Source organism: Gossypium hirsutum, chromosome A05 (genome assembly GCF_007990345.1).
Source record: "Gossypium hirsutum isolate 1008001.06 chromosome A05, Gossypium_hirsutum_v2.1, whole genome shotgun sequence".
NCBI lineage: Eukaryota > Viridiplantae > Streptophyta > Magnoliopsida > Malvales > Malvaceae > Gossypium > Gossypium hirsutum.
Genome location: NC_053428.1, coordinates 82602361 through 82674449, shown reverse-complemented (window position 1 = coordinate 82674449; position 72089 = coordinate 82602361). Strand labels below are relative to the sequence as shown.

At 33.4% G+C, this 72089-nt stretch overlaps 4 protein-coding genes across 10 annotated transcripts; all 4 read left to right on the top strand.

Moving 5' to 3' along the window:
- The first annotated feature begins 14175 nt into the window (after positions 1-14175).
- On the top strand, positions 14176-19812 carry LOC107948500 (uncharacterized protein At2g33490). Of its 2 annotated transcripts, XM_041112534.1 has the most exons (11): positions 14176-14634; positions 15281-15353; positions 15772-15846; positions 16478-16539; positions 16658-16726; positions 16873-16901; positions 16979-17186; positions 17305-17526; positions 17945-17998; positions 18149-19112; positions 19360-19812. In XM_041112534.1, exons 1-11 carry the CDS (start codon positions 14521-14523, stop codon positions 19368-19370), a joined length of 1881 nt encoding a protein of 626 aa, XP_040968468.1. In that variant the 5' UTR covers positions 14176-14520; the 3' UTR covers positions 19371-19812. The 2 variants fall into 2 exon arrangements, with proteins under 2 accessions (XP_040968468.1, XP_040968469.1); XM_041112535.1 differs by lacking the exon at positions 14176-14634 and having other exon boundaries at positions 15291-15393.
- Positions 19813-21998: 2186 nt separating this feature from the next.
- Positions 21999-24584, top strand: LOC107948502 (probable inactive shikimate kinase like 1, chloroplastic). 2 transcript variants are annotated; one of them, XM_016883072.2, is made up of 10 exons: positions 21999-22255; positions 22632-22672; positions 22946-23000; positions 23102-23174; positions 23267-23354; positions 23536-23618; positions 23721-23847; positions 23967-24045; positions 24131-24195; positions 24298-24584. In XM_016883072.2, exons 1-10 carry the CDS (start codon positions 22069-22071, stop codon positions 24364-24366), a joined length of 867 nt encoding a protein of 288 aa, XP_016738561.1. In that variant the 5' UTR covers positions 21999-22068; the 3' UTR covers positions 24367-24584. The 2 variants fall into 2 exon arrangements, with proteins under 2 accessions (XP_016738561.1, XP_016738562.1); XM_016883073.2 differs by having other exon boundaries at positions 22000-22255; positions 22635-22672.
- A 1759-nt stretch (positions 24585-26343) lies between these two features.
- LOC107948503 (uncharacterized) lies at positions 26344-33023 on the top strand. Of its 5 annotated transcripts, none has more exons than XM_016883075.2 (7): positions 26396-26522; positions 26611-26918; positions 27650-29368; positions 29485-29736; positions 30135-30215; positions 32174-32692; positions 32801-33023. In XM_016883075.2, exons 3-7 carry the CDS (start codon positions 28079-28081, stop codon positions 32855-32857), a joined length of 2199 nt encoding a protein of 732 aa, XP_016738564.1. In that variant the 5' UTR covers positions 26396-26522; positions 26611-26918; positions 27650-28078; the 3' UTR covers positions 32858-33023. The 5 variants fall into 5 exon arrangements, with proteins under 5 accessions (XP_040968466.1, XP_040968467.1, XP_016738564.1 ...); XM_041112531.1 differs by having other exon boundaries at positions 26611-27143; XM_041112532.1 differs by lacking the exon at positions 26611-26918 and having other exon boundaries at positions 26344-26522.
- Positions 33024-49211: 16188 nt separating this feature from the next.
- On the top strand, positions 49212-49694 carry LOC107947877 (zinc finger protein KNUCKLES). The gene has a single exon (XM_016882383.1). The coding sequence runs from the start codon at positions 49212-49214 to the stop codon at positions 49692-49694; it is 483 nt and encodes a 160-aa protein (XP_016737872.1).
- The last annotated feature ends 22395 nt before the right edge of the window (positions 49695-72089 follow it).

The window sequence follows — 72089 nt, the reverse complement described above, 5'->3', positions numbered from 1 at the left end:
AATTCTCAGATGACACACGGTCATGTCGCCAGGCCATGTGCCTCACACGGCTGAGTCATACACCCATGTCTCTAGCCTTGTGAACCCAAAATTTACCTAAAATTAAGCCATTTCAAAATCATTTCATGCATAGCTATTTAAACCATTTGTGCACACATTCAAGGGGTTCAAACACCATTCAAACTTGGATAAACAAAACACTTCAAGCATCCTAATTTACCTAACCAATATGCCATTCAAGGGCACTACAAATATGCTAAAACATAACATGCTAACATAAGTTAACATTACCTTATTATAAGCATAATAACTTGGTTCAATTACTTACCAAAACATACCACAGTTTAACCCTTATCAAGCCATTGCAAACATACCAAAGAAACCTTATATACATGTACTTAAAAGTGACCAAAATGACATAGTTAGGTATGGGACTATAGTTCACCAAATCAAGCATAACTTCAAAGCTTAAATTTACCAAAACTTACATTAACATATTCATTAAATACCACTACACAACAACCTACACATGTTAATATTGTCATTTCCATACACAATAACCTAGTTCAAATATGGAGTAAAACATGTCACAAGTAAACATTTTCAAATCATCATCAACATGCCAAGAGAACCATATAAACAAGCACTTTAAAATTACCAAAACAACCTAACTTGGTAAGGCATCAAAGTGTACGAAATCAATAGCTTTCCAAAGCTTATACAAGCCAAAACACCATTACCACATACACCATAATACCATTACAAATCACCCTATACATGCCATTACAAACCTTAGCCAAATTAGTCAAAAATTACTGAACTAAATGCTGGATAGTGTGATAGGTCTCCGATGAGCTTCTAACCAAATCGAGCTTTCGATAATCTATAAAACAATAAAAGGAAACTATGTAAGTGAATGCTTAGTAAGCTTGTATAAACTTAAAACGTAACTTACCATCTCAATAATGAAATTTATAGAATAAGTGTAAACATTTACCAATGTCGTAAGCTTAATAAAAGTCTATATAACGCCATCAAACTCACAAGTTAGTATACTTGTTCATGGTACATATGAAATCAACCATATATACACATAACATTTAATTCATCATCGTTACTATACAATCATGATTCATTCCATTTGCTTTCTTACCATTTCCAATACCATGAGTTTAATATAAGCATGTTCAAGCATCATCAAGCCCACATGTTAATAGATTCATTGAAAATCATATAAATTCATTTATAACATAAATAGATTTCATAAGATACATTACATACGCGTCCAACCTTTTTAAAGTCATGAACCTTTCCATTGAGGTAGTTATCATTCCATTCATTTTCTTACCTACTGAACCATCTAAAATTACATCAAATATTCGAGAAAACTCACATAAAGTGTGCCTTTACATATAACCGTAACATTTCATTTACATCATTGTTCACACGAGCTGTGAAATGGGCTTGCTCACAAGAGTTGTGGGTCAGAATGTAAGTTACACGATGCTGCTCACATGAGCTATAGAGAATCTGCAACAAATGTAGGACCTCAGCCATCGGTAGGACATTTAAGACTAGCACCCGAAACATGAAATCCCTAATGACATGTCATTTGTATCCTAAGAATTCCTAAGGTTCAACTGGGACTCGATATCCGTCAATTCATCATAACTTTGATACATTTATATTTTGATTCATTTACATCAAAACAACATAATAAAAATTCAATTTAAACAACATTTAAGTGATTACAGTTCATACGAAGTTACCAGACTAAATTGCAACAATGACTAAGTACTGGGGTTATTTAGTAATTTTCTCTTCTCCTCGATTTTCCACTCGTTCTTGATCTAAAATAAAATTTCATTAAATTCACTAATTCTAACATAAAAATCAATTCATTTTATGCAATTAAGTCTTTTTTGGCATTTTTACAAAATTGCCCCCAATATTTTACTTTTATACAATTTAGTCCCTAAGCCCAAAACATGCAAATTAACCATTTTTGTTCAATTTCATGTTTAGCCAAATTAATTGGAACCCTATTACAGCCCACATTTTCTATTATTTTACAACAAGTCCTTGTTCTTTTACTAATTTCACATTTTAGTCCTTAAACATTAAAATTACCAAAAATTACTTTACAAAATAACCCTATCTAGCAACCAAGCTTAAGATTCTACCATAAACTTTCAAGAACATTTCAAATTCATTAATGGAACATTCCCTAACATTTGAAAATTTAACAAATTGACCCATGGGTTTGCTAGATTAAGTTGCAATTATTTCAAAAACGTAAAAATTACTAAAAACTGACCTCAAAATCACAAGCATGCATGGAGAAGAGTTGGCCGAACCCTAGCTACCATCAATGGAGTTTTCCTCCCCCTTTCAATCAGTTGAAGACCAAAATAAAAGATGAAGACATGTTTTAATTTATTTTTGTTTTAATTTACTTACTAAATTACTATTTTAACCTTACTCACAATCAAAATTTCATTAATACCTTGTCCATACACATCCACTACTTCACTAAATGGTATATTTACCACGTAAGCCCTTTTAACTAAAGAATTCAAATTTTACACCATTTATGATTTAGTCCTTTTCACCTAATTAACCATTTAAACATAAAAATTTCTTAACGAAACTTTAATTCAACCTTAATGACACTCTATAAATATTTAATAAAATATTTACGGCTCAGTTTAAAAGAAACGAGGTCCTGATACCTCATTTTCTAAAACCATTTGACTTTTGGGACATATCACTTGAACCTAATTATTCATTCAAATAGCATAAATTGCTAATTCAAAATTTATTTTAATACCATATTTGACTTGTAAACATTAAATAATAATATTTACGAACTTACTCGTCGAATTTGTGGCATTGAAACCACTATTCCGACACGATTGAAATATAGACTGTTACAGTGGTGTTGCGACGAGGAACCCTTAAAGTTGTGATGTCAACTCCAAAATTTGAAGTTGTGATGTCAACACTAAAATTTGAAAACATTACAAATTCGTCCTAATTTGACCTTGGGTTAACAATAGAGCTTTTGTAAGCTCATATATGACCCAGAAACGAATGTATATCATATCTTATGCATGTATTGTTTGAAATTTAATCATTTACTAGTATAAATCGAATAAAGATTGATCGTAGTTGCTCTGTCAACAAATGTGACACCTTATAGCTCACACTCGACAACTGGGTTGGTATCGAGGTGTTACATAAAAAAATATCGTTAAACTTATTAAAAAAATTAAACACGTTTAAAAAAATAAATTACCTTACTTTATTTTGAGATCTTTGAGATGATGAAAATCGAATAAAGGCACGGAATTACTAATAATTGGTAACTGAAAAGAAAATATTTTTGAATTTATTTAGAGAGTGAGATAGAATTTGAGAGAAAAAAGATGCTGAGAATGAAAATTAGAATTAAGATGGATGAAATTGAATGAAAAAAATGATAAGGTTAAGGGTTTATATAGGGTTAGGGTTTGGATAGTCGTTAGGGTTTTTTTTTAATTCTTTTAAACCAATTAATATTTTTTAATCGTTAGTCCAATGGTTAGAAACTCAATGACTTTTTAACACAATCTCTTCATAGGTTCTGATCATATCTATTTTTTTACATAATATCTAGAATTACCCATAGCCCCTCCCCAACCCATAAATAGGACAACAATGCGCTTCAACACACTCGAACTCAAGTTGTAACACCCCAAAACCCAGCCTAGAAGTTTAGACCGAATCCCGAAGGTTACATTGGCCATCAAAAGTGGCAGAAACAAAAACTTTAATTCAATCTGAGAAAACATTTTGTTTGCCTCACCTTTTGGAAATTAACTAGTACTCAGCTAAGTTTTGAAACATTATTTGATTGACGTCAAAAGCATTCAAAAATAATTCAAATTAAACAATTTAATGTTTCTTGTACAATTTCAAATTTGCATGTTTAAAAACATCACTATTTCAAAAATTCATATCAGTTTCATTTTTGTAAAAACCACGTAAGAACTTTGTAAATTTAGGTTAAGTATAAAATTCATAGTTTCTAAAGTTCAGTCCAAATAACACTTTATTAGTGTCTAAAATAAAATTCATACCATATTTTCTATAAGTACCTACAGTCCAAAATAGTTTATTAATTCAAGAATTGGAGAAACACTTTATTTGTTTAATTCAAACTTATCCATCTGAGACCTCCGGTCACTGAGTCCAGCTTCGAAACACGGAATTTACTTAAAAGGGAAAAACTAAATGGGTGAGCTACGCGAGCTTAGTGTGAGTCTGAGACACAACAGACAGTAAAAGACGGAGTAACACAACAATGTTTCAGAACAATATATGTATGAAAATCACTTACGAAAACTCAAATCAGTAATTCAAAAAAAAATTATTCCCAAATCATATTAAACCATAAAAACGACGTCCCAACCATATGTTATAATCAGAACACATTATAACACTTTAACCATATTTCTAATAACCCAATGTTCACACAAACAGACTTATTTTCAGATGCAAAACGAATGCAACAAGTTAAAGATCCCACCCCACCAACCAAACATCGCCTTCATCCACCCTGCACACCACATAAAGGCTATAGAAGGCCCGTCCACCCTGTACACTATATAGAACCATAATAGGCTCATCGACCCTACACACCACAATATGGAACTAAGCCACTGAAATAACAATATGCAGTTGAGCTAGCACATATATATAATAATGCGGTAAATCGTTATACAAAAGTACTGCAATTAAAACTATCAAATAAGTCTTCCTTCTCTTCGCAACCAAAAACCCCAGTTTTATGCTAATGTATGAATGCACACCAAACACAAACAGTCTCACAAATACAAAATTTCATATTCAGCTGGTCAATTTCAGAATCAGTTTTACCTGTATCACAATTAATATGTAATGATAACAAAATACCTTAACATCATTTATCAAAACATTTAAGCACATGAACAAACAATTAACTTAAATCCTGTAATCTTAAGTACACACTCATATCTAAGCGAAAAACAGAGTCCCATCACATTTACAAAGGCCTAACCGAGGGTTGAAACATACAGAAAAACCAAACGAGTCAAATTACAGCATAGAACAAAAATCTACGAAACAGAGCCATACGACCATGTGTTCCAGCCGTATGGAGGTTTACACGCCGGTGTGGTGGTCTACAAACCCGTGTGCAAGCTGCACACGCCCGTGTAGAGGAGACACATGCCCATGTATCCACCAATGTGGTTACGAAACCAAACCCAATTAGACTGAAAACGAGAATTTCGATCAATAAATCAACCCACAAAATATAGTTCAGAAACACACCTGATTGATGTTCCTAGAAGCACCAACGATCGTCGAAATAACTCAAATCAACCAATCTGAAACACCCAATTTACAAAAGTACTAACCTTTAAGAAAATCAATCTAACCAAGAACCAAATAGTAAGAAATCAACAAACATACTTACCCAAATTAGCACTTGACAACATGAAGAACCCTTATGACCAACAACCAACGATGCGATGATAAAACCCAAAATTAATTTGAAAATAACAAACATAAAATGGCAAAAAATCAACCAAAAACCTGAAGTGGAAAAGAAGAAAGTAATATAAAGAAAAAGGAAAACAACGTGTGAGGGAGAAAGGGGAAAAAGAAAAACTAATGTAAGTAGAAAATAGGATGTGGAAATTTTTAAGGAAACGCCTCCTATTTTCAAATTAAAAGTAAATAAATAATTAACCTTTAAAACAAAACTAGACTTAAACCGAAACTAAAATAACACACATGAGGACTCAAACTTGAGACCCAATGATAGACTAACACTCATTCAACCACTGAACCAGTAGACTCATTCTAGCACTAAATTGAGAAAATAATTTCAACTGCTCGACTTACTCATTGACCCTAACTTAATAATTAATCTTTAAAACAAAACTAGATTTGAACCAAAACTAAAATAACACACATAAGGACTTGAACCCAAGACCTAATGATAAACTAACACTTATTCAACCACCAAACCAACAGGCTCATTCTAATACTAAATTGCGAAAATAAATTCAACAGCTCAACCTATTCATTGACCCTAACTACAAACCTCAAAACTTCTAACCCCAAATTATGGGTTGTTACATATGTCCTCCTACATTGACAACAATGCTCATTCCAATTGAGTTAAGATTCAATTGGCTAAATTTTCCAATAATAAGTTCATTAAATGTTAAAGAAAAACGTAAAACAAAGCTTATAATATTAAATGCAATTAAAGATAAACTATAAAAGAATCCACCATTTTTTTTTCTTTTTATCTACACATTTAAATGACAACAACAAACCAAAATCATTCATTTAAAATTTTTTTTATTCTTAAATTTTAATTTATGTTTCTTTCAAAATATTATTATTTAAAAATTTTCGTGTGGGCAGCACACATTTTAACTTAGGATTTAAGTATTAATTAAAAAATTAAAAAATTAAGTATTAAATTTAAATTATAAAATATATTTGATATATTTTATAAAATTAATATATTATCTTATTATTGCTTTCCAATTTTTTTCATTCAACAAAAATTCTATCATTTGTTTGTTATTATAAATTGTCAAATATTCTTAACAAAATAAATCACTAAAAATATTAATTTTTAGTTGATTTAATCTTTTTCAATAGTTTATCAAATAAAGGTTAAAGCTTTGGTTAAAATTTGTTAAATATGATATAATAGATAGAGCATCAAAATATAACATATATTACATTTTCGAGGGAAGACACATGTTTGAACATTAAAAATGACATTATTGGGAGGGGCAACACATACCTTGAAAATAGATCATATAATGGACATGAAAAATACCAAAAAAAGTTAAAAACGTACAAATTATATAAAAATTACCATAACATATACAACTACATTAATTTTATAATCTCAAAATCATACATGAATTTTTATTCAATGTGTAATTTAATATATAAATTTTGGTTTGATGTAATTATACCTATGTAACTTTGATTGTGGTTCAAACCTGTAAATGAAACTTAAATGTTGATTCAATTATATACATTTAAATAAATAAATACATTAATTTATTTTTATATTAGATAAACATAATTATATATGTATACGATATATAAAAAATATATTATATCAATAATTGTATTAATAATTTATGAAAATTTGATCAAATAAAAATTACACATTAAACTAAAATTAATGTATAATTTTGAAATTTTATTTTATTTCAGCATATTTTGATGTCTTTGTTATAAAAGTATCATATGTATTGCATTGGTAAGATTGCTTAAAATCCTAAATCATCTTATGTGAACATTTTGACTTGAAATTTATAAATTGTTCAAGTAATTTTCGTACGAGCACGGTATACAAATTTGGTCATTGATCTTACCTGGCATACTTAGAATGTTTACATTTCTCATCATATAATTAGGAAATGCGGACCAATAATGAAAGAGAAAAACACTATTTAATGGGTTATAAGACATGTTATTATAAATTGCCAATTTCTGTCTTAATCAAGAGAATTTACCAATTGTTGATACGATTTGAACAATGGAATATTCAACACATATTCAGAGAAGACAATTAAGATGTTAACAGAATGGCTAAACTAACGCATTACAAATCTTATGATTTATGTTTATACGAGGTCTCCCCGTTGAAGGGGAGCATTTAGGTTTTATAATTAATTTGAGTACTTTCTTTTGAGAAAAAAAGAAAAGTGTCATTATTAATGAGGAATGAAAATATTTCTATAATATATTCTTTTGTTGAATTATAAGAAGAGGGTAAAGTCCTAATAATAATGTAATTAGTGCGATTCAAACCTAGATCACATCTAGAACGGTGAATATGCTGACCATCAAACCAACACAGTTTCTTTCTATGATATTTTCAATAGCCATGATTTACAATTTAAAAAAAAAAACTGATGGTTTACTGTAATGCTATACTTTAATCACAATATTAGTTAAAACTCAAATTTAATTTCTTAAAATAATAATATTTAATTTCCATAATTTTTAACTAATTTGTAGATGTAATTGTGTATTTTTTAATTATAAATATTCTTAAATTACATTCATTTAAAGGCTTCACGACATTCATATACATTTACCTTAAAGAATTTTTTTTACAAATAAAAAAATATAAACAAATCATGTTTGGCAATTGATTGATAACTGAAAGCTGATATTTTATTATTAATTATTTATTTGTTTATAATAATTTAGTATATATTGAGTGAAATTATTGAAATAAAACATTATTATCAAGAAATTAGGACATCCATTATGAAAATTAATTAGTAAATATTTTTGAAAATTTAAATAAACAATATTTTTAAGTTCCTTATTTGCAAATATTAATCTTGTGAAAATTGATAAATATTAATAGTGTAAACTATATTGTTAGTGATAATTATGCCATGTTCTTAGTAGGTAAATTAGTGATAATTATGTCACACTCCAAATAAAATTTTCAAGTAGCAAGTTTCAATTAATCTAAAGTTGCATAAGAAATTATTTTACACAAATAAATTAAAAATACATAAATATTAAAAGCAATAGATACATATCTCATTAGATTTGGGAGCATGTGGTAAAATGAGTAATTTTTGAGCAAGTATTGTTAGATATGTCATTCCTAATCAGTTGTGAAAAAGTTATCAATCCCTACGTTTTTTTTGTTTTCGAAGTTTTAATTCAACAAGCTCTTACAAACCGCTATTTACCAAATACTATAATTAGAGAATTTAACTATCTAATTTTCTATTTATACCTAAATTAATTAAAAATGCCCAAAATTCTATTTACCAACTCCTTATTAGAGGGCAACAATATTATACGTTGAATACCAAGAAAAATATCTCATCACCGGCCTGCAAGTAATCCAAAATGTTAAAAAAATCATTTTGTTTAATTTAAATTATCTTAATCTAAAATCTAATTATAAAATTATAAAATTTAATCTTTATTCATGATTCTTTGAGTTATATAATTAATTTGCAATCAAAACTTATATATATTTTAATACTATTTTCCCTAAATCGAATTAAAATCTTAACTTTTGTAAAATAACTTCAACAGTATTAAATATATTGTATTACGAATAACAGCATCCCTAAATTCACGCACTCTTTTCTTTTTGCAAACATTATTTTACCACATTCCTAATGTTCCCAAAGTCAAAAAGCAATAACATTGGTTAATTAAATTTCATCTAAAATTATGTCACAATGATTTTAGTGTTTAAAACACAAATTAAATTATCCAAACATCTCAAAAATAGGAAAACAACAAAACATAAAGAAACCCAAAAATTTCTAAAGAAATTGAATGGAGATCTTCAGTCTTGAAGGAGATCCTGCTTCTGAGTTGAGTCCGTTGACGTTCTTCGAGTAATTTCTGCGTTCTACTCTGTGTGCCCCCTTTAGGTCCTCTTTTAGTGTGTATTTATAGACTTTAGAATGCTCAAAAACCCTAAAAATTGAGTTTTTTCGCGTAACAGGGAAGCAGGGTGCGAAATTGACATGGACGGGCACATAGGCGTGTGACCAGCCCATGTGGCTCATATGGGCGTGTAGCCAGCTCGTGTGGAAATACCCAGGCCGTGTGGATCCTAGAAACAGCTCCTTTTGCCCAATTTTGGCTCGTTTTTCGGTCCTTTTGCTCCCCTATGCTCACCTAAGTATAGAAACATGAATTTAAAAGATTAGGAGGATCAAATTCACTAATTCATATAATAAATCATCCAAAAACGTAATCAAGAATGGGATTAAAAACATGTTACTTTTATGGCTTATCATTTTCTCTCTTGCTGTGAGACATACGTCTATTCGGGCGCTTTTGGCTCTTGTGGCATCAAACAATCTTGAATCAGAGTAGTTAGATGTGAAAACTGCTTTCCTTTACGGTGACATTAAGGAGGACATCTACATGCAACAATCGAAAGGTTTCAGATTTGAAGGTAAAGAAAATCATGTTTGTCTCTTGCAAAAGTCTTTGTATGGTTTGAAGTTGTCTCCTCAGCAGTGGTATAAAAAGTTCGACTCTTTCATGTTGAATATTGGTTTTTCTCAAAGTAAGTATGATAGTTGTGTTTACCTATATTGTCTTGATGATGTTTCTTTTATATATTTGTTGATTTATGTTAATGATATGTTGATTGTTACAAAGAATCCATCTGAAATTGATCGTTTTAAAATCATGCTTAACTCTAAGTTCGAGATGAAGGATTTAGGTGCAGGAAAAAAAAATTTGGGGGATGGAAATTTCGAGAGATAAGACATTATGGGAAATTATTTTTATTGCAATAAAGGTATATCATAAAGATACTTGAGTGATTTGAGATGCAAGATTCAAAACCGGTAAGTACTACTTTAGCTGCACAATTTAAACTCTCGATTTCAGGTTCCCCACAAAATGAGGAAGATGAAATGTACATGTCAAAAGTACCTTACTCAAACGTAGTCAGAAGTTTGGTGTATGCAATGGTATGCATTCGTTCCGATATTTCACATGCTGTTGGTGTTGTTAGTCGATACATGGCCAATCCTAGTAAGTTATACTGGCATACAGTTAAGTGGATTTTTAGATATTTTTGGGGTACTTCTAACATGTGCTTAGAGTTTAGAAGAAATCAAAAAGGGTTTAGTCGAATATGTTGATTCTAATTATGCATGAAACTTAGATCGAAAAAAGATCTCTCACTTGTTATCTATTTGCTTTTAGAAATTGTGCTATCAGTTGGAAAGCTACTCTTCAAGCCACAATGGCTTTATGGACTACAGAAGTAAAGTACATGGCAATCACTGAAGATGTAAAGGAAGCAATTTGGTTAAGAGGCTTATTTAGCGAACTGGTAAGCAACAAAGGGGCAACTATCGTATATTGTGATAGTCAAAGTACTATACATCTCACCAAAAATCAAATGCAACATGAAATGACAAAACACATCGACATTTGTTATCATTTTATTCGAAAGGTGATCATTCAGAGAGAGGTTCAAATTCTCAAAATTAGCACAAAACACAATCCAATAGACATGTTGATAAAAAGTCTTCCAAATTCAACGTTCGAGCAGTGTTTGGACTTGGTAAATATTCGACGAAGATCCGATTAGGCCTATAATAGAGCTTGGCAAAGAGTTAGTCCAAATATGAGTTAATGTGGAGATTTGTGGGAGAATGCCTCTTATTTTGACCAAACAATATGTGACGTCTCGATGAGCAACACTCTTTTACTTTGACGATGCGATGGTTATCTCGTCCCGATGAGCAACAAAGCTTTGTCCTGACGACGCGGCTATCCTTCTCGCCCCAATGACACATCAAGCCACGTAATGAAGTGGCGAAGTGCGGTCCAAGTTTTCTCGATTTTTTTCTCCTAGTTAAACTCTGTTTTTAGTTTCCCACTTAAACTTTGATTAACGTAAAGATGTTGTAGTCATATATGTTATGAATTTCAGCCTATAAATAAGCTTTAGTTACTCTAGGTTTCATACAACAAAAATTTTTAGATTGAGAAAATTTTATTCTTTGTTTTGAAGGGTTTTTATTTTAGGGCTTCGGGTTTTCCTTTGATTCTCTTCATCTTTTGTACTCTCCTTTATTATAGTGAAATCTCCTTTTGTCCATGTTTTTTTATCCTATTTTGAGGAGTTTTTCCACGTAAAATTTATATATTTAATCTTTTCGATTTTATTATATTTACTTGTTTGTTGTATATATAGATTAATTCCCTACACAAATAATTTTAAGAAATTTATTACATTATCTCTTTATTCATAAAGAAAATAATGCTTTGTCTATTATGCTTTAAATACTTTGAATTTTTTTAACAAAAATAATAAATTGTATTAATAAACTAAATAAGAATTCAACTCAATTTCAATGTGTTAATGTACTTTTTACAAAAATGAAACTACCGAATGGATCTAACAAAAATGACACTGAAAAACATTTTTTTTTCACTTAAACTTGCATTATTAGAAAGATTAAAAAATTAATAAAAAATAGCACATCATTAAAGTTAAATATATTTATATTTGATATTATTTTATGTTTTCCCAATTTATATTCAAATAAAATTATAATTAATTCAAAAAAATTCACTTATTTATTTGGTATAATAAATAATATTTTTAAATATTCTACTTAATCAATTTATGGATTTAAAAATATTACAATTATTAAAATACACTTAATTTTGGATTTTACAGTTACTTTCACATTAATAAAAAAATTATAATTATAATTATAACTAGAATCCAACATTACTTTTAATCATATAATTCAAAATATTTAAAATGTTAAAAAAATCTATTTAAATATATGTGGCAAATGATTTATGTGATTTCTATTTTTAAAAAATATTTAATGTCAATATTGTATATAATTCAAAAAATACCAAAAAGTAATTATATACTTATATTTATTATTAAACATTTCCAATTATACGTAAAAATATACCCCATTTTATTTAAATTATTCATATTATATATATACACTAAAGTAAGATTAGACATAAAATATGTATGTTTATAATTAGAGTTTCATATCAATATATTTTATTTATTTAATATTAATCTTTATACATATAATATACTCAAAATAATATACATATATTATATTTGAAATGATTTTATACATACATTTATTTTTTGTATTGTGTGAGAAAGAAAACTAGTTATACGATATAAAATAAGGTAAATTATGTATATTAATTTTTATTTTTAATCATCTTAATACTTTTTTTTAACAATAATACTTTTAAATATAGGCTTTTGGTGTATTACATTAAATTTTGTATTTTTTTATTTTATTAAAGGAAATAAGAGCTTATTTGGTCCTCCAATTGTATAAGAAACAGTCGTTTTTAACCTTCAATTTAATTTTTTTTATCTTTTTTAACCCTTAAACTTATATTATTTGTCAAATCACTTTAAAATGAATAGAAAAATTAACGTTTGTTAAATTTGCTGATGTGTGATTCAAGTGGTAGTCCATGTGTTTGCCACATTTAAAAATATTTAAATATTTAAAAAGTAATTAAGTTTTGATTTGGCATATACGTGTATGCCACGCCACATCAACAAAGTTAATAGGCATTAACTTTTTTTTTTACCTATTTTGGGGTGAATTGGCAAACTATACAAATTTAAAAATTAAAAGAGACGAAAAATTAAATAGAGTGTTAAAATAATTTTTTTATAAAATTGGAGGCTAAGTAATCAAGCTCGGCCCTAAGATTGTTTGAGAATGCAACTGCCTTGGGCTAGAAGGGGCTCAAAAAAATAAAATTTTCCACCTTTTAACGTGGTTAAAAAAAATTTCTGACTAAAATAAATTAACTAAATGTTTAAGTAATTTAAAATTTTCATTATAAATACTTCATTTTCTAAGCTCTCAAAATTTTTTTAGATGTAATTTATTAATTGGGGTAGTGCGCAAAAATGTGAAAGGAGATGTGGATAATGCGTTTATTAAACTTGCCGTAATTACCTGTACTTATACTACGTAATCGAATGGTGTGATTAAATTGTAAAATTTGATATTGAAGAGAGGTCAATTCAAAGAAGATGGGTTAATTGCAAGGGTGAAGATTTGACCCACCCACTTTTGGTCATATCATGAACAGCTTATTATTATCTTGTCATCAATATCTGACTTTGACCCTTTCTTACTGTTTGAATAATCCACGTGCCCACCAAATCAACCAATCAAGTTGCGCCACGTCAAACTCGATTCACCTCTGGTTGATCCCCTCCACCGCTACGCCTACAATCTTAATCTACACTCCGCCACTTTGATTCCTTTGCTTTGCTTTGATGTAGTGATGATATCACTCCCTTACTCAACAACATGTCTCATTTCTAGAAATTATCCTTTTTTTTCCCCTTTATTTTTGCTAATTTTGAATTAATTCTACAAAAATTAAAAAATGAGTTTCATTTATTCTTTGAAATTTTAAAATGATACACTGATTTTTTATGGGTGATTTAAGGAAAGGGTTAATATATCCAAAAGAAAGGGACTAAATTATAAATTATTGTAAACTAGAAGGATGAGATTGGAACTAGAGGTTCAGCGCTTTGGTCTTTCAATTCATATTCGTTTTCGGTTCCGTCTTTCTATTCTCTTTCGTTTATTTACAGTCAGTCTTTTTGACCAACAAAAAAAATAACAAAAAGAAAATCAAAAAAGAAAACGCTTCACTTTCAATGCCGTTGAAATAATCGAATTAACCATCTTCACACTCTCTGTAGCTCAGATTTTTCAGAGCTGCAATACGCTAAAAAAAATAAATTTCTTCGCTTTTCATTTTCATTTTCTCGCAGGAATTTTGGATTCTCCAGAAAAGAGGAAAAGAAAGAGCTCTCGGATTTTCTCTCTTCTTTCTTTTATTTTTCTCCCTTTTTGTATTTTCTCTTTGCGTTAGGTTATTTCTTTTCTTTTTTTTTTTGTGGAAATGAAGTCTTCATTTGGTAAACTTCGAAGATTTGCGCTTCACAAGAACGATAACAAGGATAAATTAGATATTTTGTCTTCTGCTCATTTAGATGAACTTGCTCAAGCAGCTCAGGTACTTTTTTTTTTAAAAGAATTTATGTTTGAGCTTTGATTTTAATTAAATGCTGATTGATTTAATTGGAAATTGAATCCGCTTCTCTTGTTTCCAATTTTTAAGTGGACAAATGATTTCCAATGATTCGAGCTGTAGTTGAATCGGTTGGACCTAGCTGAGTTGAGTGGACGAGTTTCTAATTCTGTAGTTTCTGATAGAAATACATATTTGGAGAGCTTTTGCTTTGGGAGAATGGGAGTTATTTTGGTTCATTAGGTTTGAGAGATTCTGAATTCTCATTTTTTTTTATTCTTTATTCACATTAGGAAATATCAAATGAACCTAAAGGCTTATTCCAATGTTTAGAAATTTGAAGTGCTTGAGGATTGGAGAGGATCTAAATCGGGGTTAAGTATTTCATGGGGAACTTATTAGATGGTTTTAATATGATAATTTTCAATAATTTAGTGGAAAGAAATATGGAATTCTAGATGCCGGTGTGAAAGAAACTCATAAGCTTTTTTCTGCATGTGCATTTATATTGATATTGAGCTGCTTACGACATCCTCCTCAGTGACCACTGCTTCTTGGAGGCTGTCTTGGTCTGTTTGAAAGATTATAATTGGATTTATTTTTCTTTTGCTTCATTTGAATGCATTTACAGGAAATGCAAGATATGAGAACTTGCTATGATAGCTTACTTTCTGCAGCTGCAGCAACGGCAAACAGTGCTTATGGTAAAAATGCTGTGTGCTATATTGTCATATCCATTTTTAGGTATCAATGTGTTTCGTTGCCCTGATATTTCTAAATACTTGGACCAATATGCCAAACACATGTTGTATGGTGCTTTTCCAGCCTAAGCGGCTGGTGGCTTTTGAAGAAACTACTGGTCACAGAAATAACATGATTAGGTTTTTATCAAGAATATTACATAATTGGCTTGTGTATCTATGATTCCTATTATGTTCAGGCTTGCGGAAGTGGGATCAGTATGAATCTATAGGCACATATTATCTCACTAAGAATTTCTTGTTTATATGCTCTAGCACTAACTTGGGGGCCTTTGCTCAGGTGTTAGACTTAGATTTCAGTGAATATCAAAGAAAATTAAACTTTATGTAAATCTAACTTCGATGAAATTTCTACTTTCAGAATTCTCAGAGTCACTGCAAGAAATGGGCTCCTGTCTGCGGGAAAAAAGAGTGCTACCTGATGATGAAGAAAGCCGTAAGTAGAGGCTTTGTTTCTTGCACTGTTAGATATTAATAGGCATGTCATGCAAGATCTAACCTGGAATTTTAAGCCCTGGAAAGCTAAACTACATTACTGACTTTATTAGTCCATCTGTTATATTCCTATTTTGAGTAAGGCTTCAGAATTCATTAGCAATTTAACTCTGCCAATTGGTTCAAGTAACTTCTTAGCCAACTTAAGCTATGTCATTTCTTGCTCTTGCCTCACCTTGAGATAATTATTATGTACTTGTATTTTTAGATACGCTAGGCGAACTTGCATGTGGACTAGACATTCATGAGAGATTTTCTCCTTGAACTTAGCATTCATTTACTGGGGGTTGCATACAGTGATGTGCCTTATTCCATGTCTTAACCTAGGTGACTTAAGTTAAAATTATCATTCCTATTTCATTGTTTTTAATGTTTGATTTTTCTTCAATAAATGCTTCTCGTGCATTAGTGTAAGATGTCAACAAGTAAATATTGGCTCACAGACTAGGCTATCAGCTGTTACCTTTTTTCTTTTTGGTGGAATGGCAATGGAGTGTCTGAAGATGGTGTTCCTGGTCCATGTTATTGTGACTTGATGGGTTGTGCTGTAATGACATCGCATTTATTTGCAGGTAGAATTTTGTTAATGTTGGGGAACTTACAGTTTGAACTCCAGAAACTTGTGGATAACTATGTGAGTGTCAATCTTTTTTTTAAATTGAACACCATAAACTTTTCCACCATTGTTTTATATGTTGTGTTTTCGGAATAGTTCTTTATTTGAACCTTTCTTGATTCTCTTTGTGCTTCAGCGCTCGCATATAGTGCTGACAATTACAAACCCATCAGAGTCACTTCTCAATGAGCTTAGGACTGTCGAGGTTTGTTTATTTGGTTTTCTCCTTTATTTCTAATCTAGAAATAGAAGTTAATCATTTCCTACATGGTGAAGATATTTATTTTTCCTTCATACATATTACCTCAAAACTGTCAATGCTTATTGGTATTTCTCTTGTTTGCTGTGCAGGATATGAAGCGGCAGTGTGATGAAAAAAGGTCCATCAGTTTTCTCTATATGCTTATTTTGCTTTGGTTACAGTAAACCTTTTCTGAATTTGGTTCATGATCTTCAGAAGTGTCTATGAGTACATGGTGACACAACAAAAAGAAAAAGGAAGGTCAAAAGGCGGGAAAGGTGAAACTTTCAGTTTGCGGCAATTGCAAATAGCTCGGTATGAATATGATGAAGTGGCAACCCTTTGTGTTTTCCGATTGAAATCTCTGAAGCAAGGGCAATCCAGAAGTCTTCTAACACAAGCTGCTCGTCACCATGCAGCACAGGTTTTCCTCATTAGTTTCTGAATGTTTCAAATGTCAGTGGCTTCTGCCTTAAGTTCAATGCTTATAAGCTGCTTCCCTTTTTTCTTTCTTTCTCCTTTTCTTTCCCTTGTGATTGCAGTTGAATTTCTTTAAGAAAGGACTTAAATCACTTGAGGCAATTGAGCCTCACCTTAGGCAGGTTACAGAACAACAACACATTGATTATGAGTTCTCTGGCCTTGAAGATGATGATGAGGAAGATGGTGAGATTGCTTACGACCCAAACAAAGAAGGGGAATTAAGTTTTGACTACAGAGCAAATGAGAAAGGGGTTGATGTTGCTTCTGTGTCATCAATAGAGGTAAGATTTTTGTGCCATTTTATATTTCTTAATTCATTTCAATGTTATTGTCAATTTGTAAGTGAGAGTTGATCCTCAAACATTTATGCTTGGTCATATTAGGTCCAAAACTTATGGATTTGATCATTTCTTATTTCACTTCTGCCTTTTTTTTCAAAAAGAAAAAAAAATCCATTTTTTAATTATTGGTAAGATTGTTTTTCTCTGCTAGAATTCCAAACAAACCACAGTTGGTTTTGTCCAGTTTAATGGTTAAATTCATTCTACTTCCAACAGAGGGGATAATATAATTATTATTTGTAATTCACCAAAAAAAAAATTATTATTTGTGTGACAGTTATACATTTGAACTTTTACTCTGATCTGTTTGTGTGTGTTGCCTCCTGTTTGTTCCTAAATATGGTGGTTTATTCTCCAGGAAGATGAAGTAAGTCTTTCTTTCCCCCAAACTTCTTACATGGAAAATGAAGAGGTAAATCTCCATTCACATTGTGATTTTTGGCCCTATTTTGTAAAACAACGTATGCTCTTAGCTTTATGAATTTTCTTAATTTATTTTTTAGCTGGGCTGCTTGCAGGATGTAGTTTTTAAAATATATGTTTTGTTACTGGCTGCCTGTAGGTAAATCCAGAGAGAAATCATGGGGATATTCAGGTCTCAAGTAGGGAGCATAGAGTGGGTAGCCATTCAGCTCCCATATTTCCTGAAAGGAAGCTTGATCCTGCTGAAAGAGTAAAACAGATGTTGCAGTCGTCTACAAGGAAGTCTAACACTTATGTGCTTCCAACACCAAATGATTCCAAGTCTGCAGTCCCTGCAAGAACAGTTAGCTCATTTACCCACACAAGAACGACAAATGTAGCTGGACGTCCGTATAATTTGTGGCATTCTTCCCCACTGGAGTCTGGTGATGGTCAACTATCAGAAAAATCTGAATCAGTCCTGAAGGAGAGTAATAATAGTAATACTTTTACACAACTACCCCCTCCTTTGTCTGAAGGACAAGTAGTACCTGCCCATCCTGATAGTTCCACTGAAGCCAAAAGAATAAAAAAGAAAGCTGCATCCGGTCCATTAACTAGTAAACAAGCATCATCAAGGCCTATTCCTTCTGCTGAACTTCCCCATATAGCTTCAGCAGTATTTTCTCATTTGCCAGTTCCTCAACCATTATCACCTCCAAAAGTATCCCCAAGTGCATCACCTCCCCTTGTTTCTTCACCCAGAATAAATGAGCTTCATGAGCTTCCGAGGCCCCCTCCTGTTAGTTCAGCTGCTAAACCTGCAAAACCTTCTGCCTCGGTTGGCCACTCTGCTCCTCTAGTCTTAAGAAATCAAGAGCATTCTGCAAGTACTATTCCTTCATTGGCATCAAGTGGAGCTTCACCTCTTCCAGCTCCACCTTCAGTTGTCCCTCGAAGTTTCTCTATACCCTCTAGCAATCAAAGAGCAATGGCGATTCACGTTTCCAGGCTTTTGGAGGCTCCACAAGTTCCATCCCCTCCATTGACGCCCATTTCCATTGTAAACATCAAGCCACTACAAGATGTTTCTGAAGTGCCATCTCATGGTCGCCAAATGAGAGGTGATTGGAGCTCCCTTCCATTACTCTTTATCTAGTTGTCAATATTGTCCGTTTTTGTTTAGTATTATATCTATCAAAGATTATCTGTCATCTTTTATGCTCGGGTGGGATTTAGGAAAAGGTTTTGTATATATATATATTATCTTGATGGAGACCATCAGCATCTTCTACTAATATGTCAATTTATCTATGGACTTAGTGGATGCAATTGCAAAATTGAAGTGAAATCATCATCAACTGTATGCAGGTGGGAGCTGAGAAACCTGAATCTGATTCATATCCGCATTTGTTGAATTTTTCCAAAGTCTGGACATCCAGAAAGTTGAAGTAGGGATCGGCTGTAAATTAAGACGTTAGTAGTATGTTTGGTTTCACATCTCAAACTTTGTCAGCAAATGATGGGAACTGAAGGGCTGAAGATTTGTGTAGCATCATCACGTATATTCTTCACATCAGGATTTCTTTATTTTTTGTACATTTTTACTTTGATGTACGCATCAAAATTCAAAAGTTGAAAAGGGATTTGGCGATTGTATTTGATACGTTGCCACGACCAAGATGTTAAAAGGATTTTGCCCTGGTAAGTGGAAACTGGGAGCTACTGGTGTTTGGATTGTGTATATAGGTTTAGAAGTTAGAATGTAATGGAGCCGAGCCAACTCAGTTGATACATAAATGGCCATTGCCAACTTCAAGCTTAGTTCACTTCTTTGAGCTTGGATAGAGTTTTTAAGCATCTGATTTAGCCTTTTAATAACTAGGGTAAATTACACATACCTCCTATATCCCCTCTTAGGTTTCTCTTTAGCATTTGTTTGAACACAACTATATCATTATTATTATCTATGTGTTCTCTATTTAACTCAATTCTTTATTTTTAATTACAAAATAATGAAATTTAATTTCATCTTAAATTGTTATAAAATTAAATATACTTAATTTCTTTTATAAAAAAATTACATTTGATTTCAGTTAAAATTAATATTTAATTTAGAGATATAATAACTTTGAGATCATTCAGTAAATTAATTTTATGAAAAATTAATTGGTTATAACTAAATAGAAAGTTGTAATAAAAAAAAATTGATCACTCGACACTAATTGACGCCATTGCCACTATGGAAATGTTGATATGATGCCCCGGATCATGGCCTTGGAGGGCTCCGACTTATGGCTCAATTTACACCTCCACTGCTACCATCGACGGAGTGACATGCTTAGGACTTTATGTGTGTTGGCTTTGTATTTCCTCTCTTTTGGTATGTCACCTAGCTCTATCATTTTCCTTTGCTTTCTATATGGTTTTACTCAGTTTGCATCTAATGATATTGAATTATAATTTTTGTATGGCATACTCTTATATTCATAAAAACTGCTACCTTTTATCTAACCCAATCCTTTTTTATATACCAAAAAGGATATAAGAATTTTAAAAATTTGTAAATATATAACCTTGTGCAATTGGTAATTTAATTGTTTCTCACTTGGCATCGTTCTATAGCGAATTTATTTTAAATCAAATTTTCAAACAGGGTTTCAAAATTTCAAATAGTGTTTCAAACAATCAAATTTAACGTGTTACGTCAACTTATTGTTGCACTATTATTAACCAAAATATTACAAGTCGATAACATTAGTGAGAATTTCGTAACAAATTAAAGTTCAATAACTAAAACGTCATTTAAACCAAATATGAATAACTATTTTCATAGTTTAACCTTATAAATTTTTAATAAAAGGGTAAACTACCTAATTAGTTATTTAACTTTTAACGTCTTTCTATTTTGGTTACCGAACTATGAAAATTTTCAATTTGATCTCTAAATACCCGAATTTTTTTTAGTCATTGTGTCATTAAGTACGAGACTGAATGGCATGTCCATTATAAGCTACATATGGTCACTCAACTATGAGAATTTCTGTTTTGGTGACCCAAATAAAAAAAAGTTTTTATTTAGTTACTAAAGTTGTCAGAATTAGGTCACCATGTTGTTAAGTAGTTTGGCATGGTCTTTCATTTTATTTGTCTAATAAAAAAATTAGCCTTCAATATTCATACATTTTATGAAATAAATTTAGCCTTAAATATTTACAAAACTTGTCAATTTAATCTTAATTATTAGCCTTTTCTCTCTCTCTCTCTCAGTATATTCTTTTATGCTCTTAGCTGGTATTATTTAGCGCATGTAAACTTAAAAGTTTCCAATTTTCTATGCCAGTAAGATCATAAGTTGTCAATAAAGTTTTTTTTTTAACACTTTAAATTAAACAATAAAGTTTTTAGTTTTTGACACTAGAATGATCATAAGTCATCATAAAACTTTTATTTTGTAATCTTTTTTTTATATATATTTTTAATCAGTCGTTCTCGATGCGAAAAAGCTCAATTCTTACTGGTGTTAAATAAAATATTATTATAAAGTTTTCTAGCACCAAATACTAGTAAGAATGTTTAAGGCTATATTTATTGATTTTTTTAAGAATTAGAATTAAATCGATATAACTTATAAATATTGATTGGTAAAATTTGTAATTAAGCCAATAAAAAAAGTTCACAACAAATTTTGTTATCAATTAATGACATGGTGATTAAAAAAATCCAATTTCGAAAATTTTATTGACTAAATTGAATTTTTTTATAGTTGAGTAACCAAAATATAAGCGCTCCCATAGTTGAGTGACCATTCATGTAGTTTATAATGGCCACATTATCTTTGAGTTGCAGACTTAACATCACAATGGCTAAAAATAACAAATTTGGATAGTTTAGTAATCAAATTGAAAATTTTCATAATTTGGTAACCAAAATAGAGACAGGCAAAAAGTTCAGTGACTAATTAGTTAGTTTACCTTAAAAATTATTTTTATTTTAAATTTAAAAGGGAAAATCATTAGGAGTCTATGTGAATGGATAAAGCTCCAAAAAACGGCAGAGCAGATTACTGAACTTCCTTCCATGGAGATGACAACTATTCTTCACTCTTCTCTCACTAATCCCCCATTCACCGCTCATCTCTCTCCTTCTAAATTCCCCCGATCTTTCTCGACCCCATTCCGCCTCCGCACTTCTCTATCCTTTTCTCCCTCTCTTCCTCCAAAATCTTTCCCCACCAACTGCTCTGTCTCTGATGACACAACTTCCTGTGAGTTCAATCTTCTCTATTAAGAAAATTTGTCTTTTCACTTTACCTTTTAGTAACCCATTTCCATAAATTGTCTTGGTTTTGAAATTTTATTGTCTTTCGGTAGCTTTTGTTAAGTTTATGGAACTATTGCTGGATGCGAGATTGCATATGAATAGTTGAGCTTCGTGTGGTACAATTCGAGCTAGATTGTGGGCTAATTTCAATTTGGATACTTTGTTTACTAATTTTAATTTGGTTCTTATTCATTTGCCGTTATATACGTGAGATTCTATATGAATAGTTGCCTTTTGGTAATGAAATGGAATTAGATTTCCATACTTCGTTGGTCGTCACTTTTTTTGTTTTTTTTGTTTTTGGCTGTCTTGTGTTTCAGCAGCTAATGTCGCTAGTGTCGATCTCTCCATCGCTTTGAAGGTCAGATTTCACTTATTTAAAGAAAGACAGGGAAAGTAATTTAAAGAAAGTAGCCATTCTTCTTTCACTTACACTTCACTTTGAACGAAATTGAGTTGGAACTTGGATAAAACTAAAAGCCAACTCCTTTCAAGGAAAAAAAGACATGTATGAATGGCACCAAATTAGTAGCTCACGTTCAAAGCTTGAATTTTTTTTAAAAAATATATAAATATAATATGATAATTTTCTTGTGGTTTGAAGTTCTCACTTTAACTGTTCAGTCTAATTCAGAAGAAAGCAACGGATGTATCTGCTGATCTGAGAGGAACTTCTATATTTCTTGTGGGTAAGCATCTTCTTCTCGATGCGGAGAATGAGTTTGAACTCCTTAATCAATTCCCATATGGTTCTAATACATGTTTGGTGATTGTTTATTTGACATAAAAGGGATGAACAACTCCGTTAAATCCAGTTTGGGGATGTTGCTAGCAGATTTGTTTCGATATTATTACTTTGACAGGTATTGTATTTTCATGTCACTGAGTCTTAGGAATAGCTTTTATTGTTCAAGATATACTGGCTTAGCTTGTTTCTGTGTTCTTCTATCTATAGTGATGCTTTGGTCTCAGAAGCTGCTGGGGGTGAATCTGCCGCCATATCCTTAAAGGAGAGTGATGAGAAGGGATTCAGGGAGTCTGAGGTGTTTTTATTTAATTTACTTCTTTGGCATTACTGTATGTTGATTAACAATGCTAATTTGTCATTTAATAAGAACGGTACATAATTTTTAAATCTACCGAGTCTTTCTTTAGTACAATTCCCAAGAGCATTGAGTAATACATAAATTGTCTTGCTTATAGTCGGTCTAAATATTGTTGCAGACTGAAGTATTGAAACAGTTATCATCAATGGGTAGATTAGTAGTTTGTGCTGGGGATGGTGCAGTTCAAAATTCAACAAATTTGTATGGTGATGTTTGCCCAGTTGAATCAGTTGTCTCTCTCAGTTTGTATTAGTTCTCTGCCTCTCTCACTGTTTTAACCAACTTTATCTTGCTTATAAATAGGGCACTCCTAAGGCATGGCATCTCGATATGGATTGATGTGCCCTTGGAAATGGTAGCCAAGGGAATAATTGGAAACAAGAGTCTCCTTTTGTCATCAGAAATAACTATCTCTGGATCTTATTCAGAGGTATTGCTGTTGATTTCATTTTTAATTGCATGACCACCTTCCCATTCTTTCTCGCAATTGTACTTAAAAGAGTCTGCTCTTCATCTTGGTGATATCTGACAATTCTTAATTTATGATAGGTTTTGTCACAGCTAATGGCTCTTTATGAAGACATGAGAAGAGGATATGCCACTGCTGATGCAACCGTTTCGTTGCAAAGTACATCCACATGAATTTTGTTTCTTGTTACGAGAATAAACCATATATTGTTGGTTTTAACTTCAAATTGCTTCTTCTTAAGCAGAAGTAGCATATCAGCTAGGTTACGAGGACATGGATGCAGTGACAACAGAAGACATTACTATGGAGGTGGAGAAGCATAGTTCCAAAACTTGTCTCCCCTTCATTTGGAATTAATAAATAGGAAATTTCTGTAGGTACAAATAAAGGAATTCTCTATGATATTTTCAGGTTCTCAAGGAAATAGAGAGACTTACAAGAGTGAAAAAGATGATGGAGGCTGCAGCTAGACCGTTTTAGCCAACAGGGAATAGGTTTAGCCCATGCTGATATTGCTGCTGTATTCTTCTTTGGTTTGGTACTCTTCATATATACTTTTTATCTTGTTTAAAGTAGTTTAGAAGACGCTAAGGTGATCTATTCACTTTACCACACTTTTCAATATGATAGATGTATCTGAATTCTGAACATTGCAGCAAGATTGAGTAATTAAAAGGTGAAATGCATGTTTTGCATTACTGAGCTACCACTTGATTGAAGCTAATCTTTGGAAGAGAGATGGAAAAAGATGTTTTAAGAAGTCAAAATGATGGTCATAAACATAATACCTTTTGCAAGTGTTGATGGGCATGCATTAGAACCATTAGCATTAACATTAGACTTCCACAGTTCCTAACTGTTACCAAATAATGGGTACCTACCTGTGCCATAAATGTCTACATATGCTTCTTTTTAAATGTCTTTTCTCTTTACCCCTTTTCTCACTATCTATCCTTTTCATTTCTAGTGAGATGATAAATTTATAAGAAAGTAATGAATTGAGTAATGAAGCTTTAGGTAGGTTTACTAGATGTGAGAATGCCTAAAAAGCATCAGTTTAGTCTCTCTAAGCACTCAACTATTTGCAGCCTGTTTTTTTCTCAACTTTTAATATCTGTTATTCTGATTAGATATATCATGGAGGCCCTGTATTAGGAGTTAGATTGCATTTTGCCCCCTCTACTTAAAAAAAGGCAAATTAATCACTCACGTTAGATCAAAGAGCAAATTAATCTTTTCCGTTAAAAATTTCATTTATTTGTACTATTTAAAATTGGCATGGCCTACAAAATAATTAGATAGTGCCATGTGTTGTGCCATGTGAATCTTTAATCTAATGTACATGGATTAATTTATTATTTTTTTGAGTGTAGGGGTAAAATATAATTTGACTTGCCACCATGGTACTTTTAGCGATATATAATATTTAGAGTTAGAAATGGCATATTAGGATTACATGTACTAACTTTAATTTAATAAACAAATGACATCCTGTCTCCTCTGCTACAGCCTTTAACCTAAAACTCACAGACATTGACGACAGATGTCTGGTGTATGTGCCTCTGCACCTTTTATACACCGAATTCTATTGTTTTTTTCTCAGTGCAACGTGGTAATAGTATTTGGTAAAAAACCAGAGACAAAAGATAAATTCATACATATAAACATGCATGCGGACCCAATGTTAGAGGGGATGACGAAGTAGAGTAGAAGCAGGCATGCTATGGAAATTGAGATGTCAAAATTGATGATGGAGTTGTGGGTAGGGTTGGGTACCTGGTTGTTGGGTCTTTTGGCTTTCAGTTCATATTACCATTGCCAACTTGGTTTTTACAACTTTCAACTGGCTTTATGATGAACCTCCCACCCACCTACGCAGCTGAACAACCTTGAATTCAATCTACATATAAAAAAGTACTAATCTCATATTTGTGCTTCAATATCTAAGCTATTCTGTTATTTTGTCACAAAGAAGTCAAAACTTTACCACAAGTTACAGAAAATTATAAATTGCCAAAGTAACAAAGGAAAGAAAAAACAAACGGGAAATTCCCAAATAGACTAGGAAAAAGAAAGGTTAAAATTTGAAAAAATGGAAAAACATCCGACTTCAATTTTAATAATATAAAAAAGATGCCAATTCAGACTCTTACTTGCTACGCAGGGATTTTGTCTTTCCATTTACTACTTAAATACATTCAATTTCGATATTAAAATTCTTATATGAAATTCTTAATAAAAAATTCTATTGATATAGCATTTTGAAATAAAGGTAAAATGATATAGTAATAAACTTAAATTTAATAGGAAACTTTTATGGGGATAACAATCTGATTTATATTTTTAAATTAAAAAAATAAGAGAATTAAATTCAATCTTTTTAGAATTGGACCATTAATTGAGCCATCAATTTTTGAGTTTTAGTTTAAATTAAATAAATTATTAAAAAATAAAACTATTCAAGAATTGATTTTTCCAAACAGAAACACTCAGTATCCAATTCTTAAAACATTGAACTAGGGTGAGTAAATTGTAAATGCTTTAACAAAGAGAGGTTAATTTCACTTGCAGTAACAAAGGAAAAATACTAGAACAAGAAACCAAAAATGGCGGCATACGTAAAGAGGAGGATGAGGGTAATTTCCATTTAACTTTCAAGATCATTGTTTTCATTTTCATTTTTATATTTTATTTACTTTTTCATATTTTTGGAATTATAAACAGGGAGAGGGATCAGTGTCTTCCATCCTCTCACTCACATTCTCAACATTTCTTCTCTCTCCTTTTCTCTCCGTTCCCCTAAAAGACGCAAACGAAGAAAATTTTCACATTTAAGTTCCCTTTTCTTTTTTTTTTTAAATTTAATTTTACCTTTAAAGTTTCGATCTTTGTTAATCATCATAATAATAGAGAATCCAATCTTCCTATTTAGCCTTCCATTGTAATTTAGTAGATATAGCCGTATATATTTATGGGCAGATCATTCAAATGATTTGTTTAGCAGCGTATTTCATCCCAACTTTCTTTTACTGGTGCGTCCATTAATCACTTTAATCTGTTCAATGTTTGTGTGTCTTTTGCCTTTTTCTAATTCTTAATTATGCTGATCAAGCTTGGGTTTTGTTCAAAATTAATTAATTATTTCTTTATTTTACTTGGTGAATTCATCTCTCTACGCTGATGGTTTTAACTTAATAAGCCTTGCTTCTGGCCGAGGCTGGTGAATGTGTGCCGTGAAAGCAACCTCTTTTTAGGGTGTACGCTCTCTCTTTTTTTGCCTTTGTATTAGTGTTTTTGATTGTTACAAGGAACAATATAGGCCATCAGGGGCTCTTTTTTGTCTTTCATTTGTTAGTTTTTAATATTTTGGTTGAAAACGAATTCTGGGTTTTCGTTTTCAAGTTCGTTTCTCCTTTGGATCCATGGTTGATAGGAATTTGCCTTGATTTTGAGGTACTTCCATTGCCGTCTTGCTCTTATTCTGGTTTTTAAAATATGGTTTTTTTTCTTGTTGATTGAAGGAGCTTTTAAAGGAAAAAGTGACTTTGTATTTATCTCTTAGTACGCATCGGCTTGTATATCTTTTTTATGGAATTCTGTTGTTAAATCGAAGAATTTAGGCTATGGTGGATTAGATTTGGCATTAGATGGAGTCCAGCGTGGTCAGCACCATGCTCAATGCTTTTTGAGATGAAATCTGATATATATATTTTTTCTAATTTCCCCTGGTTCAGCTAATTTCTTTATTGGAATTTTTCCGCAGGCATTCACGGTGATTACTTTTGATAGCAACATGAACTCCCTGTGCTTTGGTGCTTGCTGGTATGGAGGCCAGAAGATCTGTGCTAGTCATTATCGTTGGATAGTTAGTTTGTGTTTGGCTTTCTCAATGGAGGCTTGTAAGCGAATTGCAGCTGAAATGTGGATGCCATTGGTAGACACATAGTACTTCTTGGAACCATTCCATTGCTCATCGGGAACATTGTTAGAAGTAGGAGACATTAGAATTAGGAGAATTGGATTCCATTCACAGTTATAATCTAGATGAATTTGAACAACTAGAACTGATTAGAATATATCAAATTGTGTAAAAGTAATAAAAGCAAACACGAGTGACAGAGGAAGAGGGTGAGTAGCTTGTAATTTAGCCCCATTTGGATAACTTAGTACAACATTTTCTGCAATTTTAGCAATGGGGTTGCCACAAGTTTCCTCAGATGATAGTGCTGAGGAAGGTGAAGCTGCATCCAGGGCTGCATTCTTGCGAAGCCCACCGCGGTTTGCAGGTAGCAGCGCCTGTGATTTAGATGGAATGCAGAAAGGAAGTTTGGGCCAGACTATTGGGAATTCTTTCTGTCCTTCCCTGGGAGATTTTCAAACGAAAACTTCTTTGGAGCTTTCAAGGTTTTCGGATGAAACTTTTAAACATGGCGGGGAAACAAATGCCTCATCGAATGTTCATGGGCTGAAGGTTGGCTCTGCCAGCGTGGTTGGGCCGTATGCAACTCCTAAAAGTGCGCAGAAAATCCAAAATGCTGTTTCTAGGATTGTGGGTTTTGAATCACTTGGAACAAGTAAGCTAGTGGAGGGCATTTCTAGTGATCAGGTTCATTCTTCTTCTGTTCTTGGTGTCAGAGATAATGAAACGGAATCTGGCGGGTCATTAGTCAGGAAGCGATTGTTGTCACCATTAAATAGCATGCTTTTCTCTGATCAAATTAGCAGTGACCCTTTGGACATTAGCTACAGTAGCAATCAAGGAAACTTATCTCCCTTAGCTGACAAGCATAGGGTTCCTGTTTTACAAGACAACAAAAAAGCAAATATTGGCAGCCAAATGAAATCCACAGCATCATCCTGGTCCTTGCCAAGCTGCTTAGGACATGGAGACATACCATATGAAAAGGGTGGAACTGCATCTGTATTTTTCACGGATGGCCCTTTACTGGGAAACAAAGAACCACACCTATCTTGTACTTTTTCGTATTCACCTGGGGTTGATCAATTCCAAGAACCAAGTCTGTTACGGTCCCAGACTGGAGCAATATCTATATCTTCCCAAATGGCAACCTCACCTCCTGTTACTTTATCACCACTTGGTCCAAAGTTCAGTGAAAGGATTACAGCTGCAGGAGGGTGGATGAATCTTAAAAAGGAAATGGATGATTGTTCTTCAACCCTAAAAGATATAGAACAATCAGTTGAAAGGTTTGACTCTGGTAGTATATTTGCCCCTGAAGAAGAGGAGTTTGAAATTACAAGCAGATCATTCGAAGATACTAGTTTTTTGCACAAAGAATTTTCCACTTCTCTTGAAAGTTCTGCTAGATTAAGCTGGCCTCTGTGGCAAGAATCAGCCCCTACATCTCCATATAAGAGATTTATCAAAGGTTTTAGTGGGCATCCTGTTAGGAGGTCCTTGGTTGGTTCATTTGAGGAGTCACTATTGTCTGGAAGGTTCTTTTCTGGAAAACTCAATCAGGTTAGTTGTAAAGTGAGTTTGATTATGCTGTTCCATTCTGAGTTTTTGTAGGAAATTATTTGTCCACAGATGTCTGTGTTACTCATTTGTTTGCTACTTATGTCTTGTATGCATAGAGAATTGATGGTTTTCTAGCTGTTCTGAGCATAACTGGAGGGGCCTTCTCTCCACAATCTCAGAAACTTCCGTTTTCTGTAACCAGTGTGGATGGAGATTGTTTTTTACTGTATTATGCATCCATTGATCTTTCAAGGAATTCATCATCAAATAAGTGCCGAGATCAGAAGCAGAAAAGAGGCCTTAGCATTGATGAATCGCAGCCTGTAAGAAGCTGGTTGCGTATTCCTATGAAAGGGCGCATACAGTTGGTAAATGTTTCTTACCAGAATCTGGTTGGATTCTTCCAAGTATCTTGATGTTATCAATTAAGCTTTGTTTGAGTTCTATTACATTATACCATCTCTTTAAACCTAAATATGATCATTCCAATTAACAAAAAGTTTTCTACTGATTGGTAGTCTGTGTTTGAGCTTTTGTAGCACGCTTCTATAACCTTTTGTCTCAGGCTCTTGCTTCCCTCTAGTTGTGATTTATATGTGGGACCTTGTTCAGTGCAGGTTGATATCCTATGAGGGAGTTGGCTAATGTAGTGGCCTGCTCTTTGTTTTTTCTTAAACTGCAATTAGCTTTAGAATCTTTATGAGATCCTCATCCTGTCTAGAATTCTCAGAAATGAATTTCATTTGCTTGGTGGATTCATCTACAGGTTCTTAGCAATCCAGAGAAAACACCTCTTCACACTTTTCTCTGCAACTATGATCTGAGTGACATGCCAGCTGGTACCAAGGTAATATTAATTGTAATCTGCACATCTGTTTTTCTTTAGCCATTTGAGACTTGCTTTGCTTTGAATGCTTCACTAGTGACATAAAATCTTTCTTACTATATCTTTGCACTTCAGTAATTATCTTAATTCTAAATATGGTTGACTAAAATGCAAAAGAAAAGACTGAGTTTTGGTTTACTTTTGGTATTAAGTTGCTATAATGGGATGGCTATTTGTTCTCTAGACATATGCTTCCTTTTTCTTTTTTTTTTGCTAAATCGTTGATTTCATTAATGATAAAAGAACTTGGAAGACATTACAAGTGACTGCAACAGGGATCATACCAGAACACTGATAACACAAACAAAAATCTCATCATCCTAGATGAACTCACTTAAGTCAAAACCAACACACCTACCAGAAAATTGCATCATGCATAAAACCAATGACTACAAATAGCACCATGCAAAAAGTTTGTAACTCTTATCCACCTTGTTGTCTGTCATATCTTCTTTTTATCTCAAGACATCATCACCTCCCACTGATCTTAAAAGATTTTTGTAGCCTATTGCTCAACACAGTACACTTCCCAATATTCAATCCCCATAAATGCTATGAGAAATCACCGTATTCATAAGCAACTTTGATTTACTACAGATCTGTTAATTTCACTAAGAAGAGGGCTTCCTCAGCATTCAAGGAGTTGGTTTTAGGCACCATTCCATTCCTAAGCAACCTCAGGGACCACACATGTCAACCCATGAGGTTAACTCAACACTATCACCTCATTTAGCTAAAGCATGAGCTTCTTTAACAAAGCACATTTTGAACTACTACCTAACCCACTCACATTCCTGCTTAAAATTTCCACAACAGATTCCCCACCATCAGGATGAACTTATCTCAATGACTCAATTCCCCTTAAGCGTAATACATGCATGATTCTGAACCAGCATCCAGCCCTAGGAAATCCCAAAAAATCGAGGAATTTTTTTTTGCTAAACGATGCTTAATTGCCTAAGAGCAAAGATGTGACACACAATCCAGCTCCAAAACCGCAACTCTCACGCTGCCAAATAAACATAATCCTCAGAAATCAATGCACCTAACCAAACCAACCATAAACCCCGAAATCATAAAAGTCCCTTGTAGAAATATAATTCTGTTCTTTACAATTCTATTTGAGCAGAGAGAAATTTCTATCCCATACTAGTGGCTCGCCAGCTTTCCCAGTAGCTGCTGCAAACTCCCAATTAAAACCATCCATTCCCCACAATTGTTTAATAAAAATCTCCGTAATGCACTACATTATAGCTTCATGTAAAATTAGCATCCCAACATTCAATTTAAGCATCAGTTCCCTTACCATTAATTGTTTTGAACCCCCTTATAAACCACTATCATTCCAGCAAACAATCTTCATTATCAAACAACCAACTCACCCCACCTAATACAACAAGCCACTCCCGAACGGAAACCCAATCCCCAAATGAAAAACTCAACACCTACAGACTATTTTAACACTCACAGAGAGCCAACAACACAATCTTCTACACTAAATCAGCATTAAAAAAGTACAAACTAGAAAAGATAGGTTACCTCTGCCGTTCAGTTTCCTGAATTCTTTGGATCACTTCACCATCATAAAAACTAGCCGCACAGCCCAATCTTTTCCCCAGCTCCCATGTTGAATCACATCCTCATCCATCATTTTCTTTAAGTCTCTAAAATCACCTTCAGAGATAGATTCAATGGCTATTTCCAACTCCTTGCTCACTTTTTCATCCCTATCCTTTGCCTTCACATTCTTTCTGCTCACACTTTCATAATTGAGTGCTATCCAAATGAAAACCTTAAGTGTCTCAAATCACTGCAGTTTGGTGTCATTCTTATAATCCTTTGCCTTCACATTTGCACGTGCATTTTAGTTTTATGAAGTTTCTAAGTTTAAGCTCTTGAGCTTGTTCAAATCATTGTAGACATTTGTGCGCCAGAAGATTACTCTAGCATCTTCTGCTCCAAATTCTGCAGAGCTGAAACCAAGTTTTGACACGAAAGTCCAAGATAAGGTGAGACTAACCTCTCACGAAAATTCTCCTTTATGCCACAACAGACACGAGAAGGAAAGTAGTGGAATTAAAGGCAGTGAAGGCTTGGAATTACTGGAATCAACACAACTGACTGGTTGCAACAATGACCAATGCAAGGATTACGCCTGCACCGATGCATGTCAGAAATCTGACCGGAAACTTTCCCATGGTTGCGCTAAGGTCAATGAACACACTAATAGCGTTGGTTCACTTCGATATGCTCTTCATCTCAGATTTCTATGCCCTTCTCCCAAAAAAGGTCCCAAGTCATTTCTGAGATGTAAGTCTGATCCGGGGTCAGTTCCTCAAAAGACTGGCATTGAAAAGGATGGGGATCGGAGATTCTATTTATACAACGACTTGAGGGTTGTGTTCCCTCAACGCCATTCAGATGCTGATGAGGGCAAGGTAATGCAATCTACCATTTGTTCGTGTATATATATACACGTTTAACTCTACTCACGTGTGTTTATACTATGCCATATGTGTTCTAATAAGGTTGTTGTGTAATCGCAGTTGAGCGTGGAATACCATTATCCAGAAGATCCAAGATACTTCGATATCAGCAACTGAATCATCTAATTTACACCCAAAAAGCAAGCTTTCTTTTGCTGACTTTGTACATAAATAGTTACTGTATGTTTCATTTCAGTCATCTCACCTCGAAATGGCACTAACCCTCATCAACCTGTATATACCCTTTATTCTGTAATAATTTGATGGGTTAAACATTGTTAAAGTGGCCTCTTCTTAGCGCTGTTCAAAACTTGGTAAGTTTCCCTTTATCTGAATTAAAAAAATCCCAAGCTCCTTAGGTCTTTGAAGAAACAATGCCGCTTAAGCTGATAGGGAAACAGGGCTTATTCTTTCTTATTTAGCCAATTTTTACATCTGAAGGGTTAAAGAAGTGTATGGGATTCATTGGATATAAGTTGGAAAGGATAAACCAAAAAAGAACCCAGTTGGTGCAAACCAGCCAGGGGAAACTCCGATATCTTTACAAATTTGGAGAAGGATATAGTGTTAATATATAACAATTTTATCATTCTAAACGTGGCTACATTGGTAATTCCTCACGACGTTGATTACAGGTTTTTGCAGGATTTGGTCTCATTGATTATCATTGTTCAAATGTGGAATGTGAAATTTAATTTGTGATTAAACGTGAAATTGACTTGTAAATGGTTGGATAATATGGTGGTATACACCGTGGAAGGTGTAATGGTTGGACAACATGGTGGTACATATTGTGAAAGGTGTAAAGAGTCATTATAATAAAGATAATTCACATTCTGTATTGTGTAGAGAGCCACTGGAGATTGAGTTAATAATGTTGAGGATGTGTTTTAACAAAAGTTGCCCATGTAGGTTGGGTGTGTTCTTTATATGCTTATCCGGGGGGATCGCTAAGGAGGCAAGTAAGGGTTTTGGATTCCTTAGTTGAATGGTATAATTGTTATTTTAGGCTCTCCAAAAGGTAAAAATTTATTTTAAGTCTTTAATTAGATAAAAAAATTCAAGTTTTAGCCCTTTAAAAATAAATAATTTAATTTAAGTATTTTTAGCACTATACTTTTAGCTTTGACTCCTCCAAAATTTTATAATTTTAACTCGGCCTTTTAAAACAAAATTCTTGACTTCACTCTTGTGCCTACCCTAATGTTGAATAGGGGTGTTCAACCGGTTAACCGACCCGAAATACTATTAACCGAATTAACTGGCCCTTTAAAACTCTTAACCATTAACTGGACCGAAATTTTTCGGTTAATTCAGTCGGTTAACCGAATTAATCGAAAATTATATGTTTTTTTATTTTTGGTTAAAAGAATAAAAATTTAACTAAATTAATCGAATTAAAGTATTGAATCACTACATAATTAAAAACACTCCATAAGTCTTGAAATTAAAACATAATTGAAATGTGAGTCTTTAATATTCTCCATTTGTATCCATTTCTTCTCTTCAAAAGATCTCCATTTGCATTACACCTACAAAAATTATGTGCAAAAAATAAGCATATAATAGAAATATATGCATTTAAAAAAATCAAATAATATAAACAAATGAATAGGTTGTAAGTTAACAAGAGCATACCTTTCAACTCACGAAAGCTTATGAATTTAAAGTAAGCTCTAATGCATTCCAAGAGAAGTCTAAACATTGAATCGATTAAATAAGTAGGAGTGACATGGTAAAAAAATTGAAACTATTAAAATAAAACAATAAATATACCACTTTCAATCTTGTCAAGCTCTTGGATTTGTTCTTCAATCTTTTTGATGTCTTCTTGTGATGATAATTTTTGAATCCAATCTTGAGTAAACACAAGAGCTTGTACAATTTTAGGAGTTAAAGAACTCCTATATTGATCAATCACATATCCCCCAGTGCTAAATGCAAACTTCGAAGCAACCGTAGAAATCAGTAAAGCTAACACATCTTTGGCCATTTTTGAAAGAGTGGGAAATCTAGGGCTATTCACTTTTCACCACAATAAAATATCAAAATCTTCAACAAAATCCTCATTAGCCTTAGCTAGATATTTATCCAATTCAGATGTTTTATCCTCACCACTATTTTCCAACTCACGCTTTTTATACAAAGCTTGCATTCGCCTTTTCATTTTTTGTTGTGGTTCACCGAGAGAACATGTGTTGACACACTCGATTGGCTACAAGTACTATAAAGTCTAGGCTTATACTCGTCAAACAATTCATACAAAAATTCCTTCAATTTTTGCATCATTTCACAAGTTTTTTCAGAACTAAACATTTCACTTAGTGCAAATTCAAGATACTTTATTTTTTTGTATAGGATCTAAAACACAAGCAACAAACATAAGCCAATTCATCTTATCAATATCACCCCCAATACTTATCATACTTCTCTTTCATCTTGATGGCCATAACATTGAAATCAACATTACTATTTAACTGAGCATCTCGCAAAAAAATATCAATTTCAGAAAGCTTGTCAAAAAAATTATTAGACGTGACATATGAAGTGCCAGCTATATGCAAAGTGACTTCATAAAAGTGTTCCAAGAAATCTCTTAAGTTTCAAACCCTAGCCTAATCATCCACACTAGGCCAACCCTCTCTCTTTTCAAGTTCAGTACTAAAGTTTGTATATTGCTCCTCAAATCTCTCAAAAGCTCTTTCAAAGTTCTGAGCAGTGTCTAACATTAAGTAGGTCGAGTTCTATATAGTACAAACATCAAGACACAACATCTTTTTGCACTTTATCTTTTCCACCACAACACATTCCTTAAACTTTTGTAATCTAGCTTGAGATTTGTCTCACATATCTAACAACCCCCTAACATGTTCAACAAATTTATTCATTTCCTTTAAACTTTCAACAAAAATCAAATTCACAATGTGTGTCATGCATCTCATATGAATATATTTACCATTTTGAACTAAACCCCCTCAAGGGTTAAATTTTTTTCCCAAATAACCAATAGCAACATCATTTGAACTTGCATCATCAACAATAACAGTAAATAACTTATCAATCCCCCAATTCAACAAGCATTTATCAACCACCATCCCAATGTACTCACCTTTATGACTAGAAATTAGACAAAAGTTTAAAATTTTTTTATTCAATTTCCAATCGTTATCAATAAAGTGAGTAATGATACACAAATAGTTTATTATTTGTAAAGAAGTCCATGTGTCAGTAGTTAAGCAAACTCTAGAACAAGAACTTCTCAAAAGTTGTTTTATCTTGATCCTTTCATCTAAATACAATTGATAAACATCCCTAGTCATAGTAGTTTGTGAAGGAATATGAAACCTATGACATGTCACGAACATAAATTTCTTAAAGCCTTGACTCTCAACAAACTTGAAAGGTAATTCATCAATCACAATCATTTGTGCTAATATTTTCCTACATGCTTCTTGATCAAATCTCCAAGTTGAAAGATGCTTTTATCCATGTCTAATAACTTCTTGTTGATTAATTCATCGTTCGCACAAGTAGATTAACTAGACAAACTTTAAAAGTTGGGCTTAAGAAAAATCATGGTGTGGAATAATAAACTAAATTAATATACTTGATAATAAGAAAATTTTAGAAAAATAATAATAATACCTAATGATGAACAATTTTTTTATTAAAAAGAGGACTAATGCTTGAGTAGAAGTAAATGATCCATAACTCTTCAATCAATGTTTAATTTTCATCCATTGCATTAACCATTCATTTTCTTTTTATTTTAAGGAACCTTTCTTTTTTTCTTTTTTTTTTTGAAGTAGAAGTAACCATTCATTGTCTTTATTTATATTTCATGTTCATGCATTGCTCGTAAATTTTACATTTATCATTTTTAACATTTTATCAATATTTTATTTCTATCCATGACCTTTATTAATACATTTCATCAATTTAATTTTGTTTGAAAAAACAAACATTTTTATTTGAATTATTTTTTATGTGAAATATGGAAAACTTGATATTAATAATATGAAAATGATGAAAATTGTACTAAAAAAAAGAAGTAAAATTTATTTTTAAAATAATAAAATAATTTTCTAAAACAATATTCTTTCAAAAATAACAAAAAATAACATTTAGTGTAGTCTGTAGATGCTCTCTATATAACATATCTTTGGAGCAAATAACCCAACCTTAAATGCTCAAAGAATAAGTGGCTGAAGAAACCCAAACTTCAAAAACTCTTAAATAGTACCTATCATGGCAAAACTTAATTCAACAAGCACCTGATGCAAAACAGAAGGGTGGGCAATGGAGTAGAATCCTTGAGCATGGCCTTGTCGAAATAAGAACAATAGCATTGACTAGTAAAAAAAAAATGAATCAAGCACTCTCATAATCCAGCAGTTCCCAAAACCAGCAGTTTTCCATAAACCATCCCGTTTGCTATTTTTTCTTCTCCCCAAAGCTTATCTCATCTTCTACTGTCAATTTGGTTCACTCATTCTCCGTCCCCATAATCCATCATTAACAACCATCGCCCACCGGCACACTTCCACTCTTGTAACTCTCCTTTTTATTTTTTAGGAAATAATAGAGTAACCCAGGAGATATGTTCTTCTTAAGCAGACTTACAAACTTGACAACAACTACAAGCATGAAAGGAAAAGCCTACCTCAACTCGCCGATGATGGTGACCTGGTAGACGCCGGAGGTGTGACTGGTAGACGCTAGACGGTTCACGAAGGTGACTGGTAGTGGCAATAGAGAGATTTTGGGAGATTTCAATTAGGGATTTTGAATTTTGAGGGTTAGGGTCTTAGTTAGGGATTTTTTTATTTCTATCGTGTGTTTTAGGTTTAGACTTTTAGTTTTAGTTTTAGGATTTTTATTGTTATTTATTAAATTATTTGTAATTTTTATGATTAGGTTGGGTTCGATTGGGTTAGGTTGGGTACTTGGGTTTACATATATTAGATTGAGTTTATATTGGGTTTATAATATATTGGTTTTGAGTGGATTGTGGGCTATTTATATATTATAATTTTATTTATTAATTTTTTCGGTTAAACGGAAAAGTTTGGTTAACCGATCGGTTTCAAACCGAATTAACTATTAACCAAAAATCCAAAAAATTATTAATTGACCGCTAATCAAATTAATTTGGTTAACCGACCGATTAACCGAATTCAGTCGATTAAACGAATTTTTTCAATTTTACTCGAATTTTGCACACCCCAATTTTGAAAAGGGGTATTTATAAAGGGAGCTAGCTTGGCATGGGTCTCAACCATTGAGTTTTCTAATCAAGTGCAGGTGGTAGAGTGGCAGATGTTATCTAAGTGGTTCTGTTGGAATCAACTTGAAGGGACTAAATAAGGCTTTTGTTAGTTCAAGGGCATGATGGATTGATTGGTGGTGTTAGGAACTCTTTCTGATATATCCTTTGAGTATTGTGTGGATTTGTCTTGATTGGAAGTTTAGGCAAGACATTATCCTAGCGAAGTTGTATGACCTAGATTTGTTAAGTATTTGAACGGCTAAGTAACTAACCTCTTCAACTGCATATCTATCAAATATTGATTTGGATCAGTGTCAAGTTTTGATAATGTGGTGTTATCCAAATTCACCCTAAATCTACAACTTTTTTAATTCTATAAGGCAATAGTGTAAAGATAAATCTTGAGACTTGTACATGCATTGCATATAAATGGATCAGAGGGGAATGCCATTATAAACGACATCCATATCTATGACCACATTTGAACGAGGGTGCAACATCGTTTAATCACTTTGTTTTTTGATTAGTCATATTGTTAAGAGTCTAGTGTCATGGGCTGCGGATCAAAGCTTGTGACGAATGAAAAAGAGTGTCCCATGGAGGTCAATTGATTAAATAGGGCTCATTTTACCGACTTGAACTGGCACGATTCGTAGAACATGCAGAGAAACCCGTCTACTTGAAGCCTTGGTGGCCCAATAAAGCACTTAAGAAAAATTAGGGCTACCTTGGTAAAAATGAAAAGTAATCTTAAAAGATATGTAATTTGATAAGATTTGATTTTGTAATATTAAATGGTTGAGTCAATCCCTTAAGAATATCAATTGTAGATAAGCTATAATCTTGACCATCGATGTAACTTAATCTGTACCGTTGGTTTTAGGGAACTTAACTATAAATAAAGGTATTCTCCCTCATTTGTAATCACTCAATTATAATCATTCATAGTAATTAAATACTATTAAACGCGTTCACTCAAACACTTGGCATGCTTTTGCTTTATTGTGGCTTTTCTATCCTTTCATTGCTCTTTCATTTTGAGTTACTTCCACTTTAGCTTTGGTGCCTGGAGAGAATTTCTATTGAGAATCCTTAGTTTGCGAAAGTTAGGTTGACTCAGGTAGATTTGAACCTAAGAAATGGCCATAGGCTACATGGATTGCGAGACGAAAGTTCTAGCCCTATGACAATTGGTATCCGAACTAAGGTTTCAAAGCTGTTGATCGAGATGATGAAAAGAGTAGACAAACAAATTGAGCTTATAGAGACCTACGAGAGGTTCAGGAAAACTAGTCAATCGAGGGACATGCTGCTGGCTATGGAAAATTGAGTTGTCATTCTCGAGGAATCCATGAGGAATATGAGGGAAACACTCAAGGTAGTCAAGGGATGCACTGTAGAGTTGAACTCAATGGAAGAGCAACTTAGGGAAAACGTGTTGGAGTCTTTTGGTTCCAATGTGGAAGAGATGCAAGGGATGCTCAATTTCTTATGAATAAGTTGATAGTGAGGGATAATACTTTCAAGATCATGGTGATGGCTTTGAAGGAGGAAACAATAGCCACGGTGAGAGCTTTGAGCATAATAATTGAGGAGCTCGAGGGAAAGCTTGTTGTGTGTTGAGGCACCCTGGGTAAAGGAGTATTGGGTGCAACACTGAACCACGATATAAATGTCCCTAAACCGAATAATTTTAAGGGGACAAGGTTCATAAGGGAAATAGGAAACTTTTTGTGGAAGATGGAGCAATACTTTTGTGCCATGGGCATCAATGATGATAATGCTAAGGTAATTATTGTTTCTTGATATTTTACTGATTGTACAATTTTATGGTGAAAGTGTAGGTCCACAGATGAAAGGCTTGGTTAGGCCATAATTGGGACTTGGAAGAAGTTCCAAAAGAGTTCAATAATTAATTTTACCTCCAATATGATGAAAATGATGCTCGATCTAAGTTGCATTGATTTCGTAATAAGGCACAATTTGAGAATATATGAAGGAGTTCAGTGAACTGATGCTTCAAGTCACTGATCTGAGCGAGAAAGAAGTATTCTTCTAATTCATGGATGGGTTGAAGACGTGGGTGAAATAGGATTGGAACTTCAAGGGGTCCAAGAATTGTACAAAGCTATGATTATGGCAGAGTCCTTAATCGAGCTTGTTTTGAAGAAAGACAAGTTCAAGTCTTCCAATCCTAAGAAGAAGGGTCTAATGCCCTCAACTTGTCCTGATTCACAGGGTTCAGACTTGGGTGTTACTACACTTTTCACTCAATTTCTTAACAACTTTCTTATACACTTGACTCAAAATAAATTTCTTATCATTTTATCAAAAATCTCATTTATTAAATAAACCAAGAAATGTATTTAAAAATAATACCTCATATCTATAATAACTTATTACAATATATATAGTTTTAAATGAATAGACTAATAGGGCGTAAGCCTACAATATGCCACTATCTAAAGATGTCCACTGTATGCATAATATCCTCATTCATCGCTCTCTTGGCGTACTCCTAGCTTGTCCCTCCTAGTGAAAATCATTTCTACAACATAAACATAACACTTATAAGTCACATGAACTTAATAAGTTTGAAATATACTATACCTTTAAACCTTTCACGCTGAACTCTTCATCCTGATATTTAGATTACCTAATTTGTCTTTGACAGATACCTTACATCTTTAGACAGACACACAAACACACACACACATATATATACCTATGTGATACTTACCATCCTTAATGAATCATCATTAACTTAACTCATTGGCTGACTTCAGATCTTACCAAACAGTTCTACATCTCCTTCTCTATTCAGATAACTTGCATCATTATTCTAAATTAGATTACCTAATCTATTTTTGGCAGACACCTTACATCTTCGGATAGACACACAAACATACACACACACACACACACACATATATACCTATGTGCTACTTACCATCCTTAATGAATCATCATTAACTTAACTCATTGACTGACTTCAGATCTTACCAAACAGTTCTACATCTTCTTCTCTATTCAGATAACTTGCATTGATATTCTAAAATAATTGTTCGAAGACATAGTTTACTGGTAGATTCCCACGCAAAATTGAATACCATCAGTTTACCAACTCAAATCATTCTCTAATTCAAACTCAATACATGCTTATACTGATAATGGATTATCTAGATTGTTTAGAATGATTACTTACATCTTTGTTACAAAATACAAATCTACTCAATATGTTAAACAACTCAGATTCCATAAGATTCCAGAGTAAGACATAATATTATTCTCATATGGAAAATACCAAATACTCATATTTTAGCACTAAATATAATGTAAATGAACTTAAATAGACAATTTCTTATGTCTTTCATGACTATGAATACGCTAACATTCATATATTACCATGATAGGTACCCTTTATAAACATACATATACACATTTCTTTTTAAGAACTTCTCTTAAAGCTTATTCAATTATATCATAGATCTAATAAACCAAATTAGCTTTGGATGTATCATAACCTTATCATAGCAGCATCTATCACAGAACCATCAGAATTTATTAAGAACTTACCATATGGGCAGATAATTACATTCTACTATATAGACTTAGCAGAGTATGCCACAATGGTCAAACAGAATACACCACAAGGGAAATATATAGAATTCACGTGTTTGCTATCCCGACAGACTTTCACAGAAGGTGTCATGGGTTGCTCCCTCATTGACTTATACAAAAATTTTATGTATCGTGAATTGCCAGTTCGATCTACACATCATTAAAGGCTACACCATAAACATCCATATTGTCATATCTTGCCATGGGTCTCAGCCACATGGATTTACACATTTCCATGTACTGTGACTTGTCAGTCCAATCTTCATATACATCATGAGTGTTTTCATATCATACGATGCTATGGGTCTCAACCTTATGGTCTTACACTTGTTTTCATATCGTGGTTGCTAATCTAGTTAGCAATATAATTGCCCTACTAGAGGTATCATAGAGGGACATTTACACAACATTCACTTATCAAGATTCGTTCACACATCTAATTGATTCATACTACTTCTTAATCACCCTATACCTACATACTTACCCATCAACATTCTATTCTAATAGAACTTCATATATATAATCATAACACATAAATCATTTTTACTATACTTCTTATACTTACCAATTAGTAGAGATATCATCGTCATTTAAATATTGTTCTATTTGAATAGTACACATACAAGAGTCAGGATAGAGACTCACCTGATACTCACCCACTATAGATTAAAGTTTTAGACTCAAACATCCTTCTCGAACCAGCAACAACAATTGCTTCAAGAACATAGGATCACTACTAAAACTAATTCACATACAAATTACTATTATCCCAATCATTGACAACCCACATGCAAAGCCTTGTACTTAAAACTTATTGTTCATATACCTTTATAGATTTACCCTTTCAGAACTTAGCATGTAGAGTTGTAATACTTATTTGGAGATGGAATGACCACTGATTAAACCAAGAACCTTTACTTCCAATTTAATGAGAAAGAGATACAATAAGATTTAAGAAAAAGAATCAAAGAGTAATATTTTGGAGAAAAAGAATAACCTTTCTCAGAACCCTTCTCACTCATATATATATAACCCAACCTCGTCTAGTGGAACTCAAAAAGTGTCACTTAATTCAAAAATTTTCTTCCTTAATGGCCTACAAATTCTGAGAGAAACATAAATGAGAATTCTACATAATAGATATTAGACTAGTCAATCTAGTTGGTTCCTAACAAGGCCACTTTATAATCTAACCAACACAATACTAAGACAAACAGGGTGTGCTATACATTTGGCTATAATTCATACCATAAATACCATTTTTCTTAGTAAAATATTTCTCTGTTAATATCAGAATAGTTTGAAATAGAAACCTTCACTTACTTACACGACGATTACTATAAGTCTACACACATTCACCAAAGGAAATAATTGGGCAGATTACATTTCACCAAACAGATTATTTCACTACTACATGTCTGAATCTTGGATCTACCAGATTTGGGGTGTGACAACGAGAAATGGTAGGGAAGATGGAGAAGAATAAGTTGAGTATGACAACGAAAAATGGTGGCAATGAGAAACTATGAAATGGGAAGGGGAACCTAACAACCCGAAGGAAAAGAAGAGCAAGATAGGATGCTTTTATGTGGTGGTTTGCATATGGTAAGGGGTTGTCTGAAATGATCTATGTTTTTTGCTATCAAAGGGGATGATGAACAAGAAAAAATGCCCATGAAGCTTGGTTTGATCATGTGAGAGATTGAAGCCAAGAGGGGTAAAAAAAGGAAAAAAGCTTGTGAAATGCTTTTTATGTTGTGACACGTATAGGATGAGGGACTGTCAGAGTGATCAAAGTTGTCCTAATCACTAAAAAGGATGAAACAAAGTTAGAGAGTGAGACTTTAAATCTTGGATCAATGGTACTCAATTTTTCTAAAACGAGGAGGGATTGTAAGCAGAAAGGTTTGATGTTTATGGCCATCAACATCACAAGCCTAATGAGAAGTGCTCTTGTTGATACGAGGGCATTTGATCTATTCATATCGAAGAAGGTTATGGGTAAACTTGGTCTCTCAATTAGCAGATTGACTAAGAGGATCAAGAAGGTAAATTTTGAAGAGGTCCTAACTGTGAGAGTAGCACAAGGAGTAGAGCTACAAACCGACAAATGAAAAGGCAAGGAAGATTTTGAGGTAATTTATTTAGATGATAACGACTTCATGTTTGGTTTAAATTTTCTTGATCAGATTAATACTTTGTTGGTTCCTTTTTCGATTACATATATATCTTGGATACTCATCAATTACATCGTGATAAGAAAGGTGGAACTAAGGTACTATCGGTAATTCAGCTAGCCAAATGTGTTTATGGTAGAAAAAACATTGACTCGGTAGGTCAGAGTGATATAGGGTTCCTTTTGGAAATGCTAGAGGAGCGACGAAACGATATGAAACTTGTTGATTTATAAGTGAGGCTATAACCTTTGAGAGATGTGGGTTGTGCATTAGACTTTGGACGCAAAGTAGTAATGCAAATTGGCCTGTCAGATCGAGTAAATGCAACGAAAAAGGTACATCTCAAACACTTATCTAGTGTTTTTCATTATAACTTACCGTTGGTTTGGCCAAGACACAGGGGCCCTTTTAGAGTTCTGACCCGATTATTAGATTTAGGTATGGGGTGCCACAAATGAACCCATTCTGATTCACAAATTTTAAACTTAACTATGTTCAAGAAAGACTTTATTACTTATCAATAATTATTTTTACAACAGAAACCTTAAATTTAAATAAAAAGTTGGCTATCTCAAAATTTTAGATTTTAAAGAACTCCTTATATACAATGTATTTGACCCTTAAGCGAAGCATCTGAAGGTACCCCTTCTTATGTGCATGACACTTTACTGTTAATGATCCTTGATCCAATACGGTTTGGCTTGGTCCCTCATCGAGTTCTTTATCCTACGCATCCTGCAACTCATTGGTCAACACTTGAGTAAGTCCAATGAACTTGGTGAGTTCTTGTATTGCATTACACTAAAATATACCCCATATTGCAGGGGGCTTCAAATATAAAAGAACTAACATAATACTCTCTATTTCATTTTTACGACCCTGATTTACCTAGGATATCAGACTTCAGTTCAATGCTTGCCTGCCTTTATTGACAGAGTGATCGCTGGGCGATTTTTACTTGGTCGGCTTATGACCCTTTTGGCTACCTTTGGTAGGTTCTAACTGATTTATCATCCTTGTGGATTCCCACCATTCTTTTCTCAATTCTCCTTCTGTATTCTTTATTCTTCCAACTCTTTCCATGCTTAACTATTTTCGATTTCATCCTAGCTTATGAACACGCCATAATTTCGGTGCATACATTGATATTCTACCCATGAGGTCTATCTACTCAAGCCTACCAGAAAGGTCCACGCGCTTTGGCATTTTTATCTTGGTTTGTCTTTACTATTTTCACCCCACCCTCAGGTTGCAATGCTGTTTGGATTACTTCTTTGTATTTTACCTTAATTGTGGTATCTTACTTTTGAGGTGAAACATACCTATCTATTGTGGACCGCTTTGATATCAATCAACGTTAATATCTTTCTTGGCATTTGATTAATGACCGAAAAAGCACATTTTCGGCTCCATCTCAAAATTGACCACCTTAGTGACGACGAACCCTTCAATTGGAATGCCTATAATCAAGGCTACATCTTCCAACATGATCATCACTTCATTGCATGAGAAGTGGAAATTTAGTGTCTTCTGTCTCCACTTCTCCACCATGATATGGTCAACAGTGTTCACAACAGAATAGGATGTATTTCAGTGACCTTTAAAAATCCCGCTATTACTAGACAAGCCCTAAGTCGAGTGTCCTCTTTCCTTAACCTCGCACGCAGGCAAAGATATCTATCACTAAAAAAATTCTAAATTCAACATAAATACCCTAAAACTAAAATTAAATATAAAAAATAAAGTTAAAATACGCTACAAGTCCTTGTGCTCTTTGTAAATTCGGAATTTAGTTCCTATACTTTTAATTCTAGAAGTTTAGTTCATTTATTTTTTTAGATTTCAAAATTCAAGTTCAACTGTTAAAACTATTAAAATTATTGTTAAATTTACATTCATTACAATAATATTTCTTAGTTACATGAATGAGTATTTTTTTATTATTTCAAAATGTCACACCAACAAATTTAATAGTATTAATAATAGGACTTAAATTTTGAAATTTGTAAAGTAGAGGGACTAAATTCCTAGAACTAAACAGTACAAGAAATAAATTCTAAATTTGTGAAGAGTATAGAGACCTATGACATATTTTTAACCAAAAAATAATTACTCGAGTAGTAAATTATAAATTTTTTTATCAAAAAAGTTTTAAAAAAGTGCCATTTTGACAACTACTTGGACTATATGGTTCACTTCTCTCAATAGAGCCATTATATATCAATTTCGAGTTGAAAATCTAGAGGTTTTGAGGGTAATTTCCAGGCTTAAGAAGTCAACAATGATGGGAGTCAACTTGAGGTTTGGTTTGAGAAGTATTTATAAGCTCAATAAAAATTTCAATTGGCTATAAGTCATCGATGGTCAATGTCGATTTATATTTATTATAAGTAGGTGTAGATAAATTGTTAAAATGCATAAAACCTCTAACTCGACAACTGTGAAATTTATTATAGTTGGGTTTATTGTAAACTGTAACAAAATTATGACTATGAACTACACAAAAACTCGACATCAGATGTCAAATTTATTTTTAATATTTATTAAGGCTAAAGTTTACAACGAATTGAAAAAAAAATAATACATGCAAATTTGATAATAATTGATATCGAGTTCAACTCCATCAATACTCCTAATGATATCGAGGATCTTAATCAGTACATAATTAGGATTCTCTATTTGGACAATTAAAAAATTGTGCGACAAAATTTGTATGGAACTTAGAGTGTAACTAAATGGAGGCTGAGAGCCCCCTCCCTAAAAACAAAAAAAAAAAAAAAGAAGTTTTTTTGGTTCAATTATCCCTTATGCCTGTTGTAATTTAGAACTAAATAAATTGAGACTTGATTCTCATTTGTTTAAATACCTCATACGTTCTTGTCAATTTCAAATTTAGATAAATTAGGTTCTCTCCCAATTCTTAAATTTTAAATTTATGGCTTAACCTATTTTCTATGAATTCTAGTCATTGGAGACATATCTTTCGGGAAGGGAAAAAGTAAGCGAATGTTTTAGCTTATCTGGATAGTAATTTTTAGGGATGAGCAAAACTCGATTCGATTCAAAAAATCGAAAAAAATTAGAATTTCGAGTTAATCGAATATTCGAGTTTTGAATTCGATTCAAGTTGAATTTTACAATTCAATAATTCAAATAAAAAATTGGTATAAATACCCTTTTAGTTCCTGTCAATTTTGAAAATGAGTAAATTGGTCTGTCTCTCAACAAAAATTACAAAAAAAAGTTCTAAATAATTTTTAAAATTCAAAATATTTATAAAAATTCAAAAATTTATATTTTTAAAAAATTATAATAATTTAAAAAATTCTAAATAATATATAAATAAAGTTAAAATTTTAAAAATGTTCTAAAACAATAATTTTGAGGACCTAAATAAATTAATTAATTATTAAAGTTTATTATAGTAAAATATCTTATTTTTTATTATTTTGCTTTGAAAATTTTTTCAAATATATATAGTTTTAAATTTATATGCTCTAACATAGAATTGGTTATATTATAACAAGATTTTAATTTGACATGTCTATTTTTTTTAATTTAACTTGAACAATTTCACTCGATTTGATTAGACTCGAATTTCATTTCACTCGACTTGATTTGAAAAAAATACAAATCGAGATAGAATGATAAAATAAAACTCGTTAACTCAATTAATTTAAATTTTTTCGCTCAATTTGATTGAATGCTTGCCCCTAGTAATTTCCTGTCATCTTTGCCTATAGAGGCACTTTCTGTTTTTGATTTACTTTTATGTTTGTTTACATAGTTTTCTCCAAGATGATGTTCAGGGATTGTTATGTATCCAACCTTAAGTTAATATTTTAGAAATAAAATTGGGGGACTCTATGGGTTTGTTTGATTTCTTTTTGTTAAGGTTTTCTCAAATTGTTGTAGTTGAAGTTTGAGACGAGTCCAAATGGGTGTGGCAACAAAACAAACTAACAAATGGAATTAAAAACTAAAAGGATCAATAATCATCACTCAACTGACATCACTGTGCCATCATTAATTATCTAAAGTAACACACAACTCCAGCAACATCATAACCTTTTATCTTACTCACGAAGCTAGGCTACCCCTAAACCAACCCTTTTCAGGGAAACCCCAGTCCCCTTTTAACCCTACTTGGCCGGGGGGAGGGGGGGTACTTAATTTGGTGATGGATGAGGTTCAGTTTATCGGTCACTCAGCCTCTCTCATCAGTCATCATCACTACCCCTAAACCCGTATATTCTGAAAGTGTGTCATTAATAACTCACTCGAGGTTAAGGCCTAAGGCCATTAATAAAATCCCATAATTCAGGGAATCAATCCCTCTCTATCACGGTTTGATGATTGGGTAATTCCACCAATCGTATGTACCCTCGATACGTGTCCCCCACCTTTGCCTAATATGCTGAGCTGTTTACAGAAACTAACAAGAGAGAGCGCGGGAGTGCATTCAGTCACAGAACAGACAGTCGCCCCCTGACATGCATATAACAAGAGCTGGAGAGAGAGAGCGAGAGAGGGGCGCCTTGCTGTCCTTTATTCCCATTCTGCCCATATTCCCTTTTTTTTCTTTTCAAAAATGAAAAATGGGCATGGGAATGGGAATGGTACAGTGAGGTCAGGTACTATATACATATATTGTTTGTTTGTTGTTGTTATTGATTGGACAAAAGGATGAGGAATGAAGTGTGGCATTATAGCAGCTCCAACTGAAAGCCTGAAACATTAACTATATTGTATTATTGACTTGATTGAAAACCATAACATCTACTACGTATAAATCATATTAGTAGTAAAGGAAATGTGACCTACTAAATATTTTTAACAAAAGTATATGTTCTTTGTATTCGACCAATACTTTTATATATAGAATAATACCCAAAATATCTAAATAAGGATGGTTTTTTAACTAATGCTTAAATGTGAGAGAAGGAACACATTAGATTCTAGTTTATGGGGTGTTAGGCAATCAATCAATCAAGGATGAGAAAAAAAGCCAAAAACAAGTGATGTAAAAGGTTATATCCATCAACAAATATATCACACATCACATCTATTGAGTTCTAAATCTTTAACAATTATGGAATGAGTTGAGGACTTGAAACAGAACCATATAGTTAATTTCTAAGGCTTTAGAGATTGTGTATTGTATGCACACAATTCGCACTACTGAAAATGTATGTTTTGCATGCATCAAGAAATGATGAGGTAACCAGAGGGGTAAATTTGTCCTATAATTCAGTACCAATCATCAAATTCCTGCAAGCCTTTTACAGATGAATAGGAACAAAAAAAGTTAAAGCCCCGTATAAAACCTAAAACTCATGGATGGTATAACCTCCTCTTTCATCCTATTCTTCTGTTTTCTTTGAGATTTTTCTCAAAAACTTCAATGGCAGACCCCTCAATGTACAACTTCTTCAACCAGCCTTCTTCAGCTTCAAGACCCACCAAGAAACACCCCCAAAGACCTTCCCCATCTGCTCCTCCTAGGCTTTTCCAATGCCTTTACTGTCCCAGAAAGTTCTACACTTCACAAGCTCTTGGTGGCCACCAAAATGCCCACAAGCGTGAACGAGCCGCTTCTCGTAGGAAGTTCCCTACTGATCAGGATCAGACCCAACAATGCACCACCCTCCATCATCATCATCATCATCAGATTAGCCCAGCTTTCTCCACCTACCCTACTGAACCACCCATGGATCACCACCCGGCTGCACAACAAGGCCCATACCTCGACCAGTGGCTCCAGCCCTTCCAACCCCACCTCCCCCCTGCCGGCTTCGTTCCTCATCAGGGATTCAGTGCTGCTTCTTCTCCCACCAGTGATGCTTATGACTCTACAGTAGATGTTGACCTCACTCTCCGTTTATAAAGAGCTACTTTCTTGCTTTTTTTTTTTTATCTCTTAACAGGTGACACTGTTAGCTGTTGATTGATTTCTCATGATCGACCAGCTAGGCTAATTTAGTTGTAAGCCCCCGTGGTGAAACAAAAAAGGGGTTTTGAGGGTTGTTGCTTGTTAGGGTTAGAAGGGTTTTAAGAGTTCTAGCTCTATGGGGTGTTGAATTCAATGTTCAATGTTTTTTTGGTTTAAGTTTTGGTACTATTTTGCTAAATGGATATTTTAAATCATGTTTTCTTGAGTTTTAAGTTGTGATGTTGATATGTTTTAGTCCTCTTTTAATGGTAACTTAAACTTGCAGCACTTACATGTTAATTACTATCCCATGCAGCCATGCTTCATCATAATTGCCAGATCTTTCATTTCTGGATTCATCTGCTGGCTGTAGAGTTATTAGGACCCATCCAAAGTTCCAAACTCTTTGTCACGAGTTTGTAAATTATGTATATTTTTGCCATTAATTTCCATTTTCATTGCTAGCTCTATCCAGCAGGCTCTTACAATGAGACTGCTATGCCCCTCCTTATTTTCAACTGTACTACTTTTCATTTTAGGCTGGCATACATATATATCAATCACGATCATCATTGTTATGGAACGTCTTGATCGAACATGAAAATGGATGAGTTGGATAGTTTTTGCCACATTACTAGTATTTATTTTGATAGATTGAGAGATGGATCCGTAGATCAGTGATTTCAGTATAAGAGACAAATGTGGGATATGAAAACTTTAAACACAATTCATGCACATATAAAAATGTACGTATAGCCAAACTTGTTTATATTGGAAGTTGGTCAAATTATAATTTAAGCTACAATTGAAATTAACAACGATTGGGAAAATTTTGTTGGAATACACTGGTTATGGACTGACATACATGATCCATATTGATGGTGTACATAATTGGAGGTACATACATTTGGGGTGTTTATTAAAATCTGCACAGTTCATGGTACAAGTAATGAAATAAATTCCATACTAACATTACCCCTACATCATATACTATTTCATCCAATGCCTTTGAAATGATTTATTATATATGTTTCCATTAACTAATAATAATTTCTATATATAGGGATCGTTATCCCCTTTTTTTTTTTGCTTTCACTAGGTAGGCCATGCATCTCAGCCTCTGATGGAGCACTTTGGTTTCCACATTTTAGTTTGGTATCAATCACTTCTCTCATTCAATTAATAAACATAGAGTTTTATATTAGTTTTTTAAGTTTTAAAATATTTTTTAATTATATTTAATATTTAATATTTAATATATATTGTATTTAAAATTAAGCTTTAAATATGATTTATTATTAATGTATTATTACTTTAATTACAAAATTTAAATTATTAAACACCCAGGGTGAATTCAAGGGGCTGGCAGGGCCTAGTCCCCTAAAATGGAAAATTTTTCATTTAGACCTTTTAAAAATTTTAAAATTTTAAATTAGTAAAGGTAAAATTACACTTTGGCCCTCTTAAAAATAATAAATTTTTTATTTAATCCTTTTAACAATTATATTTTTACTATTGTAAAAATTACAATTTAATTTCACCCCCTAAAAAAATTTTCTAGCTTCGCCCCTGTAAACATCCTAAAATAACCCGTCAACACATTTTTTTGTATTTGCATTATTGATCCCTAATACTCTATTTTGAATTGTAATTTATTACTGGTACAATTTATAACCAAGCCAATTAATTATTATAATAATTATTATATTATTTATTATAATAATAGATAGTGAATATATTTATTATTTATAATTTCAACAATTCATTTCACATTAAACCATATTTGCTAAGTAGCTCTATCTTTGACAGAAGTCAAAGATTCAAATTTTTAAAAGTAATAAATTTCAAAATAGGATTAGGATGCATGACGTTGAATCTCTGTCCGATGTCCGGACTAGCGTAGGGGATGACTCTCTCACTGATTGTACTACCAAAAAGGTATGTTTCAAAGATGGAAGTGATGACTCTGTGACTAATATGTTGGTTGACTCGTCTCCGGCGAACGGAGTTTCATGGAAGGACAAACTCTTGCACGGGGCGACCTCAAACACCTTTGATGGGGACGCTAATTTGGATTTAGAGTTTGTCGATGGTGATATTCGTAGATCTAATCTTAACGGTATACCTGCCATTGACTTCTCGGAACGCATCAACAAAATTCTGATAAAAGGAATGGAACTCACTGTGGTGGTCAAGTTGCTTGGGCGCAACATAGGTTATGGGGCTCTACTTAATCGTATAACTAGCCTCTGGAAGCCTGCACAACCTTTTCGTCTAATGGATGTTGCAAACGGATACTACCTCGTTCGATTTCAGTGTAGGGTTGATTATGACGCGGTGCTGACCCAAGGCCCTTGGATAGTGTTTGGACACTATCTCACTGTTCAACCATGGACAGTGGATTTTGACCTATCAAGACCCTTTCCCTACAGTGTGCTTGCTTGGATCCGATTCCCCGGCTTATCGGGGTTCCTGTATCAAAAGAAGATCTTAGAGGAGATTGGTAGCTTGGTCGGAAGAGTTGTGAAATTTGACATCAAAACCAACAACCGCGAAAGAGGACAATTCGCCAGAATGGCTGTCTTTGTTGATTTAAGAAAACCCCTCACTTCCCAAATTCTTGTTAATGGACGACTGCAGCGTGTGGAATTCGAGGCTTTACTTGAGGTATGCTTCTCGTGTGGTAAATATAGACACCCTACAAATTTATGCCCTTCTTCTTTGGCAGGTACTAACAGTCATGACGGAGAAGGAAATCATAAGGACCCTCTGAATAACGAATCTGCTCTGACGAAGACTGGTGATGCTCTGCCGATGGTGGGTGATCCCTTTGGCCCATGGATGGTGGTTGAGCACAAGTCAAGGCGCAAACAAGACAAGATTTGTGGAAGGAAATTTGGAAAGTACCAGATTTGAAGCTTTATCTTCCACGGATTCTTAGTCCATTTTGCCGAATTTAGGGGAGCCATCTAAGGAACTTGGAACAGTTAGGTTTTCAAAAGAGGACTTCCTTAAAAAATTAAAAGGCAAAGAAACGGAGCTTGGGTTTGGACAGGTGGCTGAGGATAATTTGAGTGAAAGCCTGTGGGGCCACGTGGGTAATTTTGAGCCACGTCTAACATCCATGCTTATTGAAGATAGTAGCACGGGTCAGAAGTTAGGAGTGGGGGCTTGCGCTTCACCGCGGGCTGTAGACCAAGCGTTTGGTAGCGTTGGGCCTAGTTCGGCATTGGGCCATACTCATAAGGATAGCAGTCGGGCGCCTAGCAGCCTTGAGCCTAATCCGGGGTCGGGCCATTCGCATAGAGAATCTGGGCTTTCGCTGGAGTGCTTTGGAAAGTAGCTGACTTCGGGCCAGACTTTAATTTCTAATAATTTGGGCTTGGAGGGTGCAGCGGGTTTTGTGCTTAAAGACCCAATGGCTTCTATTTCCTTTTCTAAGGACTTGGGCACCTCTCTTCACGTAAATCCCACTTTCGATAATCATCTTGAGGTAAAAGTGGGGCCTATTTCTAATGCACTTGATTCTAAAAAGCACACTGCTGTCACTTTTCAAGAGAAATTATATATTATATCTAAACCAAAGGTGCGTGTGAATCCTCAAATTATTCCTAAAAGACATGTTGGTGAAAGTAGGAAAGGAAATAGTCATAGTGGGAAACCTCTTATTAAATCCATTCGTGGACGTGGAGGGAAATTGAAACCTACCAGTAATTCATGAGTCTCTCTCCCTAAAGCTACGGGTTCTATAGCAGAGCTCATTAGTGTGCAAGCTGGAATTTTTTCAGATAATCCAGAAGTTAAATCTGACAATCTCTAGGTTATCGGTTGCCCTTAAGAGGTTAGTTCTTTCTCCCTTTTTATTTTTTATGAATTTTACTATTTTTTCTTAAAATTGTCAGGGTTGTACAAGTTCTAAATTTATTAGAGTCTTTCGAGAATATAATCGAGAGCATAAACCAGATTTGATAAGTCTTCTAGAAACTCGGGTTAGTGGTGAGAAAGCGAATTTGGTTATTGTTAAGTTTGGCTTTAATAATTCTCACCGTGTGGAAGTGGTCGGTTTTTCTGGAGGCATTTGGATTGGTTGGAAGGATTCGGTAAATGTGGAGGTGCTCCAAAGCCATCCCCAATTTGTTTTAGCCAAAGTTTCTGATAGATCTCTTTGGCAGCCTTTTCTTATCTCCTTCGTGTATGGCAGTCCTAATAGTCAGAAGAGAAGGCATTTATGGGAGATTTTGCAAAATTTTATTCCTATGAATGGGTCACCGTGGGTGGCGATAGGTGACTTTAATGCCATCATTTCCCCTAGTAAGAAAAAAGGTGGACGTGTTATAGGAAAAATGTGTCATTTCTTTGGTAATTTTATGAATTCCGCCCAACTCTATGATCGGGGTTTTCGAGGGTCCCAGTTCACTTGGCAAAGAGAGGGGATTGTTGAGAGATTGGACAGAGATATTTGTAATACTGCATGGAATACGAAATTTTTGAACTCAATGGTGACACATTTACCTCGACTTAAATCTGATCACAGGCCTCTTAAATTGTCTCTTTTACCTGAAGTTCATTCTTTGAAAGGACGTCCGTTCAAATTTTTAGCTGGTTGGATTGAACATCTATCATTTTCGAATGTTGTCAAAGAGAATTGGAAGACGCCTACGAGTATGTCATCCCTTCATTCCGAATTTACTGATCAGGTTAAGATTTGGAACAAAGAGGTTTATGGTCACATCTTCACTCGTAAAAAGCTCTTGACTCGTAAACTAGAACTTATTGAGTCTGAACGGGATAGATCTAACTCGGAGTCTCTTAAGCAAAGAGAGATGGATGTGAGAGAAGGAATTAGAAAATGTGCTTCATCATGAAGAAATTCTTTGGAGGCAAAAAGCGCGTTGTGACTTGTTAGTTTTGGGTGACCGCAACAAAAAATTCTTCCACTCACGTACGCTGAGGAGACGCAAACAGAATAGAATTACTACTTTAAAGAATAGCTTGGGAGAATGGGTTATGGACGATAATCATTTGAAGCTTGAAGCAGTTAACTTCTCCAAATTATACGGCGAGAATCCTGGGCCTAGGAGAGTTTTTCCACCTGTTACCTTCCCGTGCCTTAAAGATGAAGATTTTAATTTTCTTAACAGACCAGTTTTGGATGAGGAAATTAAAGTAGCTCTTTTTGATATGGCACCCTTAAAGGCTCCAGGGAGTGACAGTTTCCATGCCTTGTTCTATTAGAGTCAGTGGGATCATGTTAGCACTTCGGTTTGCACATGGGTTAAGGAGGTCTTCAAAGGGAAAACAATTGATTCAGATTTGAATAATTCTCTTATTGTGCTTATTCCCAAAATCCAAAATCCTGTGGAGTTCTCTCAGTTCCGACCAATTAGCTTATGTTCGGTCTTTTATAAGCTAGTCATGAAGATCATTACCAATAGATTCAAAGTGGTCTTTTCGAGGCTTCTCACTCCAGAGCAAGCTGATTTTGTCGCAGGAAGGAACATCACTGATAACATCATCATTGCCCAAGAAGTCATTCACTCGATGAGGGTATGCAGAAAAACAAGAAATGGATGACCATCAAAATTGACCTGGAGAAAGCCTTTGACAGAGTACGTTGGGATTTCATTGAGGCGCCGCTCCAAGCTGTAGGTATTCCTGTTTTTTTACGTAATGTTATTATGTCTGCAATTTCTAGCTCTACTATGCAGGTCTTGTGGAATGGCGTCCCAACCTAGAAATTTCGACCAGCTAGAGAAGTTCGTCAGGGATGTCCTTTATCTCCTTATTTATTTATTCTTTGTATGGAGTGGTTAGGTCTTAGTATCCGCAATTCCATTGATGTTGGTAATTGGTCTCCTATTAGGCTATCTCGCGGTGGCCTACTGTTATCTCACATTTTCTTTGCAGATGACTTGATTCTCTTTGGTCATACGGAAGAAAACCAGGCTCGAGTCATCAAAAATATTTTAGATAAATTTTGCAGTTATTCGGGACATCGGATTAATTCACGAAAGACTAATATTTTCTTCTCAAAAGGTGTTGATGATAACTTGGGGGGATCGTTTACGTGGTTCCTTTGGTTTCCAAAAAGTTACTAATTTGGGTCACTACCTTGGAGTTCTACTCCTACACGACAAAGTCACTAATAGCACTCTGAATTTTGTGGTGGAAAGGGTTCGTAATAAATTATCTAGTTGGGATGCCAAACAGTTCTCTTTAGCCGGAAGGGTTACTTTGGCTCAATCTGTTCTTCTCTCGATTCCTAGCTACTTCATGCAGACAATGATGGTTCCAAAAGGTATCCGTGATGAGATTGAACGCATTGTTCGGAAATTTGTCTGGGGATCTCATAATGGTAGCTTAAATACGACCTTGGTTAGTTGGGATTCAGTGTACCAGCCCAAGTCTTAGACAACTAAAAGACCATAATACCTCATTTATGATGAAGGTTGGTTTTAATATTATTTCTAATACTAATTCCCTTTGGATTCAGGTGCTTCGTTCTGAATACAGAGTTTCTAGTGGTTTACTTGATGACTTGTCTAGGAGTAGGTGTTCTTTCTTATGGAGATCCATCTCTAAGGTATGGCCCATCGTTCCTGAAAAACTAATCTGGTCAGTCAGAGACGGAAGTAGCATCAAATGCTGGCAAGACCCTTGGATTCCTAATTGTGGGCCCTTATTTAAGTTCATCCCTTGTTCTGCTAACCCTTTTCTAGATTGTTCCCTAAATAGTATGGTTGCAGGTGATGGCTCGTAGCAGTTAGATCTTTTTAGTCTTTGGGTTTCGGAAGAGATTATCAACAAAATTACAAGTATCCCACCTCCGTACCCTTCATCAGGCCCTGACCGAATTATTTGGGGAGCTTCCTCGACTGGTTTTTTCTCTCTCAAAAGTGCCTACGCGAAAGTTTGTAAAGACACTTTCAATGCAAAAGACCAGATCTGGGAATTACCTTGGAAGTTTCATGGTCCCCATCGGATTTGCTTTTTCATTCGGTTGGCTTTAAAACACTATCTTTTAACAAATTCTGAGAGGGTAAGGCGTGGCTTTGGGAGTAGTAGTGCTTGCAGCCTTTGCGGTCATGATTATGAAGATGTTGTGCACATACTCAGAGATTGTGATGCTGCCAGACGCATTTGGGACAAACTCATTCCACAACAAAATCTTTCTGCTTTCTACTCTGGATCTCTTTCTGATTGGATGACGAGTAATCTTCGGAGCCATTTTACTCCTCTAGATGGAATCGATTGGCCGTGTCTCTTCAGGATCACTGTGTGGTATATTTGGAAGAACCAAAACCTATTCATCTTCCAAGGTATTACATGGAGTGTTGATGAAATTATTAAAATCTCCTATAGCTGGGCGAAACAATATTCATCCACTTTAAAGTTCTCTTTCCATAGAGCACGAAGTCACCTTCACAGTTGGCCTTTACCTAACAGTTGGGTGAGTTTGAACACTGATGGTTCGGTTAGATTTGATGAAGGCTTCGCTGCAAGTGGTGGATGTGTGAGAGATCATAATGGCGAGTGGATTATCGGGTTCGCTAAATATTTGGGAAATTGCACTATTTTGGAGGTAGAGCTTTGGGGAATTCTTGATAGGCTGAATCTTATCTTGGATAGACGCCTTGAGTGAATCCTTATCCAAACGGATAGCATTGAAGCTATTAATTTAATTTTGGATGACTCTTCCGGGAGCTCAAATTCTGCCTTGGTTCGAAAAATTCATCTCATCTTGAGGAAGATGGAGCAGTGGAAAATTCAATACATTCCCAGAAAAGAAAACTTAATTACTAATACTTTGGCTAAGTCTGTTCGTACTAGGAGATTAGGCTTAAGATTGTTTGTAGATCCTCCTTTGGGGATCTAAGCTTTTACTTTGAATTTTTTTATTACCAAAAAAAAAAGATTCAATTTTTAAGTAATTTAATGGCATATACAATAATAAATATATTAAAGAAATTAAGGTTTAAACTATAGAATGGTACTTAAATTTTTTTGTCACAATTTACAAGTAGTACTTAAATTATACTCTATTATTCAAATTACCCTAGTTGTTAAAAAAATGTATTAACCAATTATTTTGTGACTCGTGACACTTTTTAAACTAAAAAAAAATCCAAAAAAGTTGAATGTTATTTTTAAAAAGATCTCACAAGTATTTTCATCTCTTTTGTTGTTCACCTAAGAACTTCAGCAACTAAAAATTTAAAAATTCGTCGAAAAACTCATCCAAACCCAATTTCTAACGACAAAACCCAAATTCTAGAGAGCTTCTTTTCCATTTCTAAACTTCAATTTCGATCCCTTTCTCACTCCGATTCAAAATCTATTGTATTATTTTTCTTAAAAATAATTTTCTTTGTTATTTTCTATATACTTTGCATAGAATAGTAATTCTAAGTAAACGTCCATAATGGAAATAACAATGATAAAGTATGAAACTCGTATACTAGGAAGAAGCTGAATAGAAAAAGATAAGTTATCTAACAATTAAGAAAAAGCACATTGAAAGAGAAAAAAGTATCCTGGTAGGAGGGAGAGAGTGTTAAAAAGTTGAAAAGTTCTAGTTTAATTAAATTTACTTTTTTTTTCTAATTTAATTTAATTTTAATATTTTATTTTAAAAGTGTAACATGTTACAAAATGATTGGTTAAGAGATTTTAGTAACGATTTTTTTTTAATTTTTTATTTGAAATTTATTTAACGTGTCACGTCAGTTTACCGTTACACTATTAACAATAATTAACGGGTCAGTGACTAAAATATAATTCGAGGAAAACAAAAATAATTATTTTGATAGTTTACCCAAAATGACATAACAATTGTAAAAATTAGCATAATAACAAATTTAGCCTTCAACATTGACACATTTATGTCAATTTAGTCTTAATTCTTAAAATTAATTTTTTAATTATGAATCTTAAAAGTTAATCTTTCTAAAAAACAAAGTATGAAAACATTATAATTTAGCGGGTATTTTCCGGTTTCTTTTTCTAGCAAATTGAGCACCATTGTTGGTGGCCATTTAAGGAGGCACAATCTCCAAAAATCCATAAAAAGGAAAAGAGAAATAAAGAATAATTATATTCAAATAAAACATAAACAAAACCAATATCCTTTTATTGGTTATTAATTGATTTCTGATTTCTTTTTATATAAAACTAATAACTCCATGCCACAAACATGTTGTTTATATATATAGGGTAAATTACTTAGTTAGTCACCCAATTTTTAGTGTATTTTTATTTTGGTCACTCAAAATAAGGTCTATGTAATTTTGTTATCCAACTTTTAAAGTGCTTTCATTGTAATCAATTAAGTGTTAAATCTCTAATGGCGGTTAATTATAAACACACCACATAATGTTTATACCTTCATTTTGGTCACCTAACTTCTAAGTTGCTTTCATTTTGGTCAACCAAAAGCTATCCTTTTTAAAGTAAAGAGAACCTCAAGAATTAAAGTGAATTGTCAAATTATATTTGTTTATCTCATTTCTAAAAATTCTAAAACTCCTTTTTTTAGTATTGACATTTTAAATTTCAAAACATCAAAATAAATTAAATAAATTGTTAATATTTTTTTTATCCCTTAAAAATGTCAACCGATTTGTTACTATAATATTGAAATTAACTAATTTAATCTGCTTCTAAATTTTAAAATTTTATTTTATGTTTCCAAGGGGTATTTTACCCAAATATGCCATTTAAATAATATAATTACGGAAATGGGCCATTTTTTGCGTTATTTACCGGATTAGGCCGATTCTCACGAAAACGCGTCCACGTAAGTGCGATTTTGGAGCACGTGTTAGCAAAACGCTCCCCCATCTTTGTCCACATAAGCAAAAAACGCGTCCTTAAGGGCGCGCTTTTTCTGATGTGGACAAAGCGCTCCCCCAAGGGAGCGTTTTGCTTGTGTAACGGTAAAAAATTTGACCGTTGGCTTCCAACGGTCCAAAAAAAATAACCTATAAAACTCCCCCCAAATCATTTTTTCACACAAATCTCTCAAATTTCTATAATTCTCTCAAAATTCCTTTCCCTTTAATTATTTTTTACACAATTCTCTCATAATTATCAACATTCTTTCAATATTCCCTTCAAAAATCTATCAAATTTCATTGAAATTTTCTCAAAATTCTATCAAATTTCTATAAAAAAATCTTTTTTTAAAATTTTTTTGAATTTAATTTTTTTAAATTAGAAAAATCTGATCGTGTTAGCAATGGCCGGAGAATTAATCCGTCTCGAGAATAAGCACATCTCCGTTGATCAAATGACAATGGTAAGTGATAATTTTAAATTTTCAATACTATTCGATATTTTATTCATTTATGCAATTATAATTACAATTTCAATACTGCTTAATTTTTTTTTCATTTATGATGTTTGCATTAATTAATTTATGCAATTTTAACTAATTTTTGTTTTATAAATTTTTATAATAGTCTGTAGATCGGGTGTTGCAATACTACGTCCGTAATATGTTTGGTCCTCCATCGCCGTTGATCGAGAATTACTTGCGAGAAGTGGGATTTTGGCATGTGGCCACGATAGGCCGGGAGTGCAAGTTGGACCCAAAACTAATCAGTGCATTGATAGAGAGGTGGAGACCCGAGACACACACTTTTCATCTTCCATGCGGAGAGTGTACTATCACTCTGGAAGACGTGCATTTGCAATTGGGATTGCCGGTGGATGGGTACGCAGTCACCGGGTCTGCATCATCTACTGATTGGGGAGTCATATGCTACGAGCTTTTGGGTGCTATACCAGATAAAATTAACGGAGATATGATCGAGATGGGATGGTTACGAGACACATTCCCGGAGCCGAATAATGATGCGACTGAACTCGAAAGGATACGATATGCTCGGGCATATATTCTTGAGATGATTGGAGGTTATTTGATGCTGGACTTGTCAAGAAACCTTGTACATCTGAGATGGCTGCTAAAACTCGTAGATTTTAGAGCAACCAGCGAATTGAGTTGGGGGTCTACCGTGTTGGCAACATTGTACAAGGAAATGTGCGGGGCGACGCGACCGAACAAAGCCAAAATAGGAGGTTGCCTATCACTACTGCAATCATGGGCACAGTTTCGTTTTCCATTTTTCGTCTTCGAGTCGACCACCCATATACATTTCCACTCATAACGAGGCAAGTTTTATATTAGATTTTACAATTATTACGTAGATTTAGAATATAATTTTATACTAAAAAAATTTATTTAATTAGGTGGAACCATTTGGCGAGTTATATCGAAATACCTACCTCTCTCGAAGATATACGACTTCTATTGGACCAACGATCGGAAGGAGAAGTAAGTATTAAATAAAATATATATACATAATAAAATAGTCGTTTCGTATTTAGTATTTAGTATTATGTATTATGTATATAAGTAATATTTTTATCATGTTCATATAGTTTCAATGGACACCATACGAGGATCTGGTAATTCGGGCAGTAATTCCAGATGAATTCTTTCAAAATCCAAGCATTTGGCATGTGAAGGTCCCATTGGTGAACTATGCTACCGTGGAGATGCACTAGTCAGATAGAGTATTGCGGCAATTTAGATTCTGACAACCGATTCCCGTGGCACCCGAGGTGTTTGATGATGAGCACAAAGTTGATTTACGACAACTGCATACGGATTGGCCTAGATTCTGGTCACACTATATCAAAATGTAGGAAAATCGGTATGATTATATACCTACTCGGGAACCGATCATCGTTCTAGAGTTAGCGTGCGTAGCGAAATACATGCCATGGTTTAGGATCCATGGCAAGCCATATTTATTGTCGGAAGAGGAGAGGCGACGTCAAATTCGTGCCCAAAGGGAACGACGGGGCCCTTTAAATCCAAGAAGAAGGGACGACGACGCAGGCCCATCAACAGGACTCACACAATCATCAGGCCCAATAGTTCAGCGGACGACACCCACATCACAGCCTTTTCAGATTATGCCAAGTGCGTATCCTAGCCCTTATATATATCCTAACCCTTATATGTTTCTTTTACCTAGTCCTATGGCAGGTTGGAATCCATGGCTCGGATCATCGATCGGATCCTTCACATTCACTTTGAGAGTGTTTTTTACTTGATTTTCATGGCCTTTGTCTAAAAATATATCCAAAAAAAGTAACTTTTTCACCTTGGTTTTCATATAATTAATATGAAGGATATATTTGAGGAGGAGGATACATGAGAAGTGGAGGATGCATTTGAGGTTGATATGACACACTATAATTAGGAAATGGTGGATAATAACCATATGGTTATGGATAACCATGTGAAGGTTGTTTTGGTGGATAAAAACCTTGAGTGCTAGTAAATAAACCACTATACCCAAGGTTACTAGAACTCGATCTCCTACTAGATGAAGAGCTTATAGAAGTATGCTTCTTACCTTTTTCCTTTTGATGGAGCTCTAGGTTCACTTCTATGTCTCCTAGGTTCAAGAAACATATTTTCATCAAATTCTGATCTATCACATGTCCACTAGTGGTACCAACCCCATATTCTCCTCTATACCGACTAGAAGACCTAATTTCACCTCTATCACCACTATGTCTATCATCATCATCAATTGGACTTAAACCACCACTATTGGGTCCATCGCCACTTGGACTTTGTGTTGCACTAAAACTTGAATGAGACAAATTTTATTGTTGAGATTAATCAATATTCATTTCATCATCAGAGGTATCCACAGGCAACACACTGGCATTTTCACCATATAACAATGGATTCTCTTTCTCTTAAAGTCATTCTGATAGTGAATCAACATCTTCAAAGATATGATCAAGGCTGATAGGATTAAAACTAGTATTTATATCATCAATGCTCATTCTTTTTTTATTCCTTATCTGAAGCAATATATTATAATAGGTAAACACTAGTTTCTCAAGTTTTTTATACTTCAACCTATTTCTTGCCTTGGTGTGAATATAACTAAATGTGCTCCAATTTCATTCGTAATTTGATGCAAAAGTTGTTTGACTAAGCACTTTAATTTCTAATATTTGTAACTCAGGAACACGTGTCGTATATTATTCACCACTCAACTCCATAATATTATTTAAATTTCAAAATAACTTCAAAATGTACAATATAATTAAATAATAAAAATTAAATAAAATTAAATAATTTAATTAACTATTATCCCGAATTCATTTGCTTCCAAGCTCTTTGTGCTTGTAGAGTACCTAATGTCTTATATTTATCTCTAAATAGTAACAACTGTATAAATAAAAGATAGAGTAAAAATGAAAAAAATAATTCCATTTCAAATTATGTAACTAAGTTACAAATACTAGCACTTGAATCTAACTTGATTAACCATTTTGACTTGAGTATCAAGAGAAAGTTCTATTCTTTCAATTACTGATCTTGTACCTTCTAATGTTTCTATTAATACATTCTCAGAATGCTCCACCCCAAATTGAAATTGAGGATTGAGAAAATAACCTAAGCATAATTTATGAGAATATCATCAAATAATAATCTAAAGCTTAAAATAATAAAATATAAAAATAGTTCTTAATTATATGAAACATTTTATCTTACCAGCTGAATGTAGGTCAAAATGCATAAAATTTCATCTATTTTCTATAATCTTTTCGTACTTGGTGAAATATCGACAATCTTGCTGAATTGCTCGTATAGCTCTATCAACAGCCTCATAAATAAAGCCCATTGTTGGTTTTTCATCACCATCCACGAGTCTCAATACTTTTATTAGAGACTCGTAAACTTCTATGAGGTCATTGGCCTTTTTCCAAAAAAAATTCCCAAAACAAATTTTTTGGCTTCATAAGCAAGCCCTGACTTTTGATGTCTTCATTTTGATTCTTTAAATTCCTATATATTCATAAGAAAAAAATTAAAATAATATAATTTAAATTATTTAGAACTAATAAAATACTGACCTTTGAATTAAACATTTCTCTTAGACCTTGGTTTTACCTTGTTATCTCTTCAAGTTGAATGAAATGAGTTGCAAATCAAGTAAGAGTGCAACACCCTAAACCTGGCTTAGAAGTCCAGCCCAAGTCCAGAGAGTTACATCATCGAAACTCAAATACCACATATATATAACACAATAAAACTAAACCATACATCGCATAATATCCATCACAAAGATTAGTTAAGTATATAATCTTCCAAAAGTCATATTATCATAGTTTACCGAAATTCCTAAAGTAGTATTTAAACGAAAGCTAAAAGCTTGACTGAGCTCCCGTGGTGCCGACCCGTTCAAGACTGAGAACCACCTAAAATCCAGCCAATAATAAAGTGAGTTGTGAACTCGGCGCATTAAAAAGTTTGTTCAAATAAACACATTTATCAAATAGTGTTCGTATTTAAAGATTCAATCTGGTAACAAGCATTTCTAGTTCAGATTCGAGACAGATTAATTAAGATGCAGAAACAATTTCAATTTCATATACAGAATAGATCAGAGTCAAATGTAAATATTCCTAACCCCCATCCGCTACACATCATCTTCGGCCATCCCAACACACTGTTAAGGGCGTTCAATTCCCAATCAACCCTACACACCATAAAGTGTCTGTCTGACACGTTTACAGAAATACAGCTTAACTACTAGATCGTAATGCGATGAAGCGCCAAAATTAAAGTTATACATATGGTGGCTTAGCCACTAATTTAGAACATATTACTTTCTTCTTCACAATATCCTAAACCATGCAGATGTAGAGTACAAATATCCACAATATGTATTCAATTATTCTAACTTGTTTCATAAGTAGATAGCACAGTTCAATATCAGATTAAGTATCACAGTGTACATGCAGGTATAGAATTATGCATATGTAACAGAGCATCAGAGAGTTCTAATTTAGTCAAATTCAGACCATTCATACGATGAGACGTCAATATCAGTCTTAAGTAACATTTACAGCCTCAAAAACGGTTTTCAGGCCCTTTTTATATGCCACACGACTTGGACACACAACCATGTCCTTTCCTGTGTGGCTCACACTGCCTGGGCACACGCCCATGTCCTTGGTCTTGTGGTTTTAAAACATAAACAGAGAGTTACACAGTCGTGTCCTTGCCCGTGTGACTCACTGTAATGACCCGAATTTTACTGTTACCGAAAAAGTTTATTTTCGGGTCTCCGTTTTTGAAAAATGGATTCGTAAATATTTTTAAGAAGTAAAATGAGTAGTTAATTAGAGTTTAATTAAGGGAATTTAATTTAATTAAGAGTAATTAAGTAAAAGGACCAAATTGAATAAAGTGTGAAGTTGAATTATAGATTAAAAGAAAATAAAAAGGACTAAAAGGGAAATTATACAAAAAGTATAAATTGAGGCGGTTTATCGTGAAGAAAATCTAAGATTTTTTTTTATGTTTAGTATATTATTATATTATTATATAATAAAGATATTTTATGTTTTAATTATATTATATTATATTATATTATATTATATTATATATATAAACTAAAGAAACAGAATGAAATTGAAACGAAACAGAGACGAAACAGGGGAGAAAGAAAGAAAGAAAAAGGAAAAGGAAAATTTGGGGTTTCAAGGTTCAAAGTTAATTTGGTAAGTCAATTTGATCCCTTTTCTTGCAATTTTGATGTTTATGGAATTCTAGAGAAGAGTACTACATGAATTATATCAAAAGTTAGGAAGTTAATGAATTTTTATGTGTTGATTAAGTTGAACAAAAAGATGAATTAAGGGCTAAATTGATAGAAATTCAAGTTAGAAATGAAATAAGGATTGAATTGTAAAGTGATTCATAAGTTTTATGCTTTAAGGACTAAATTGAAAGAATTTTGAAATTATGGTTTTATGATGAAAAATAGATAATTATGTCTAATTTTGGTTAAAAATTGAGTAGAAATAAAGTATGAATTAATATAGAAAAGTAAGTGAATTTAGTTAGGATTAAATTGAAATTAAAGTAGAAAATCAACATTTTGTACTAAGACTATTTTGGACAGCAGCAGTAGTCTAAGTTTGAAAAATCACCAAAAATTTTATAAATTTAATTAGAGGATGAATAAAACATGGAATTAAATCTTATTGAGTCTAGTTTCTTATAGAAGAAACAGTATAAGCAATTGAATTGTAAATTATGAGATATAATGAATTTTGTGAGACAATGTCAGAATGAATTTGGGTTCCCCTGTTCTGACTTTGGAAAATCACCAAAAATTGAAGAAAAATAATTATAGGCTTAAAGTTATATGTTTAGAATCCCTAATGAGTCTATTTTCATGAGAAATTAACAGGAATATTATCCAAGTTTTGTACTGTAAGATAATTAATTTTTAATGAAGAATGGTCGAAACTGTCAGAGAACAGAATAGGGGTGAATTTAAAGAACAAACTGTATTTAATGGCTAAACGAAAAATTCTGAAAATTTTATGGTAAGAAGATTTGTGAGTCTAGTTTCAGGAAAAATTAGCGGATCTTAATTTATAATTCTGTAACTCAAGATATAAATTAGTAATGTATTAATGGTTATGAATTGTATTAAATTATGAATTAATGTGAATAATTGATATATATATATTGAATTGAATGAGATTGTAAAAATGTGTGAATATATGTAATTATTGGAATGGTATATTAAGGAAAGAATTATTGAATTGAGAAAGTGAATTATAATTAATACTGACCTAAGATAGAAATTATACTGAAAAGTGAATTAAATACCCTATTAACTAGTCGGACTGAGTCGGATATAGTTGGCATGGCATAGAATTTGGAAGTGTTCAGGCACTGAGTGCTATACTAGTGTGTTTGGTTGGAATCCGCATATCTGCCAAAGTCCGAGTCTTGTTAATAGGGGTAAATATGAATATTAAGTAAAATTGAAATAAGAATTAAATTCCCTATTAACTTGTCGGGCTAGTCGGATATAATTGGTATGCCATAGGATTGGAAGAGTACGAGATTTATTGGCTTTACCGATCAGGCACTTTATGTGCCATATTTTAGGCACTTATGTGCTGGTTACTGTTACCGCTACTGCTACTGTTACCAATTCCACACTTTGTGTGTCGAATATTGTTACTGTTACCGTTACCGATTCGACACTTTGTGTGTCGAATATTGTTACTGTTACCGTTACCGATTCGGTACTTTGTGTGTCGGATATTGTTACTGTACTATTACTGTTACTGTTCCGGATTTGTTCCGATGAGGTGCTTTGTGTACCGTACTGCTACTGTTACTATTATTGTTTCGGCTTCGGCCGATGAGGCACTATGTGCCGTACTGGTGTGTTGGTTGGATTCGTGTATCCATCTGAGTTCGAGTCATGTTAATAGGGGTAAATAAAGGTATAAAATAACTGATTATTACTGAATAATTGACTGTTACCAGATAATTGACTGTTACTGGATATTAGACTGTTACTGAATAACTAAATATTACTGAATAATTGATCATTACTGAATAACTGATTGTCACTGAATGAATGACTGTTACTGAATAACTTAATTGTTACTGAATAATTGACTGTTATTGGATAATCGATCAATTGATCGATACTGAATAACTGGTTATTATTGAATATTTGATTGTTACCGAATAACTGACTGTTACTGAATAAATAATTGTTCTGAGAGTTAATGAACATTACTGATTGATTAATTGCTATTGAAAAATAATAAATGATTTTGAATTTAAAGTAGACCAAAACATTGGTTGGAAAGTGAATGTTTGAATTCTCATTGAGTTTGAATAGTTCAATATATATATATAAATTAATATGTTTTATAATTGTTTAAGTGTTCAGATTATAAAAATACCGCTGAGTGTATACTCAGCGTACGGTTTGTTTTCGTGCGTAGGTTAAGTTAAGGCTAGACCATTGAATCAGCATCCCAGGCCGATCCCGAATTCAATGAGGTAAAGTATGTTGAGCATTGGTAATGGCATGTACCTAGGATGTTTTATGAGAGTCATTTAGGTTGTAGAAGTATTGATGAAATGAGTAAATTATGGTTGGCAACGGTATGTAGTATGAATTTTGAAATTTACTAAAAATTCGTAGCGATTCTAAATTAGTCCCGAATTGAATTTACTGTTCATATTGGACCGCGATGACCCATTAAAGGGACGACATCTTAAAACTAGGATGTGTGTGAATATTTATTTTAATTAATGACCGAAATTGGACTGTACTGACTAGTAATGTCTCCTAACCCTATTCCGGTGATGGAATAGGGTTAGGGGACTTTACACTCACACGGCCTGAGCACACGCCCATGTGCTCACCTGTGTGGTCATAAGTCACAAACAGTGAGGTACACAGCTTAGAAACACGCCCGTGTCCTTTACCCATGTGAACCCTGCACTAATATTGCCACACACAGCCATGTAGCTCACACGACCTGGACACACATTTGTGTGCCTGGCCGTATGACGTTGACAGCCACCATTTTTGGCGACCGAAACTTGCAAAAATTAAGGTTTTCGACATGCACCTAGTCTCACTTTGATAGAAAAACAATGTGGAGACTACTCGAAACTTAATTAACCATTTGAAAATCAATCAATTGACTAAAACGACTAGAAAATACAGACGTTAATACTCAATCAATTATGTCGAATAAATCAACACAAGAAACTTTCAACAACGAACGCTTACCAACGATTCAATAGTGCTAAATCGGCACAACATGCGAAGGATCACTTTCTTCCGTACTCACGCCTAAGGGAACAAAACAACTAGTTATCATAGAGTTTAAGTAAAACAATCAGAGAATTCCCAATTTAACAACGCAACAGAAAACTAACAAAACTTCGCAGAAGTTGAAAGATTCCGACAGAACTTATACAGAAATCTTTCAATAACTTAAGGGTCTCACTAATTTTCGATATTCACTTGTTGAACACAATCGAAAAGGATGAACCAAAGGAGTAAAAAGAAGAAAGAAAGGAAAAAAAATAAAAAGAAAGAAAGGGGAAAGAAGAAGAAAGAGTATATAACCTTAACAAAATTTTTAATGATGTTTTTGTCTTAACCACCAATGTATTTCCGAAAACAAGCAAAAATTCTCCTAACGCATACGGTGGGTTTCAAACTTGGGACTAGACAAGATACAAAAAGATGCTTAACCAGTGAACTAGCAAGCTCATTCTTGACTTAGATTTGTATAGAATTACACTTAACTATATACTACATGGATAAGGGTTGTTCTAAAAGGATAAAACTTTTATCAATACAACTCGAACTCCAGACGTTAAACACAAAAGCAAACACAAAACCACTGATACAGAAATTTAATTACTATAGATTCTCACAATTAAATTCTCAAAATTTTAGGGCGTTACAAAGAGCAGTCAAAGTATTTGCTTCCCTTGTGTATACTTCTTCATCAAATCAACTATCCGAATGTGATTATATATAAAGCAAGTCACTTTCTTAGCCTCATCTAACAATTTTGCTACACTAGACTTTTTCTTAATATCTTCAAGGCATAAATCTAAACAATGAGCTACACATGAGGTCCAATATAAATGCTTTCTTTTCAACATTAATTTTTTTCCAGCGGCTTTCATTGCTACCTCATAATCAGTCACTATTTGAAAAATGTAACTTTCTCCAATTTCTTCTACAACTGAATCTAACAAACTGTAGTAGAATTCAACATCTCTACTACAAACACTCGAGACATCCACAGATTTCCAAAAAATGGTTCTTTTACTACAATAAACAAGGAAATTAGTGATGTGTATTTGATTCAAATTGTTGGTCCAACCATCACACATTAGAGTTGCACCCAATTCTTTTCGCGACTCTGGTGGCTTGTCCACAATTTGGTTTATATGGTAGTTTATCTGTGTTACGGTGACACTGTGCACAATTTGACGTGTTGGTTAGATGAGTTTTAGGTAAACTCGATTATGGTGTGTAGTGGATATGGGTAGAACTGGTTTTCTAAAATCTGCATTGTTTTACGAATTATGCATTGACATGATCGTGCATTATATGCTTATGAAATATTGAGATATGTGATTTTATGACTTTGTATCGTATATGTTTTATGTTTACCTTTATTTTGGTTGTGATTTATATTTTTATGACTTTAAAACTACCATGCATGCACGCAAAATTATGGGATTTTAAATATTTTTAATAATGTCATTTTTCTAAATTAATTATGTTTTTCTTAAATTTTAAACAAAATAATAATTTGTAAATTTCCTAAATAGATTTATGAAATTCACTACGGGCTTCTTTATAAAAAAAAATCATTTTTATAATTACAATAAAAGATCCTTCATATTTAGATGCTTTCAAACAACATTACAATTAAATAACACTTTTCTTTTAAAAAATAAATATATTTTACTAAATATTTTTCGAAGAGATAAAATTAGTCAATCTTAGAAATTTTTACGATTTCAAACTCAAACCTCTATTTTTTTCAAAATAAACAAATAATTTCGCACGTCGTTAATGTAATTTTTGAGATTCAGTCATAACATCTAGGCCAAGTTTGGGGTGTTACAATTTTGCAATTTAGTCATTTTTAGTGTTAGATAGTCAAATTGTGTAATTACCCCTTGAATAAGAATTGTTGTACTATAATATTTAGTGAGTAGCTAGTTAGGTTTATTGTTTGCATGCATCTTACTTGTTAATCACCTTATCACCCGAACTCTCTTGAGTTCGATCTTTGGAATATTCGAAGTGTTCCATTGTAACACTTTTAAATATTATAACTGACCTGTCACACTTGTAGTACATCGCTCTAGTTATAATTGTATTTGTGTTGATTCATAGCCTCGACGCATGCACGTCAGGGCGTGATTAGTTACCTAATCCCTGACAGTTCCAACTAAAGACAAACCAATGTTGTCAGTTGACTTGTTGCAGAAGTCCAACAAAAAAAAGGGTTAGTGGAATTGGAAATATTTATCGAAGTAGATGCATCTCCACCAAATTTCCTCCCATCGACATTAGTATCCAAAATAGAATGAAGTCACTTTTTCAACTCGTCAGTTTCCATTATTGCATCTTCTTTTTATTTTGACTTTTAGGTGAATTTTTATTAGGCATAGTAGACTTATTAGCAATAATACTCGTATCTCTTGTTTCCTTGTAAACACCAATTTTTCTAGTTTTCTAGCATTTTCTTTAAAATTAAATTGCTTAGGGTAGAAAATATATCTTCTATCAATCTTGGAATTACTGTGACAGCCCAAAATTGACCCTAGTCGGGAAGTGGTTTCGGGACCGCTAAACCGAGTCACCGAAATGTTTGAATGTGATATTTATTGTCTAGAATATGTAATTATGAATGTGTGAAAATTTCAAGCTTCGATTTAGTCGATTGCATGTGAATTTAGTCAATAGGACTTATGTGCGACATTTTTGAAATGTGATAGGTCGAAGCATAAGGACCTATTAGTGCATGAAATAAAAAGGGGGGACTTGCATGTCAAATTCCCCCCTAACTAGTAGTGGCCGGCCATGACAAGCATGGTAGACCAAGTGTGATGGGCAAGACATGTCATAGACATGTTGTGTTGGTGCATCATGGGTGGAAAAAAAATAAAATAAGGAGCATGGGCATAAAATAATGAAAAGGGAATATGATGAATACAAAAAAAATGTGTGTAGTTGTTTCCCCCCCTTTGCCGTGAGTTAAAGAAAAGAAAAGAGAAAATTTTGTTCATCCTTTTTCATCTTCATTTGGTCGAAAATTCAAAGGAAGGAGGAAGGAGTTCTTGCTTCATGTTTGGTTTGGAAGAGGATTAGGAGGAGATTTGGCCATACTTGTATCTAGATCAAGGTATGTGTGAGGTTGTGCCATGAGATTCATGCATGTTTTTAGTTGCTAGCTTGAGTTCTAATTATCCCATGGTTCAAATCTTTGCTATGTCATGGGGATGATATTCGGCCTAGGTAGATTTTGTGTTAATGCCATTGCATGCTAAATATGAAGCTTGTTAATGACGCATGTGATGGTGGATTGATGATTCTTAAATCTTCTTTTTAGCATTTTTGAGTGAGCACATATGTGCATTGGTTGCTAGATGGAGAAGAATCGGCTAGCAAGTTGTGTGCTAAGGCCGAATATAATTTTTGTATATTAATGAGTAATGCATGTGTTAAATTGATGGAAAGGGAGAGGATGCTTTACTAGTGTATATATGTGTGTAGTAGCCAAGTTTTGAACTTGAAACAAAAGGGTGTTTAGTCAATACAAGTGACCATACTTGTAGAATGTATTAAGTGTTGAAATCGGCCCCAACATAGACATGCATATTCGGCCAAGGGGGAAAAATTAGCTAAAATGTTGAGTTTGATTCATGATTCC

Bases quoted from the DNA above. Each gene is read 5' to 3' on its own strand.
- LOC107948502 (XM_016883072.2), top strand. From the start codon at position 22,069: ATGGAGATGACAACTATTCTTCACTCTTCTCTCACTAATCCCCCATTC. The intron at 23,001-23,101 runs GTAAGCATCTTC...TTGACATAAAAG, and splicing joins AACTTCTATATTTCTTGTGG to GGATGAACAACTCCGTTAAA. The intron at 23,619-23,720 runs GTATGGTGATGT...GCTTATAAATAG, and splicing joins GTTCAAAATTCAACAAATTT to GGCACTCCTAAGGCATGGCA.
- LOC107948500 (XM_041112534.1), top strand. From the start codon at position 14,521: ATGAAGTCTTCATTTGGTAAACTTCGAAGATTTGCGCTTCACAAGAAC. The intron at 15,354-15,771 runs GTAAAAATGCTG...TTCTACTTTCAG, and splicing joins AACGGCAAACAGTGCTTATG to AATTCTCAGAGTCACTGCAA. The intron at 17,999-18,148 runs GTAAATCTCCAT...GGCTGCCTGTAG, and splicing joins CTTACATGGAAAATGAAGAG to GTAAATCCAGAGAGAAATCA.
- LOC107947877 (XM_016882383.1), top strand. From the start codon at position 49,212: ATGGCAGACCCCTCAATGTACAACTTCTTCAACCAGCCTTCTTCAGCT.
- LOC107948503 (XM_041112532.1), top strand. From the start codon at position 28,079: ATGGGGTTGCCACAAGTTTCCTCAGATGATAGTGCTGAGGAAGGTGAA. The intron at 29,369-29,484 runs GTTAGTTGTAAA...TTGTATGCATAG, and splicing joins TTTCTGGAAAACTCAATCAG to AGAATTGATGGTTTTCTAGC. The intron at 32,693-32,800 runs GTAATGCAATCT...GTGTAATCGCAG, and splicing joins CAGATGCTGATGAGGGCAAG to TTGAGCGTGGAATACCATTA.